Raw genomic sequence first — 64,323 nt, 5'->3', positions numbered from 1 at the left:
AGAGAGAGAGAGAGAGAGAGAGAGATCGCAACTATACCTTGTTAAGTTGAAACGCACAGTGGGTCCAGGAGGCAGAAGGGCTTGATAAAGTATATCCACTCCACTGTCCAGACTGTGTTGATGTCCATTGTCCATGGATGTCCAGTTGTCCACACTGCATCCATATATAGCTTGTTGTTAACCAACAAGTACTGTGAAGAGCTGTGTCTTTGCCCATTTCTCGTCAAACAGCCTGCAAACTACCTGGCGTTCTATCGCCCTGCTCTAAGACAAACTCTAACATTAACCAACTTTGAAAGAGTGCCTAAGCTTAACCGTCGAAATAACTTGCCGTCACGCTCTAAGACAAATAGCTGCATCACAACAACACAGTCTACCAACCTAAAAACCAACCTATAAACCTAGAAACTGGCGTTGGCCAATCAGAGAGAGCGTCTCCGCGAAATGCGGCTACGGAAAAAAATGCGGCTACGGAAAAAAATTATAGACGCTGCTGCTTAGACCGCTTCAAATCGCGCCCGGCTTCCATCATAAACATCATATTTCAACGCACAGCGCGTTACGCACTGATTGGCTGCGACGGATACAGCGATGAAACAGTGACGTGCACTCAGAGCGCTATTGCGTCTAGCCCGGGCCGAGAAATACGGCTAGGAGAAATACGGCTAGGAGAAATGCGGCAGGAGAAATGCGGCAGGAGTGAGTCACTTCCTGTTCAGTAAAACGAGTATTTTTTATTTGATATATTAACGTTATATTGTGCATTGGAAACACAAACATACTTAAAATGAGTAAATATTATTCATTTTAAACATGTTTATATTATTTATAGGGCTATAAAACAAAAAAAAATTCTTGTTCTTCTCACATTTAACCAGGAGAGAGAGAGAGAGAGAGAGAGAGAGAGAGAGAGAGAGAGAGAGAGAGAGAGAGAGACCGCAACTCACTTTGTTTAGTTGAAACGTGGTCCAGGAGGGCTTGATAAAGTGTATTATGTCCACTGTCCCAGACTGTTGATGTATATCCACTGTCCAGACTGCATCCAGCTAGCCATATAGCTTCTTGTTAGCCAAGTTAGGCACCACAAGTACTGTGACGAGCTGTGTCTTTGCCCATTTCCGCGTCGAACAGCCTGCAAACTACCTGGCGTTCTATCGCCATGCTCTAAGACAAACTCTAACCTTAACCAACTTCGAAAGAGTGCCTAAGCTTAACCGTCGAAAGAACTTGCCGTCATGCTCTAAGACAAACTCTAACCTTAACCAACTTCGAAGAGTGCCTAAGCCTAACCAGTGTCGAAACTGACGTCGGCCAATCAGGGAGCGTCTCCGAGAAATGTGGCTACGGAAAGTATAGACACTGCTTGCTTAGTTGATCTAGATCGCTTGAAAACGCGCCCGGCTTCCATCATATTACATCATATTTCAACGTACAGTGCGTTACGCACTGATAGGCGACATTTATTTGGTTGACCTATTTCATTGGCTGCGAGGATACAGCGATGAAACCAGTGAACGCCCTGCCATGCGCGATACGTCTCGCCCCGGCCTGAGAGGTATAGTTACTAGTGACTTCCTGTGAATGAAAAAACAATTATTTATATTTGATATATTAACGTTATATTGTGCATTGAAAACACAAACATACTTAAAATTAGTAAATATTATTAATTCTAAACATGTTTATTTTATTTCTAGGGCTCTAAAAAAGATTAAAAAATAATGTCTTCTTCTCCTCTCTCTTTACCAGGGCGGTCGGCGCCCCAGCGCCCCTAGTGGAGAAACCGCCACTGGCTAAAGTGCCCTTTTGAGTGGCGAACAATGTGAAGGTGTGCCCTATTGGTGCTCTTCCATTGGTCTAAACTTGACCATGTGCCCCATGGTTAAATAATATCACGCAAAAGTGCCCTTTTGAGTGAAAGAAATTAGAGGACGTGCCCTATTGGTGCCCCCACGGTTGAAAAACGCGCGCTAAAGTGCCCTTTTGAGTGGTGAAAAATAGAAGGTGTGCCCTATTGGTGCTCTTCCAATGGTCTAAACTTGACCATGTGCCCCACGGTTAAATAATATCACGCAAAAGTGCCCTTTTGAGTGAAAGAAATTATAGGACGTGCCCTATTGGTGCCCCTCTAGTAATGGTTAAACGTGACCATGTGCCGCCACAGTTGAAAACATTGCGCTAAAATCGCGCTTGAACTTGTACAGCTACTTGTACATGTCAAAATACTTCCCAAAGGTCAGTGAATACCACGATCACAACACCAGAGGGAGCTCCACAAATCATGTTAAACCCAGATTCGGCTCAAATAAGGGACTAAACACGTTTCGCAATTATGCCACATCAATGTGGAACGCCCTACCCAAAGCTGTAAAGGAATGTGGATCACTACCCACTTTCAAAACCTCTCTCAAGGGACACCTACGGGAGACTGCAATTCAACACTGGCCCCTGTAAATATCCTAACCCAACCCCCTCCAATGTACAGTCATTTACCTAGTATGGTTTTGTCAATAGTTCAATGTACAATTGTGTTTGTTTGTACAGTGTCTCCTCCCCCCCCCCCCCTCAATGTACAGTGTTACTTGTTTATACAGTGTGCCCCCCGCCCCCCCCCCCCCCCCCCCCCAACCACCTCCAATGTAAATTACCCAGTATGGTTGTCAATATCCCAATGTACCCAACCCCCCCCACCCAACCTCCTCCAATGTACAGTTTCTACGTCAAATGTATATACTCCCTTTTCTTGACTCCTTCTGTATCACAAACAGTACTGTATTTGCAAATCTGGTATGTCATAAATGTATAGATGTAGCAGTACTGACTATCTGTATGTCATGTATGTCATATATGTCTATATGAATTGAAAATGGGGGACCCTGATGGAAACAAGACAAACGTCTTTCTCAGGTCTGCATCCCCTTAACAATTGTATGTATTGAGCCGTACTGTATTGTACCCATTCTGCAATCTGTTAAATAAAGTTTTCATTCATTCATTCATTGCAAAATATGACTCCACCATCAAAATGCACCTTGATCAAATCAATCACATCTAGTCTCAACAGAAAAAAACACATACATCACTGTTGTCCTACAAGATACAGAATGACATAATCAGTGCCCTTGCCACCTATGTCAGAAGAGTAATTATAAAAGAAATGGAAGATTTCAAAATATTCTCCATTCTCTTGGATGAGACAACTGATGTTTCTCATGTCGAACAAGTGTCCTTTGTTGTTCGCTTTGTCCATCAGATGGAAATCAAGGAGAGATTTTTACAAGTTTGTGATGTGAGTGGAACAACAGCAAAATAATTGGAGAATGTTGTGATGACATTCCTTGAGGAGAATGGATTAAAAGTGGAAGACATCAGGGGCCAAGGCTACAATGGAGCCGCAAATATGAGCGGAAGCTACAACGGTCTGCAGTCACGAATTCAGAGCCACAATGAGAAAGCTTTATACGTGCACTGCCATGCCCACTGTCTCAACCTGGTCTTGGTGGAGAGTGCCAAATCAAGCCAGCATTTTGTTCGGTTTTTGAATTTAGTTTAAAATCTGTACACTTTCATATCCAGATCTCCAAAACGCCACGCTGTGTTTGTGAAAATGCAACAGACCATGTACCCTGGCCAAAGTCTCTGTGAACTGAAAAGGCTGTCTGACACACGGCGGGCGTGTAGAGAAGATGCTCTGAGATCCCTGAAGAAGGTCCTTTCTGCTGTGGTGAAGCTGCTTCAGAACATGGCTGATAGTGATCCACCAGACACTGCAGCAGGTGATGCCCGGATGTTCTTGCGTAGCATAGACCTTGACTTGTCAGCATCATACACCATTGTGGAGGGAGTCATACAAAGAGTGAAAGCAATGAAGAAGGATGAGGAGTTCAAGGTCCTTTTCTCAAAAGCAAAAGGGCGAGCAGAGGCAGCAGGCATTGAGGTGCCAGAAGAAATACCTGGACAAACATGACGCAGGAAGGTACCTCAAAGGTACAGGTATAGCTCTCAATCTGCTACGGAGGACTACCAAGTCCAAGACTTGGAGGAGCACTACCGGGGAAAGGTGTTCTTTACCTTTCTTGACATACTCTCCCATGAGCTACACCGAAGATTCAAAGGGAAGGATGACATGCCTACTGGGTCTATCCTATCAGGTCTTCACTGCCTTACCATCTCAAGTCACTGGAAGGGCATGACAAACGACACAGCTGCTGTATCTGTCAGAGATGTGTGTCAGTTTTATGATGTAGAGGAAGAGAATGTTGTCACCGAACTCAAGGTATTCCACTCTTCATATGCTCTCCCCTCCAACAATGTCAAAGCTGCGCTTAAGTGACTTAAAGACAATGATGTGGAATCTGTTTTCCCAAATATAACCATGCTCCTCAAAACATATGCTACAATACCAGTGACAACTGCTTCAGTAGAGCGATCATTCTCTAAACTGAAGCTGATCAAAACCCAGCTCAGAAACCGATGTGGGGAAAAAAGGCTCTCTGATCTTATGCTGCTTTCAATTGAGAGGGATATCCCAATTGATCATAATGAGGTCATTGACATATATAAACAGAGGACCAAAAGACGAATTCTGCTATGACTCCCCCACCCACCATCTCCCTTCCATTACAGCAATGGAGAGCCAGCACATACAAATCTGTCCATGAAAATAACCAACATATTTTCATTAGAGGTGATAGAGGAGAGGACAGAGGATGGCAGGAGGGAGGAGTCAGTTCGTACAATATAGTAAGTTTAATGGAGAGAATGGGGAAGATAGGGAGGGGGAGGGAGAGAAAGAGATGGAGAGAGAGAAGGAGAGGACAGGAGGAGAGGACAGGATGAGAGAAGGAGAGTAAAGGACAGGAGGAGAGAAGGAGAGGAGAGGACAGAAGGAGAGAAGGAGTGGACAGGAGGAGAGAAGGGGAGTACAGGAGGAGAGAAGGGGAGTAATAGGAGGAGAGACAGGGAGTACAGGAGGAGAGTAGGGGAGGAGAGGAGGAGAGAAGGGGAGGAGAGGACATGAGGAGAGAAGGGGAGGAGAGAGAAAGGATGAAGCTCAATGGCGCTCGAATGAACTTTAACTGTTAAACTGTTTTATGAAATAAAAATGTTAAAGGTGTATTGTGTGTTTTTATCATAGAGGTGTGGTTATACTATTAATCTGGATTGTCTATGTTATTCTAATGTTAATCTTAATCAAGGATAAAGACTATTTCATCATACATGACGCATCATGCTTTTTGCTTACTGATGGGGTCCCATGTTGTGCAATAGGTGCCCTTTTTTATTTTCGCCCCTGCCCTTCAAACAGCCTGAGTCCGCCACTGCTCCCTACCCCTCTCTCTCCATTTCTCTCCTTATCGCTCTCCCTCTCTCTTCTTCTCTCTCCTCTCTCTCCCCACCCCTCTCCTTCTCTCTCTCTTTCTCTCTCTCTCTCATAGCATAGCACTATTACAGTAATGACATGAGTATAAAATATCAACACAGGACAAATCACATCACCACACCCCAGATGTCTCCTGGGTGGGTCTCATTCACCAGCGGACTTAAGACAAAAGATCAGACACATTTTTGTCCTAGCGCCACTTAAGACATTTTCGGGCAGATTTTGGGATTCACCAATGGTCCTTTCCCCAGGATTCGGTCCTAACTAACAGCAGGATTTAGGACCGATGAAGAGCAGTTGTAAGTCGGACAGACTGGTGTGCGCCGTGTTCTTAAGGGTTTTATTTGGGAGGAATCATGGTGATTTCATTCATGTCAACTATACAGGCCTCCTTTGAATGAATTCATCATAATTAAAATAAATATCACAGGATTTGTATGATAAAACATTTCGTTTTCCATTTACAGTCATGCGTCAAGAGGCATCGTGATGTCCGAAAATAAATAAAAACACTACACCAACACTGCAAAAGTGGATAAATAAATAAGAACTAAAGCTAATCGTGTGGATATATCTATAGTGGAATAGACTGTATTAATATTCCATATTTATACCATCTTGTTGCACACTCCTGGCCACCTGCCGCGCACGTACTGTCTACTCTATATGCAGTGTTGGGAAAGTTCACTTTCTACATGAACTAGTTCAGTTCACAGTTCACAAATGTTTAAATTAACTAGTTCAGTTCATAGTTCATAATAAAACATTTTTAACTAAAGTTCATGGTTTAAAAAATGAACTAATTTATAGTTTATAGTTATTTTTTCAATATATTGCTGCAAGCTAATATTTATCAAAATTATTGCCACAACCCATATAGAACCACAGACAGCAATCAGAATACTGGCATTTCCATAACGCTTTGCTGCCACCCATTCAGTCCACTAGCAGCTGCAGCTTTCATCTCTACAGTTTATTTTCAAAAACATGAGGAAAAACGTGCTGCTTGAATGGTCTTTATTAGGTATAATAATCTAAATATACTTAAAGTACCAAAAGTGAAAGTAGTCATTGTCCAAACATATAACATATAAACATGTGCCGACATAACTGTAACGGTTCCAGGGAGGACAATGAGAACTTTGCTCACAAAGTGAACAGTGGCCACAATGGGAACAGTGGTCTCCTACCTGGTATCCTACCTCCCTCTAGTGGTCACCATCAGATGGGCCAGATGATGCAGGCCACCATTTTGTGTTTCTTTAAGATAGTTGAGTTAATTTCTTCATGTATGTTGTCCTGGGCTTTTCCTTTCCTTGTTTAATTGTCATCCCCCTGTCTGGTTGTTGTTTGTGATATTGTCTTGGTTGTTGTTGTGATATTGCTTTTGTGTCTAGTTGGTGTTTAATTGTTTCTGTGTTTTTGGACTGGCCGTGCCAGGTGTTGTCAATTGTAATTAGTCTAGTATTTAAGTGTGTCCTTCCTCATTTCTGTGTGGCGACATACCGCCAGTTTCCCCCTGTTCCTGTCCACGTCGTGTTGCACTGTGTTTTCATTCTAAGTAAGTGTTAGTGCTTTGTTGTTCCTGTTTATTTTCCGTATTATCAAGTTTGCTGTTTCACTAGTGCCAGCACGGCTGCACCATTTATGTTATTTTTGTTACTTGTAGTTTAACCTTGCTCTCTTGGTTCTAAAATAAATAGAACACCACATTTTTGTGAAGAGCAACCACCATCTCCGTTATCCTGTCATTCTGTAGTTCTGGGGCTCCTCCATCGTTCTGCATATTGGGTTCTGTTCTTCCCCAAATCCTAACAATAACTCTGTACTAACACAACACAAGGTAGGAACCAGGCTGAGGTATGAAACTAAGGTTGTACCTCAAAGTTCAATATTCAAAGTGCAAAACATTTAAACATTAATTCTCTTTTCATTAAGTCAGTCGCATTTTTTTTTAAAGGCTAGTCGTGTGCTTATTCTCAATGTGCCGTTTAAGGTTTGCTGTCATAGATGTACGGACTTGCTTTTTCAAACCGGGCAGACAGAGTTTACAGACAAACGTTAGATTTTTTCCGTCTGAATCAGTACTGACTTTAACGTAAAACTATTTTATATGCTCATACGCCGACGCCGTAGAGTCTGACTCTGAGCGAGTGCTGCTGCTCTGCTCTCAGCTTCGTCCATACTAATGCTCACCGGTTCCACATTTCGCATTATTTTGAAGCCTGTTTACGGTGTGTTTTAACTGGGTTTTCGGCTGAAAGGCATATGAAATCTGGCACACTTTTGAACGCCGTTATAATACAGTGCTGAGAATGAACGCACTTTTGAATGCCGTTATACAGCGCTGAGAATGAACGCGTTCTCAATTACGTTCATCTAGCGGAAATACAGTATGTTCAGTTCACGTTCGCCCAAAATATGAACGTGTTCATGAACGATCGTTCATTGAATGCGTTCAGGTACATCACTGTCTATATGTGTGTAATGAATGAACAGTAGGATACTATTATTCTAATGACGTGTTTCATTAGGAGATAGTATAATACTGTATGCGCTGCCCTATAGTACGTATAGACGTCTCCGGAGTCTGGTCTGCTCACGCCCGACTCTGTGGAGATGTCACGCTAAGATGTGTAACTTACTGTACAGTACTGTAGTAGAACTGTGATGTAGTAGAAATTACTACTAGGCAGCGCAGTATCTGTGATCTAATAAAACAAGTAATTAGAATAATATAAGCCTACTCTTTATTCATTACGCACGTATACTATACATTACGCGAGCAACAAGATAGTATAAATATGGAATATTTATACAGTCTATTCCACTATAGGTATATAGTGTGCTGTACAATACAATTTGAATCTAATCTAATCCATAGCAAAGCGCTTCCTCACTACCTGTTGAATACAGGGCAACGCCAAATCTTTTTTTGCCCACAGCCCTCGCATTATAATGAGCTGGAGAGGCGTGTCTGTATGCAAATGAAGTAAACTGGAACATGCAATGTTTGTGAATGAGTCACGTATCTCATTATGGGGATCGCAGCTGTGATCATTTTGGCGAGTTAACCTCCCAACATTTTGGGAAATTAGCTTATTTGCCATCTACCCTGGAGTTAGACAAGAAGATACATACCTTTTTCTTCTCTTGCATGCAGTAGGAGTAGGAAGACGTTGGGAACTAGGCTAATGGAGGCACCTACTTCCAGTGACTGACGCTAAGCTAGGCTAACGGTGCACGTCTTCTTACTCCTACTGCATGCAGGCACGTGCACACATAGAGGCCAAGGGGTGCTTGAGCACCTGCCTTTTTGAGCCTCATCAAAAAAGTGCCCTTTTTGAAAAATAAATTATATATATATATATATATATATTTTTTTTTTATCGTTACGCATATAGACTGCCCTTCCAACTGAAAAATGTCAGGATGGAATCAAAATATTAGGTAAAGAGAGAGAGATGCCCCATATTCCATTGCAGTTTGCACGGCCTCCTCACCGTGCCTCTCTGCGGATCTATATATTTTATGCATAGCGTGGGTGGTGATGATGATGATGATGATGATAGAAACCGCTGTGGCGCATAGAGTTGAATGCTGGTATTACACTCATTGAGGGACACGAAGAAGTCAAGTCCGATGGGATTTGGGAATCTCAAATACAAATCGGGATTGGAATAAAAAATGCATTTATATTTTTTTTTTTTCACTTTTTCTCCTATTTTCTATATTTTCTCCCATCCCAATTTCGTATCATCCAATTCAACCCTCCCCTGTCACGAACGCTGTTTCTTGCCTCCCACAAGCCGGCTGCAATGTGGACTAAGTCATACATAGCACAAGTCCCCTCCGGTACTTGAGGTAACAGCAGTCGCATCTTTTCACCTGCGCAGCTCGATCTCTCTGTGGCGAGGAGTAACGCGTGGGAGGCTCACGCTGCCCCCGACACTTCCTGATTCTACTGCGCAGGCGCACCAACCGACCTGTAGGAGTCGCTGTCCACAACGCCCGATCCCCACCCATCAGTTTCCCACCCCCTAATACGGCCAATGTGTATTAGTATGAACGACCAGCTAAACTGAAAGCAATGTGGAGCGCTGGGCTCGAACAGGCAAGCCCAGCGTCTCCGTCATTTGTGGCGAGCGCCTTGGCCACTACGCCACGTAGCCGCCCAAAAATGCATTTATATTAAACAATACAGAATATACAGCACTTCTTGGGGTCTGTACGGTAAGCACTTATTCCCTCCCCCCTGAACATTTATGGAGATGTATGGGCCTTTTAAGTCAGTTATAAAAGTGTCTTTCAAGGATAAGTGAGCTCCTGCACTGCTTATTATAGTTCAATATTCAATATTTAATTACCAAAACCCCCCAAAAAGCATAAAAAGGGGGCCCCCCGCCCGAAAAGGGCCCTTAAAAATCGTGCTTGCGCGCTATGCACGCTCGGTTAATATATACACACAAGTGTAGTGCCCTTTTCAGCCTTTGAGCACCTGCCCCTCTAAAGTCCTGTGCACGTCCCTGACTGCATGTACAGAGAAGAAAAAAGGTAAGTATCTTCTTGTCTAACTCCAGGGTAGATGGCAAATAAGCTAATTTCCCAAAATGTTGGAGTTTTCCTTTAAGCCCGACGGGTCAGGTACCGGTCCCAAAATGACATCACGTCATCAATCTCTCTAGACTGTATGACATAATGTTGCGCTTTTCTTTCCAAAAGTATCCAAGAGTAAATACCATAACCATTTCACAACAGCAGTCATAGTAGGGCTGGGCGATAAAACCTTAACGATAATCTACACACACACAAATCGATATATCTATTTTCCAAGCTTCGATATCATGCACACGCACTAACAACCAATCAGGAATAGAGCTACGTTACATGATGACGCGTTCACGCACCACAGCAGTCCATGTGCTACTGTTTTGTTTCGAGATCATTCCGAGGAGATTAGTTTAGTAACTTTAGTTAGGGAAATGCACGAAAATTCGAGCATCAGCGAAAGAGACGACAACAACCCTACACCTACGGCCACCGCAAGCCTTAGCGCCTCAAATGTAGAGGGAATTGTCAATAAGAAAGTATTTTTCGACGTCGGCAGTATGGACACATTTTGGCTTTCTAAAGTCGGACAAAAATCAGAGCAGCGTTCGTTGCTAAATGTGTCGACGACCGGTGCTAACCAAAACGGGTAACACAACAAACATGTTCCATCACCTGAAACAATATCACCCGTTAGAGTACACTGAATGCAAGCTAATTCAGTCGGAAAGGAGTGGTGGCGTTAGCTGACAGCCAAGAAGAACCATTGAAGTTGGTGCTGCAACTGCAAGTACCTCGCAGCAACAAACGCTAGTGTCTGCTTTTACACTCTTTTACGACAAAAAATCGAAAAGGCACAAACACATTACAAATGCAATAGGTTATTGTATCGCAAAAGACATGATGCCAATTAGCACAGTAGAAAATATTGGATTCAAGAAGCTAATGAAAGTTATTGACCACAGATACGATCTCCCTGGCAGAATTTTTTCCCCCCAGACTGTGCTCCCACGGCTGTATGCAGACTGTAGGGACATTGTAGAGGAGCTGCAAACTGTATCGTATTTCACTACAACATCGGATATGTGGTCAAGTCGGACGTCTGAGCCTTATATGAGCCTGACCATCCACTTTATAGACAAAGAGTGGAATATTCAAAGTAAATGCCTCCAAACGGCTTACTTTCCCGAAGACCATACAGGTGAAATAATTGCCACAGGACTGGTCGAAGCGCTCGACTCGTGGGGACTGAGCAAAGACCGACAAGTCTGCATCACAACAGACAGTGGGGCGAATATAGTGAAGGCCACTTCACTCAACCACTGGACACGCTTCCAGTGCTTTGGACACCGACTACATTCAGCCATTGGTAAAAAAAAGTATTATTAAGATCTGATATTGTGGTCACATTTGTTCCATTTCTAATTTAGTTGAATTCTGTATTAGCATGAAGTCCCACAGTGTAATTTCAAAGCTGTACTACTGTGACATCCTCTGGGCACGACGCAATTAACACAAGTAGATTTCTTGAACTGATTTTAATGAAGCTTGTTCATTCTCCATCCAAACCGTAAAATCTGTATAACATACAAATGCATACAAAAGATACCATTAACATTGAAAGTCCATTAAAACCATGGTCAGAACATCACTGTCACATACCAAAATCATCATCCAAAACAATCAATACCTTATTGGCTGCACCAGTATATAAGAGAACATCGATGCATTCCCAGATAGCAAAAGACATTAATTAAATGTTGGATTTTGGTCAGATTGGTTATTTTTGGTTGAGGTTGAAAAAGCTATGTTTATTCAATATCTAAATTACAGACACCATTTCAACATTTGAAAAACTGTTGTTGAATCGATTTAGTATAGATGCTTGTTTTTCAATGTTGAAATGCCCAACAATGAAATTACATGGTTACAACGTAGTGCTGATAATCCCCCCTCCCCTCCCCCCTCCCCTTCGAGGGGGTAGGTCGTAAGCAACTCGCGAGGCCAGCTAGAAGATCTCACGGGACTTGAGGCATTAAAAGAAAAACTTGGCACCATGGTGTCTTCATTCAGCGTGACTAGTCAAGTGCGCACACGTCTTTGGTAAGTCCTTGACAATATAATGTATTATGCTATTCACATTAGGCATGTGCCGGTAACCGGTTTCACGGTTTGAAAATGTCAAAACCCCCGGCCTGGAAAGTAGCGTTAACTTATAACAGCGCAAGCTAACGTACGTCAGCTATACGTCAGCTCAACCATGCGAGTCTGCTAGCTTAGCCAGCTAACGTCAGCTCGACCATGCGAGTCTGCTAGCTTTAGCCAGCTACACAGACCATGCGAATCTGATAGCTTAGCAAGCTAACGTCAGCTCGACCATGCGAGTCTGCTAGCTTTAGCCAGCTACACAGACCATGCAAATCTGATAGCTTAGCAAGCTAACGTCAGCTCGACCATGCGAGTCTGCTAGCTTTAGCCAGCTACACAGACCATGCGAATCTGATAGCTTACCAAGCTAACGTCAGCTCGACCATGCGAGTCTGCTAGCTTTAGCCAGCTACACAGACCATGCAAATCTGATAGCTTAGCAAGCTAACGTCAGCTCGACCATGCGAGTCTGCTAGCTTTAGGCAGCTACACAGACCATGCGAATCTGATAGCTTAGCAAGCTAACGTCAGCTACACTCTGACGTCACGAGAACGGCGCCATCTTTGTATGGGGGAAACAAATGGATTTCTACTGATCAAATGTCTGCGTTGAGCTCTGTTTTTATTACATATTTTACCACATTCTTGTTGATTTCATAACCTTTTCATATCATTTGTTTTGAAAATATTGAGGCCAACATGGCATTTCACTATTTCGAAAGCCTTTCTGGTGATTCTAAAGTGTATGTTTCCCCCCCAAGCCATAGACATGCACTTAGACAGAAAGTTAAACAGAAAGGAAGTTGACTTCGAGAATGATTCCAATAACTGCTATTATTCGAGATCATTCTACCACAAAAGGTAACGTTTATGACAAATATTGAAACATAGTTAGTTTATCTTCCCTATTGTTAGCATTCAGCAACAATTAGATTTGAAAAGTTTCAAAATGGTGCCACCTTGATCAAATAAAAAAGCTACTGTACATTACAGTAGATTTCATTATCTGTTCTCATGCACGCTGGTGATACTAAATCCAAATTGAACTCGGGCATTTGAAAGATAATATATGTATATATATAAATGTGCGAATTGGCTATAATAAGGTAATTTATGAGCCTGCTATTGTATATTCTATGATAATATTTCAAATTACATTGGTCCGGATGGGAGAATTCAGTACAGTATCTACAGAACCTTCTGTTTAATAATCTTCCCTTTATTTATTTTACACTCAAGAAGGTATTGAACAAGATCAGTGGCAGTTTTTAATGTTTGGTCATTATTAGCATGGTGTTATTCACTGTCAAAGATGCAAAGAAAAATCATAATTAATATTCTCCTTTGTTTCATCACAATTTAAGCAAGCCTAGTAATAGACACAATATTTCTGACACTGTGAATATACATTAGATAGATAGATGACGCTATACAAGAATATGCAAATGGCCCTTGTAGAAGTGGAGCAATATTCCATTTACCTAGGTATATATTTTAGGCGGATTTTCAGAAAATAGGCTCCGGGTGGAAGAGGTTAAATATTTTAAAATATGTTGGAAGGACCTGATAAATTAATAATTTGGCTGATATATATATTTGTTTTATGCATATATTATTTTAATAATTTGTTCCCCTCTATTTTCAGGGTTGTGCTACAAGAGAAGAGGACTGGAGGATTCACTGCAAAAAAAAGGCCAAGTAATAACAAAAAAATTATAATCAGCACCACCTCTTTTCTATTTAGACCTGTTGTAACCTATACGTTATTATATACCTTTCAATCCGGGAGTTAATGGGTTAAGATGGCTTCTTATGAATCGTATTGGGCTAAAAGACGTAGAGTCATTCGAACTGTAAGGGGCATAGAGAAAGATATCCTTAAGGAATATGAGGAATCTCTGCATAATCAAAGAGAAAATATTTACCCCTGTGTGAATAGGGAACCTGCCTTCACAAGCTCACACTTTTCCCAACTAGATGCACTACCAGCTTCACATGTAGACATAGAAAATGGTCATATAGATGGCAGTGTAGCTGGCAATGATGAAGTTGAGTCCGATGTGCAAATGAAAAATGATCATTCTGATGGTAGTGCAGTAGCTCGAAATGAAGTTGATCATATGCAAATGGAAAATGATGATATAGACGATGAAGCTGGCAATGATGAAGATGAATCAGATTCTCACTATGAGAGCGATGAGGAGCAGCCGCCTAGTCAGGATCTGCTTATAAGGAGCCTAAGATATTGGGCAACATCCTACTCCATTAGTCTTGTTGCTTTGTCTGCTCTGCTGTCCATCTTAAAGCTATTTCACCCTAAGCTCCCTAAAGATGGAATGACTCTGCTTGGAACACAATCTCATGTTGCAACCACTCAAATGCAAGGTGGCGAGTACTATCATTTTGGATTGGTGCGAGGAGTACTTTCACGATTAAAATGTTTAAGTTTACCAGTGAACCTCACAACTCTTACTTTACAGTTCAATATAGATGGTCTCCCCCTCTTTAGGAGTTCAAGACTTCAATTCTGGCCTATACTTGCAATCCTGAATTGTGATTACACTAAGTCCCCATTTATTGTCGGTATATTTAGTGGTTTAAGCAAGCCAAAGTGTGTTGTTGAGTATCTGCAGAAATTTGTTAGCGACCTTAAAAATGTGCTGGCTAATGGCATTGTTCATAATGGTAAGTGTTACAAAGGATCAGATTAAACCGAATATATATATTTATTGATTGATATATATTGCATAGTATTTGTATATCGTTTGATATCCCTTGTATATTCCTTGTACATATACACGGAATGTCCCTTTAGCCTAGTACAGACCATAATATTTCATTCTCCTATTGGACAGACTGTAGGGACATTGTAGAGGAGCTGCAAACTGTATCGTATTTCACTACAACATCGGATATGTGGTCAAGTCGGACGTCTGAGCCTTATATGAGCCTGACCATCCACTTTATAGACAAAGAGTGGAATATTCAAAGTAAATGCCTCCAAACGGCTTACTTTCCCGAAGACCATACAGGTGAAATAATTGCCACAGGACTGGTCGAAGCGCTCGACTCGTGGGGACTGAGCAAAGACCGACAAGTCTGCATCACAACAGACAGTGGGGCGAATATAGTGAAGGCCACTTCACTCAACCACTGGACACGCTTCCAGTGCTTTGGACACCGACTACATTCAGCCATTGGTAAAAAAAAGTATTATTAAGATCTGATATTGTGGTCACATTTGTTCCATTTCTAATTTAGTTGAATTCTGTATTAGCATGAAGTCCCACAGTGTAATTTCAAAGCTGTACTACTGTGACATCCTCTGGGCACGACGCAATTAACACAAGTAGATTTCTTGAACTGATTTTAATGAAGCTTGTTCATTCTCCATCCAAACCGTAAAATCTGTATAACATACAAATGCATACAAAAGATACCATTAACATTGAAAGTCCATTAAAACCATGGTCAGAACATCACTGTCACATACCAAAATCATCATCCAAAACAATCAATACCTTATTGGCTGCACCAGTATATAAGAGAACATCGATGCATTCCCAGATAGCAAAAGACATTAATTAAATGTTGGATTTTGGTCAGATTGGTTATTTTTGGTTGAGGTTGAAAAAGCTATGTTTATTCAATATCTAAATTACAGACACCATTTCAACATTTGAAAAACTGTTGTTGAATCGATTTAGTATAGATGCTTGTTTTTCAATGTTGAAATGCCCAACAATGAAATTACATGGTTACAACGTAGTGCTGATAATCCCCCCTCCCCTCCCCCCTCCCCTTCGAGGGGGTAGGTCGTAAGCAACTCGCGAGGCCAGCTAGAAGATCTCACGGGACTTGAGGCATTAAAAGAAAAACTTGGCACCATGGTGTCTTCATTCAGCGTGACTAGTCAAGTGCGCACACGTCTTTGGTAAGTCCTTGACAATATAATGTATTATGCTATTCACATTAGGCATGTGCCGGTAACCGGTTTCACGGTTTGAAAATGTCAAAACCCCCGGCCTGGAAAGTAGCGTTAACTTATAACAGCGCAAGCTAACGTACGTCAGCTATACGTCAGCTCAACCATGCGAGTCTGCTAGCTTAGCCAGCTAACGTCAGCTCGACCATGCGAGTCTGCTAGCTTTAGCCAGCTACACAGACCATGCGAATCTGATAGCTTAGCAAGCTAACGTCAGCTCGACCATGCGAGTCTGCTAGCTTTAGCCAGCTACACAGACCATGCAAATCTGATAGCTTAGCAAGCTAACGTCAGCTCGACCATGCGAGTCTGCTAGCTTTAGCCAGCTACACAGACCATGCGAATCTGATAGCTTACCAAGCTAACGTCAGCTCGACCATGCGAGTCTGCTAGCTTTAGCCAGCTACACAGACCATGCAAATCTGATAGCTTAGCAAGCTAACGTCAGCTCGACCATGCGAGTCTGCTAGCTTTAGGCAGCTACACAGACCATGCGAATCTGATAGCTTAGCAAGCTAACGTCAGCTACACTCTGACGTCACGAGAACGGCGCCATCTTTGTATGGGGGAAACAAATGGATTTCTACTGATCAAATGTCTGCGTTGAGCTCTGTTTTTATTACATATTTTACCACATTCTTGTTGATTTCATAACCTTTTCATATCATTTGTTTTGAAAATATTGAGGCCAACATGGCATTTCACTATTTCGAAAGCCTTTCTGGTGATTCTAAAGTGTATGTTTCCCCCCCAAGCCATAGACATGCACTTAGACAGAAAGTTAAACAGAAAGGAAGTTGACTTCGAGAATGATTCCAATAACTGCTATTATTCGAGATCATTCTACCACAAAAGGTAACGTTTATGACAAATATTGAAACATAGTTAGTTTATCTTCCCTATTGTTAGCATTCAGCAACAATTAGATTTGAAAAGTTTCAAAATGGTGCCACCTTGATCAAATAAAAAAGCTACTGTACATTACAGTAGATTTCATTATCTGTTCTCATGCACGCTGGTGATACTAAATCCAAATTGAACTCGGGCATTTGAAAGATAATATATGTATATATATAAATGTGCGAATTGGCTATAATAAGGTAATTTATGAGCCTGCTATTGTATATTCTATGATAATATTTCAAATTACATTGGTCCGGATGGGAGAATTCAGTACAGTATCTACAGAACCTTCTGTTTAATAATCTTCCCTTTATTTATTTTACACTCAAGAAGGTATTGAACAAGATCAGTGGCAGTTTTTAATGTTTGGTCATTATTAGCATGGTGTTATTCACTGTCAAAGATGCAAAGAAAAATCATAATTAATATTCTCCTTTGTTTCATCACAATTTAAGCAAGCCTAGTAATAGACACAATATTTCTGACACTGTGAATATACATTAGATAGATAGATGACGCTATACAAGAATATGCAAATGGCCCTTGTAGAAGTGGAGCAATATTCCATTTACCTAGGTATATATTTTAGGCGGATTTTCAGAAAATAGGCTCCGGGTGGAAGAGGTTAAATATTTTAAAATATGTTGGAAGGACCTGATAAATTAATAATTTGGCTGATATATATATTTGTTTTATGCATATATTATTTTAATAATTTTTTCCCCTCTATTTTCAGGGTTGTGCTACAAGAGAAGAGGACTGGAGGATTCACTGCAAAAAAAAGGCCAAGTAATAACAAAAAAATTATAATCAGCACCACCTCTTTTCTATTTAGACCTGTTGTAACCTATACGTTATTATATACCTTTCAATCCGGGAGTTAATGGGTTAAGATGGCTTCTTATGAATCGTATTGGGCTAAAAGACGTAGAGTCATTCGAACTGTAAGGGGCATAGAGAAAGATATCCTTAAGGAATATGAGGAATCTCTGCATAATCAAAGAGAAAATATTTACCCCTGTGTGAATAGGGAACCTGCCTTCACAAGCTCACACTTTTCCCAACTAGATGCACTACCAGCTTCACATGTAGACATAGAAAATGGTCATATAGATGGCAGTGTAGCTGGCAATGATGAAGTTGAGTCCGATGTGCAAATGAAAAATGATCATTCTGATGGTAGTGCAGTAGCTCGAAATGAAGTTGATCATATGCAAATGGAAAATGATGATATAGACGATGAAGCTGGCAATGATGAAGATGAATCAGATTCTCACTATGAGAGCGATGAGGAGCAGCCGCCTAGTCAGGATCTGCTTATAAGGAGCCTAAGATATTGGGCAACATCCTACTCCATTAGTCTTGTTGCTTTGTCTGCTCTGCTGTCCATCTTAAAGCTATTTCACCCTAAGCTCCCTAAAGATGGAATGACTCTGCTTGGAACACAATCTCATGTTGCAACCACTCAAATGCAAGGTGGCGAGTACTATCATTTTGGATTGGTGCGAGGAGTACTTTCACGATTAAAATGTTTAAGTTTACCAGTGAACCTCACAACTCTTACTTTACAGTTCAATATAGATGGTCTCCCCCTCTTTAGGAGTTCAAGACTTCAATTCTGGCCTATACTTGCAATCCTGAATTGTGATTACACTAAGTCCCCATTTATTGTCGGTATATTTAGTGGTTTAAGCAAGCCAAAGTGTGTTGTTGAGTATCTGCAGAAATTTGTTAGCGACCTTAAAAATGTGCTGGCTAATGGCATTGTTCATAATGGTAAGTGTTACAAAGGATCAGATTAAACCGAATATATATATTTATTGATTGATATATATTGCATAGTATTTGTATATCGTTTGATATCCCTTGTATATTCCTTGTACATATACACGGAATGTCCCTTTAGCCTAGTACAGACCATAATATTTCATTCTCCTATTGGACAGCGGTCCACAGGCGCCTGGGCCGTGCCTCCAGAGTCAGGTTCAAAGCCACCGTCAAGACATGTCTGTACATGCCCGGCCTTGCCCAGGAATACGAGACAGAAATGAGGTTGGCACTAGATTGTTCGCCGTGCATATAAATATGGCGCAGGTGAATACAGAAGTAGAGTTACCCAATAAGTTGAAGCCTCACCCACGATACAACGTGCGGTGAAGTATGGCCTGTTTTGGCCCCAAATAGAGCATCCCCAGATAGCAAAAGGTGTTAATTCAATGTTGATTTATGGTCACAATGCTTGATTTTTGGTTAAGGTCGACGATTGATGTTGAATCACCCATTAACCGCTAAAGCAATTGACTAATGTTGAAAACATATCATTGAATCAATATTGTTTTGTGGTTGCATTTTAATGATTGAAATGCCAATATCTAATAAATGTTGAATCAACGGATGCTGCTCAACATGCTGTCGTCATTGTCTCATCACCCAGACTGCACTGCACTTGTGCTGCCCCGCCTCCCAGAATGCACCTGTGCGGCAGCTTCCTGGCTGCTACCTCATGTCTCTCTGCATCGGTGAGTACTGCATGGCAATAATGTCGATTATGTTGTATGTTGTATGTTGTATGTATGCTTTCGATTGCAAACGCCAGCGGAGTAGTGCCGTGTTTGTTTTTACATGGTAGAGAATATTATATTAACCGTTATTCATGCCTGCTAGCTGAAGCTAATTTAGCTAGTAGCGTTAGCAGTTAGCTATGATGAATGTTTCTTGATTTTGGTGTTTAGTGATATCCACCTGTTGTATATACTGTTATACATTTTATGTAGGCTAACGCTCTTAAGCGCGGTGAAAATGAGTGCGGCGAAACTATTGAAAGAAGTAATGTAACAAGCGGTAGATACAATGTGCAAGCACTGGAGTCATATTGGGAGTTGGGGCTAACTAGCTTAGCTCTGTGGAAGAGCCGCGGTAAATCTAGGGACGTTAAGGCGGCGAGGTGAGAGATTTGACGAAACACTGTGGAAGATATTGTTGTTAAGAAGCGAGTCGAGTGGTTCGTTGGTGTGATTGTGGCCGTATTAATGGTTATATTTAATGCGGTAATAAGTGTAAGACGATGTTGTTATGGAGAAGCAGTCGCGGGTTGATGACGTCATATTGTGGGACGTAGGAAGGGGAGCATGAGGCTGGCTAGGCTGTTAGCTTGCGTGCGACTGTTTTGTGAGTTTGCGGGCGACATGTGTTATGATTATAGTTTTGAAAATGATGGTTAGGAAGTATTAGAGGACGCGGTGGATGTCGTGGCATTGTATTAGGACGAAACTGAGTGTTTTGTGATAATAGTTGTTAAGATTAAGATTAGTTTATTAAGGACAATGCAAATTAATGAACATCATTTACATGTGTATGCATAACATCACAGCATGATAAGGATGTAAATATGCCGGGAATAGCACAGGGCTAATTTCCACCCGTAGTTCTAACATAAAACAAACACAAAACGGACCATACAACGTTCATTCATAAAAACTGACATCACTGACATGACCACACTAACATGACATTCAGTCAGTACAACATCACTAACATCCCTAATGAGTGCATATTTGGCTGTCTAACAGCCATTTCCTGAGTTGGCCCTTAAAGGTGGACAGGGTGGGACATTCCCTTAAGGGGACCGGAAGGCTGTTCCATGTTCCACTTCCCTTTATCGATAGACAATTTTTGCTGAAGGCGGTCTTTCTAAAATGGACCTCACAATCCCCTCTGGTGTTTGATCTAGTGGCTAATCCAGTGTTCCTTTTCTCGTGGATAAACTCCTTGAGAGGGGGAGGGGCTAATCTGTGCAGGCATTTATATACAAAGCAGTAACTTTTATAACGTCTGAGGTTTTCAAAATTTAAAATTTGATGCTTATCCAGGATTTTACAGTGGTGGTATGAGTACTGTTTCCTGTCATATACCTTCAATGCTCTGTTGTAGAGTTGTTCTATGGGTTTCATGGCTGTGGCCCCAGTAAATGACCAGTTTAGAAGGCAATATTCAATGTGAGAGAAGACCATACAGTGTAGGTATGTCTTTGCGGCTTCAAGTGTTAGGGAGGGCCGTATTTGTTTGAAGTTGGAAATGTTGAAGTTGATGGTGTTCCTCACTTTCTTTATGTGTTTCTTAAAGGTCAGGTTTGAGTCCAAGATGACCCCAAGGAATTTGAAGTGGGAAACAAGTTCTAGTTCTTCCTTCCTTCCCTCCTTCCTCAGGAACACATTGGACCGCTTGATGGTTTCTGTATGATGATTAGATTATGGGAGTATGTTGTATGTTGTATGTATGCTTTCGATTGCAAACGCCAGCGGAGTAGTGCCGTGTTCGTTTTTACATGGTAGAGAATATTATATTAACCGTTATTCATGCCTGCTAGCTGAAGCTAATTTAGCTAGTAGCGTTAGCAGTTAGCTATGATGAATGTTTCTTGATTTTGGTATAGTGATCCACCTGTTGCATATACTGTTATACATTTTATGTAGGCTAACGTCAGTAACGTTTCAAAATGTGGCTTATGATGTATTCTTTAACAGGATACACTGGCACAATCAGTTAGCTTAGCATTGCTGCTACCTTGCTTGCTAAAAAGTCATGGTAAACCAACATGGCAGGGTGCAGGCATACAGGCCGGGCCTGTCTCTCTCCCTCCCTCCCTAATGTGTTTGTGCTTAAAACAGTGAATGATGACCGCATGTTCTCAGAGCATTTTCAGAGCACTGTTAAACTGTTAAATGGTCATTTTAAAACTAATATAAGAAATTAATGTATATAGTGGTATATTTATGAGGGAAAACAAATATTTGCAACAACTTTTAACATTTATACAGGTAGGTTATTGATAACTAATTCTGCTATGAGTGTCATATTATAATCAATCAAAGTGAGGAACATAGAACCCGGGGAACATAGGACCGGCGGAACATAGGGATGATCCCCTGGTGGGTATCCACTTGCATTCATTGTGCTACAGTAAGCTAGGCTAGCTGGTTTGTATCCACTTGCATTCATTGTGCTACAGTAAGCTAGGCTAGCTGGCCTGTTCTGTTTCCATTCATTGTGCTAGGCTAGCTGGTTTGTATCCACTTGCATTCATTGTGCTACAGTAAGCTAGGCTAGCTGGTCTGTATCTGCTTCCATTCATTGTGCTAAGCTAGGCTAGCTGGCCTGTTCTGTTTCCATTCATTGTGCTAAGCTAGGCTAGCTGGTCTGTACCTGCTTCCATTCATTGTGCTAAGCTAGGCTAGCTTGCCTGTTCTGTTTCCATTCATTGCGCTAAGCTAGGCTAGCTTTCAGCAGGATATCTTTCTACTGAATGCACAGAGAGGAAACTGGTATCTATCTTCTTGTCTGACTCTGGAGAAGACGATAAGATAATTTCCCATAATGTTGGCGCATTCTACTTTAAACACTCACTTTTAACATTCACTTTAGACACTTTAAAAAATGTTTAACAGTCCATCATATAATATCTATGTATTACTAAACTATACTATATTTTGTATCCAGGTGACAGCCACTGGCCCACTATCGCCCCAGACCATTGCAATGGTTCCAGACAGTCTCCCATCGACATCGTGTAGGCTAATGCCACCGAGGACTCTGCCCTCACTGCCTTCTCCTTCGTCAACTACGGCAACACCTCTGCCCTGTACGAGAGCGAGAACACCGGCAAGACAGGTGAGCAATGATAGGGACCCTGTATTGAGAAAGGATAGGGACCCTGTATTGGGAAAGGATAGGGACCCTGTATTGAGAAAGGATAGGGACCCTGTATTGAGAAAGGATAGGGACCTGTATTGATAAACTATAGGGAACATGTATTGATAAACGATAGTATTCAGTCACATAAAGAGCAACAAAAATAAACAGGATGATTAGTAGTCATTTAGAACAACGCCACCAGACTGTTTGTAAAGAGTTTCTAGTTTGAGGAGAAACAGGATTCCTTTCACTCGAGTCTCCAGTCAGTCTGGGTGTAGTTTGTGTTCAGTGCATCACCTCCATCCCAACAAGAAGACCCCCTGGAGACCCCTGTCCTAGAGGACCTCTCTCCCAGTCCAGACCCCTGTCCAGGACCTCTCTCCCAGTCCAGACCCCTGTCCTAGAGGACCTCTCTCCCAGTCCAGACCCCTGACCTAGAGGACCTCTCTCCCAGTCCAGACCCCTGACCTAGACTAGAGGACCTCTCTCCCAGTCCAGACCCCTGACCTAGAGGACCTCTCTCCCAGTCCAGACCCCTGACCTAGAGGACCTCTCTCCCAGTCCAGACCCCTGACCTAGAGGACCTCTCTCCCAGTCCAGACCCCTGACCTAGAGGCCCTCTCTCCCAGTCCAGACCCCTGACCTAGACTAGAGGACCTCTCTCCCAGTCCAGACCCCTGACCTAGGGGTGGTTAAGGACGGGGACATGTAGGCCTAATGTATGGAGATGTTTTTCATCCACATGCTCTTGTACAACCCCATCATGTCTGACTCTGTGTGCATGTTATGCTTGTTCAGTTTATTATTCAACGTTTTGTGCCCTGGCTTTCTGGAATAACTTCTTTTTTTGTATGCAAGAATGTGCTTTAAAACTCAATGCATTATTCTGTGTTTTGGATTATTAAAGCTGCAGTAGGCAACTTCGGAGAAGTTTAGCAAATAGCAGTTATAAATAGAGGACAGTTTAGCAGTTATGAATAGAGGGCAGTTATGAATAGAGGGACAGTTTAGTTAGACGAATTGTGCACCATGACAATTCGACGAAAGGTCATAAGCCAGGATTTGAACCCGTAGCGTCGCGGTACGTAGCTGAACCCACCCTCTGTTTGTTTGTCTTCCAGTCAAAGTGACTCTGAGGAGTGGCGTGCAGGTGTCCGGGGGGGGTCTGTCCGAGGCCTACGACAGCCTACAGTTCCACCTGCACTGGGGCAACGGCTCTGAGGTGAAGGGGTCCGAGCACACGGTGAACGGCAAGCGCTACGCCATGGAGGTACGGGTTCGACTAGGGATCAGACTGGGGGCTAGATCCACAAAGAATGTATTGCACGGTGCTAATTGCACCCTTACTTACAATTCATTATGAATTCAAAATGGGGGACCCTGATGTAAACAAGACGAAAGTCTTTCTCTGGTCTGCATCCCCTTAACAATTGTGTGTATTGAGCCGTACTGTATTGTACCCATTCTGCAATCTGTTAATAAAATGTTCAATCAATCACCTGCACTGTGATTGATTGAATGACATTTGTACTGTACTTTACTGTACATATAAAACCATTGAAACAATAGAAAAAAGATGCAGGTGCGTTGAAAAAGGAGTCCAAAGAAGTGGGCGCAGGCGAGCGTTTTGAGCCCCAGATGTTCATTAACCCCCGCATGGCTTCCCCTCAGATGCACATCGTGAACCTCAAGTCGTCCGACGGCGGGAACACGTCGCTGGGCGTCGCCGACCCCGCCGGGCTGGCTGCCTTCGGCTTCTTCAACGAGGTGAGGATGTGTGTGTGTGTGTTTGGGCGTTCGAACGTTCGGACCTTCGTTCATTACGTTGGCATTCAAATTCTAAATCAACATTAGAAAATTTTCATTTTTAATTAAAAAAATAAATCTATTTTTAATTGTTTATGTCTATTCATTCTGTTTAAACCAATGGGGTTTTTCTTCACAGTTGCAGATAGAGATTAGGCTACACTAATATTATAGTATTAAAAACTGATGAATTATATTCATTAAAGAAAGTTGATTTAATAAAAGAAAAAGACTCACTTTATTCAAATTGAGGATTTAGTTTGAGGATATTTATATATATAAAAAAATAAAAAATTTTTTTTTTTTTTTTAAGATTTTTTTTTAATTAAAAACGTAGGATCAAATGTCCGTTTGAAAAACCCTGACGAAGTTCGAATCCCAAAAACAGGCTTCGGGGACAGCTTTAGTGTGTGTGTGTGTGTGTGTGTGTGTGTGTGAGAGAACAGGGTACAATAGACTCGAGCGCTAAACCATGACTGCGTTTTGACAGGAAATGTCTGGAAATGCGACTAACTCACCTGCCAGTTGGAACACCTTGACCTCCCACCTGAGCAACGTCATGCTGAAAGGTAAGAGGATGTTTCGATATGTGTTGCCTTGTCCAACGAGAGTTAAATCATCTCCTATCAGGCTGTCTGGCTGCAGGTTCAACAAGTTAAATCATCTCCTATCAGTCTGGCTGCAGGTTCAACAAGTTAAATCATCTCCTATCAGTCTGCCTGTAGGTTCAACAAGTTAAATCATCTCCTGTCTGGCTGCAGGTTCAACAAGTTAAATCATCACCTATCAGGCTGACTGTCTGCAGGGTTCAACAAGTTAAACCAAGACCTTTTAAGGCTTTAAATGGAGAATTATGAACGTAATACTTTTTAAGACTTGTTAACCCTTTCACTATCACACTACAGACGGTTAACCCTTTCACTATCACACGACAGACAGTTAACCGGTCTGTGTCTGTGTCTCTGAGGATGTGTGTCTGCGTCTCTTTTCTGAGGATGTGTGTCTCTTCTTTGAGGATGTGTGTCTGTGTCTCTTCTTCTTTGAGGACGTGTGTCTCTTCGTCTCTGAGAAAGTGTGTCTGTGTCTCTTCATCTTCAGGTCAGCACGCGTCCCTGCCAGCAGGCCTTTCGCTGGACAATCTGCTAGAAGGAGTGGATCGTACCAAGTACTACCGCTACCTGGGCTCCTTGACCACCCCCGCCTGCAACGAGGCTGTGGTTTGGACCGTGTTCAAGGACTCGATCAAAATCAGCAAAGATTTGGTGAGGTTTCATTTCATCATAGATGTTAGCTAGCTGGCACCACAAGTCTCAAGAGAGATGTAAATGATCGACCACAGGAAAAAAGGTACATAATGTACATTATGTTATATCCTCATACGTCTTGTATAAGTCAGCAAAAGTCAAAAAGTGACCGGTAGTCGAACCAACAATGATTGTAGTTGTGGTTTGAGTGCTCTCACCACTTGACTAAGCATCCCACCCTGAAACAAACACAGCTCTCACCACTAGACTAAGACGACACCCACCCTGATACAAACACTGTGACAGACCCTCTAAACACTGATAGACCCTCTAAACACTGTGATAGATCCTCTAAACACTGATAGATCTATCAGTGTTTAGAGGTGTCACAGTGTTTGTCGCAATTGAGTGATTAATCACAATTGAGTGATTAAAAAAAATCGCACTCGTGTGAAGTGAGGGGTGCTCTTATCATCGTACATCATCTCACCTCTCTTCCTCACTTTTTTATTTTTGTGTCTATCAGCTGCTGCTCGGCAGTTTGACCCCAAGCTGACCAACCAGGACTACAGCGAAACTGTCAAGAAGTGGCTTCGTTATGCGCCAGACCGGGAGGGAGGCATCTCAAGGAACCGAAGTGACCCAAACTTAAGTCAAGCGAACCAGAGTCAAACTTAGGGTACCCCAGCACAGCACAGCACACCACACACTGTTTCCCTGGTTCATACAGTACAAGGAATTACCCTGGCATCTACTTGAATGACTTATGCTGCTTCAGCCTGTTCTTGGAACCGAAGTGACCCAAACTTAATTGTCAAGCGAACCAGAGTCAAACTTAGGGTACCCCAGCACAGCACAGCTACCCCAGCACAGCACAGCACACACTGTTTCCCTGGTTCATACAGTACAAGGAATTACCCTGATGGACACTGTTCTTCCATGGACAGCATCTACTTGAATATGCTGCTTCAGCCTGTTCTTGGAACCGAAGTGACCCAAACTTAATTGTCAAGCGAACCAGAGTCAAACTTGGGGTACCCCAGCACACTGTTTCCCTGGTTCATACAGTACAAGGAATTACCCTGGACACTGTTCTTCCATGGACGGCATCTACTTGAATGACTTATGCTTCAGCCTGTTCTTGCAGTGTTTATTTTTTTTATTTTTAATTTTAACCTTTATTTACCCAGGGTAGGTTCGCTGAGCACAGATGCTCTTTTTCAGCTACGCCCTGCTTCACATTCACAGAGTTCCATTCACACCTGGGAGCTGCCCAGGCCTAACAAAATTAATAGTTGGTTTCAGGTTGCCGACCGACCCTCCCGATTTAGGTGCGACCCAATATATTTTATGAGTTTTTAGAAAAAATTATAAAATTTTATTTTTTATTTTTATTTTTTTAATAAAGTTTCATAGAAATCTTAGTCAAACATTTAGTATTATGGATATTAAACATGCTGGCAGAGTACATGCATCCATGTTGTTGTGAACATTTTAATTAAATAAAGAAATTCCCTATCCATAGTCGCCGTGGGAAAGAATAAAATAAAAAAATAAAATAAAATAAATTCCCTACCTACCCATGGCCAAACTGACAACCAACCTGAAACCAACTATTAATTTTGTTAGGCCCCAGTACAACCACAGTCTGACACTGTTGGCCACTGAGCAACTCCACTGGAGCAGTTGGGGGTTTAGTGCCTTGCTCAAGGGCACTTCAGCGGTTGGTGTTAAGGGTATGGGAGAGAGTTATATGGGAGAGAGTTATAGAAACATTAGGGGTGTAACGGTACACAAAATCCACGGTTCGGTACGTACCTCGGTTTTGAAGACACGGTCCGGTATTATTTTCGGTACAGGGGGGGGGGGGGGGGGTAATCAAAAAAAATTGCTTTTCATTTATCTATTTATTTAACTGTATTAAACAATATAAAACGAATTGGCCATAATTGACTGAGCAAACTAATGCTTACTGCTGTAACCTACTAATAACACTTAAGTAAATCTGAAGATTATTATATAGCAGATGCCTTGGAGGATAAGTCGTGGACAACTGTAGATCATCTAAGCTCCACTGTGTTTAAATTCAAATCCTATGCCATTGTTTATATTTAACCCTTGTGTCTGAAAACTAAAGTATTATACTCTTATTAGGGGACTAAATTGAAAAACTCCATAAAAAGATTATGTTGAAATAATTTCCCACTTTCTTTTCCATAAATATTTTATTCAACTTCAGCCCTGATCATAACCATTTTTTATATTATTTTTGTAATGAAATACTCCCACTTTTCTGAAAAGAGTTGTTAAATATGACAAAAAAAAGAATATGTGGTGGTTATGATCGGGCTGAAGTGGAATAAACAATTTATGAAGAGTAAAAAAAAAATACAAGATAATTAAAAGATTATGCCACATATTATGTTGGCTCATCACTGCAAAGTTATCAAACAAATACGAATCTGATCAGACACAAGGGTTAAGTTGTTGTTCCCTTTCTAATTTCCTCAAACATCTAGTCTAGTTAATGTGATCAATATTATTTGACAATACTTTGAGCTCATAAATTTATAGTTAAAATGATTGCAATCTTGTCTTCGTTGTGCATGAATGCGTGTGCTCACCACACACAATATGTGTCACTATTCTGGCAGTGGCTATATTGTTAATGAAAGCCTGTTATAAGGTCTGTTATTTGTTTTTTGTAAAGTTTTAGTCACTGCAAGTTCTGATACCCTAGCAAAAAATAAATTTTCATTTTAAAAGCCATGTTGTCATTTTTGTTCACACATTTTTGGAAATATGGTCATATACGAATTTTATTATTATTTATTTAACAATAGTGTGTTTAACAGCAGGAAAAAAACATGTAATGTTATGATGTATACATATCAGCAGCAATATTTTAATGTAAAATGTACATTAATCAGTATTGATTCCTTAACTTTACAAGTTACAAGTAGATGTACAAGTTACAAATGTACAAGTAGAGTATCATTTAGATTATGGTTGAATAAACATTGATGTCTAACATTGATTCAATATAAAATCAACTAAAATGTGCATGTAGATTACCATTTAGATTATGGTTGAATAAACATTGATGTCTAACATTGATTCAATATAAAATCAACTAAAATGTGCATGTAGATTACCATTTAGATGATGGTTGAATCAACATTGATATAGTATCAGCTATGGTTGACACCTAATGTTGATTCAACGTTAGGGTCATAGACAACGATCTATATAATTTAGATGTCAGGCTTCAACATAGATTCAATATTTCTGCTGAACCCTATTTCAACGTTGATTCACAAATTTTTTGCTATCTGGGTTGAGACCGCGTGCGAATTAATAACTGAATTGTCAGAGTTTGGCGCTATACCGTCGCGTGCGACATATTTCTATTAAGTCAGTAATAGTCTATTTGTGTATAGTGTATCGTGCGGCTAAAGTTCTACAGTGACCAGCATCACCAACGCTTCCTCGTATCAGCTAGAGTGCTTATCCAGGCTGGGCTGCTTTCATGGCGCTTTCACCCGAGGAGACCTAGACGAGAACCGTGTGGACATGTACACTGGATTAATCTACCCGACGACTACATAGCCCTTTGCGGCTGGATTATATTTGTTTTGGTCCTGTGATTTATGGAGCGGAGAATCGCCGACGCCTACACGTGTGGGATTTACCCTGTGAGGAGCCAAGTCGAGTCTGCGCCTCAGAGAGCCTGAGGCCGGCTAGCTTTCTTCACTGTGGAGCTACAGTCTACGGAGAACAGCTGTATACGTCTGTGGATCAAGAGACTATTGCACCGTCTCCTGTACTTGGAGTCTCCTTAGTCATCGTTGACCAGACTCTCTACTACCGACAGATCCTCTACCCCTGCTGGCTTACAACCGGGGGGACCCTTCCAGTATCTCCCGCTATATATTACTAGTGTACCATAGATATAATTCCCTAAGATTCAGGTTGTATAATTACCTCCTGCGTGACCAGAGAATGGACATTCATTATTGATTTGCCTACGCACATTCCTTTGCCTTATAAGCGCATCCAAAGTATAATAGAGAAGTATATTATGTACCTTTTGCTGCAATAAATACTTAATTACCACTTGGTGTGGAACCGATTCATTGTGGGAAGTGTTCATCATATTTATATATCATGTACTATATGGCCAGTAATTAAAGTACATAAAGCGATAGTGGTTTAATGATACCATACTTATCAATACAGTCAGGGAATTGTACCCCTCAGTTACAGTAAGAAATTGAATGTACAGGTTTCCTCATTTGTGTGTGATGCTCCTGCTAGGGCCTACGTTAAGAATATTAAGTCACATAAAGGTTATTCAGGGTGTGACAAGTGTGACCAAGAGGGTGTGTGGAGGAACAAAATGACGTATCCAGAAACAAATGTCAGGCTCAGGACGGATTCGAGTTATTGTGATATGATTGATGAGGAACACCACTTGAAACAGAAACTCAGTCCTTTAACAGGGATAGTAAAGATGGTTTCTTCATTCCCAATAGATTATATGCACCTCTGTTGTCTTGGGTTGATGAGAAAACTGTTGCATATGTGGTTAAAGGGCAATCTAGCCACTAGGCTTCCTTCACAAACAGTTAACAGTATATCAAGCAAACTGCTGGTGTTACATTCCCACACCCCTGTTGAATTCAATCGCAAGCCAAGAGGTTTGAATGAGCTTGATCGTTGGAAAGCTACTGAGCTCCGATCCTTCATGTTATACTGGGGTCCTGTAGTTCTGAAGGATTGCCTTCCCAGTGAGTTTTATGACAACTTCATGTTGTTTTCAGTGGCCATGTATTTGTTTTTGTCTCCTGGAACTTCTGGCCAAATGGTTGAATTTGCACATAGATTAATGATATCCTTTGTGGGCCACTTTGGACAGTTGTATGGTACGGTGAGATTGTGTTCAGTGTCCACCAGCTTATACATTTAGCAGATGAATACAAACAATTTGGACCTTTAGATAATGTTTCAGGGTTCCCTTTTGAGAATTATCTTGGCCAAATAAAGCATCTTTTACGCAAGCCACACCAACCTCTACAACAGGTAGTCAAAAGGCTGTCAGAAATGCCACATGTTGAGGTTCCATTAGCAACAGATCAACCAGTTTTAAAGCACATTCATACTGATGGTCCACTTCCTCAACATTTCAGTGTTGCTCTACAGTACACAAAGGTCTCCAGTTGTCGTTTTACCTTGTCTACAAAGCAGGGGGATAATTGTATTCAGGTGGGAGATACAATTGCAGTAGTGCAGAATATAGTCCAGGAAGAAGGTGAGGTCTATGTGATCTACAGAAAGTTCAGACACCAAGAATTATATTACACTTATCCCTGCGAGTCCTCCCTCATAGGTACATACAAGGTTAGAGAGTTGTGTGATGAGATCGGGGTTGGTAAAATTAGCTTTATTAAACGTAAATGTGTTCTGTATCCAGAGGGAAATAGCCTCATAGCTATTCCAATAGCTCATCTGCAGTAGACATCTTATGATTCATGTTTTTGTCATTATAATTTTTTTATCATTAATATTCTAATTTAATTTATTGTACACAGAATGGAAAGTGAGGTGGTGCTCTGGGGCGTTGTACTGTTTCCAAATGGCGGAACTGCAACAGTTCTTTCCAGCTGGTTCAATCCAACGGAAGGTACATTATTATGGCCCCCAAAAAACACAAATTATTCAAAGGCCCTTAAAGAAAACATGATGCCCTGTGAAGGATGGACCACATATGACAAAATTCGGCTCTTAATTACTTGTGGTAAGTATAGTCACTGCTATTGTCTGATGTGAATTGTTCCTCATACTTCTTATTAATGTCATGCTGTATTTTCTGCTTGTTCTTTTACAGACTCATTTGTAAAGGCCAAGCAACATGAAGACAAGTACGTGACTACTGGATGTCTAACCACTGATTTGGAATCTGAAGAGGAAGCAGATGTACGTCGGAAAAGAAGAGCAAGGTACAGTTGAATTCCTCGTGATCGTTTTTGGTTAAACAGAAATGGGCCATGGGCTGGCTCCTGAACAGTGTCTCAAGGATTGCTCAATTAATTGAATTATCCTGGGAGCCTGGGAATGTTAAATGTTTTTTTTTTAGGACAAATCATATGCACGCAGTGGAGTCAGATGAAGAGCCAGACAGCAGGGTGACGCGAAGATATGCCAAGCCACCTGATGTTCATTTCCCAGGTATAGTGGTGACACTTGTCAGTTATGACACTAACTGCTACACCTACTTTAAGTATTGCCATGTATAATTCCATTTATTTATTAATACAGTGCAGCCAGAATCCAGCCAGTACCCCTCGGTGCCAACATCAAATGCAAGCAGTGGTATGTCATTATTTACTAACATAGCAGAACAAAATGTAGTTGCATGAGAGCTTTACAAGCATTTAGTTCCTCTGTCAATACATCCAAACATATCAGTCAGGTTATGTGTTCAAAAGTTACAGTGTCCACTATTCATGTCTTGTGTTCCCTTCTTTTAGTCTCTGGAGGAAGCTGCTCGGTCTCTGGAGGAAGCTGCTCGGAGAATAACCAGCCTAATAATGGTAAGTGAATCACTTCACACTACTAAGTCAGGGTGGAGCCGGTGGACAGATTGTAAATGTGCTTTTGATAGCATTCATTGTTCATGTTTTGTTGTGTTCTCTCATTTTAGGCTTTGGTGGAAGCTTCTTGGCACAGTTGGAGTCAATGGACCACTGCAATGATGGTAAGTAGATTAATAAACTAGATATAGCTATGTGATTCTCTCAGCCACTCTTGTGTCTCCAGTCTGTTTCAATAGGTGGCGGTTGGATTACTAGTCCTGCCTTACTGGATACCTTACTGACTGGAAATGTTAGTTAAATGGGTGGAAATGTAAAGTTGAGTGCATATATGAGTAGCTTATTCAGTGTCTCACTATTTTGCAATGAGCTGTTAATGTTGGCATGATATTATATGAGAACTTGTATTTTACAGTGACTAATTACGGTTATTTTAATCCATTTCAGGAGGGAACCACACTGGACAAGTAAGGAATGGTATGTATTTTGCTTGCTACTGTATATGGTGCTCATTGATACTTTGATGGTGCTTACCTTATTTTGTTAATTCTGTCGCTCTTTCTCTAGGAAAGCCAATGTATAACTCCAGCCCCTACCACACTGTGCCATCAGAGCGAGCAAGGAATGGTATGCATTTCTCATCTTAAATGTTGTTTTTTTGGGTAAAATTCCATAATTCGTGTTCAATGTAAACAATGATGTGTGTCCTTTATTCTCTTTCTATTAGACTTCAATGCCAACTATAGCCGTGGCTCCAGATCAGCTGACTTCAACTCACATCGCCTGGGTAAAGATGCCTATATTCCACTTTACCCCCCGCCTCCCCCATACACAATGACCTAATGTGCAATGCTGATGCCATGTTGATTTCTTCAGCTTCAGCTCCTGAAACGCCGCGGGGAAGATTCCATGGAGAGCCCAGTCAAATGTTACAAGGCAAGTATCATTTTCTGATGCATTGAGAAACATATGTCCCTTGTGACTTTACAGTCTTTGTCACTTTTTTTTTCATGTAATTTGTCATGGTGTTTATAGGCTTAATATTTAAGCACTTAATGGTTACTATAAGTTAGGGGTGCAAAGACTTAAGCGTCACATTTAAATGTAAATAGTAACGTTGTTGTCATGTGATGATCCCTTTAATTAGACGTGATTTGAATGTGCTGAAGGCCCTTATTGCTTAGTGTCATTCTAAATGATTGAAATGGTGAATCTATCCTTGAAATTTAATGTAAAACCAATTGTTTTTCTTCAAGACCTTGCTGCCAACAAAAACACCAGGATGCTTGCAGAGCTACTCGTGGAGGTGAAGCAAATTTCACATGACGTTCAGTTTCTGAAGACTGAAATGGCTAAATCCACCTTTAACGATCACAGAGCTGGACCTGAATCACAGAGAGAAGAGAACTTCCCCATCGTGCTGCCACTCACCAATGAGGAGCAGTTTGATGAGGCTGAAGCTGCACTGAAGGACGAAACAGTCCGTCGAAAGATGGTGAACATTTTTGTATTTTGTTAAAAATTTATTGTTTGAAATCTAAGTGTTTATAATGTCTGAATTGTAGGAGTGGAGGCATTTATTTAGTTTTTTGCTTGGATGTGTGCTTGGCATAGAAATATTGTGAAAATAGCCTTGCAATGATATGCGGGATGATATTTATTTCTTAGTCAATATTTGACAATTCATTTAGCTAATTTGTTTGATGGTATTGTTTGTTGAGTTTTGACACAGTAATGGTCTTTCTTTAGAGTTAATAAAAAAAAGTCTTAAAATGTGTACTTAAAACATCATATTCTGTCCATTTGACATAGTACAATGTACACTTTAGCACACTCACTTTTTTTCCTCTCCAATCTGTTAAGACAACCCGCCTGGCATTAATCGGAGGGACCAACTCAGAAAATATGATCCGGCGAATGCTATCCGCTACCATGACAAACTGTCTAGCATGCATCTTCAACTGGGCGGGAAAGGGACCGAAGAGGGCCTTCAAGGACACACTGATGCAGGACTGCATGTTTGGTGAGTCAATCTGCACCTCAAAATACTAGGTTTACTACAGTGGATTTAGCTATTTTGATGATGGATATTTCATTTAATTAAGTATTTTCACTTTTATCTCAAGTAAATACGAATGGATGCATTTTTATCACCATGGAATGAGCCTGATGGAACATGCAACCACTCTTAAAGAAACACCTCACCCATTTCCAACCTTAACGTCATATAAGTGGTCCTCTGTAATGCTCACAATAAGATTTTTTACGAGCATTAATGTGGATCAATTATATGACTATGGGGTTGAAAATGCACCTAAGGCCACCTGAAAATCTAGTACACTAAAAAGGACACTGTTCACTTTGGAATGGAACGTGCCCACTGCAGCTTTCTTGTTTATCTTTAAGTATTCTTTTTTTCTTTTTTCCCAGCGGCTGCTCGTCAATTTGACCGCAAGTTGACTGACTTGATATACAGAGATGCACTGCAGAAGTGGCTGCGTTATGCACCTGAGAGGAATGGCGGGATACGAAGAAAGACAAAGACTTAAAAGGACAAATGGTTTGGAGGACAGTGGGTTTCATGGGAGTTGGATCATTGGAAGCTGATCCAGGGGCAACATTTATCTCCAGCATCTCTGGTTGCAGCTGTCGCGTGCATGCGTGCATGCATATGTTTAGCCCCTAGTTTAGCCTCCAGGACCACCCCCTAATTTAGCCTCCAGGACCACCCCCTAGTTGAGACTCAGCCCCCCTCAGGACCACCCCCTAGTTTAGACTCAGCCCCCCTCAGGACCACCCCCTAGTTTAGACTCAGCCCCCCTCAGGACCACCCCCTAGTTTAGACTCAGCCCCCCTCTAGACCACCCCTAGTTGAGACTCAGCCCCCCTCAGGACCACCCCCTAGTTTAGACTCATCCCCCCTCAGGACCACCCCCTAGTTTAGACTCAGCCCCCCTCAGGACCACCCCCTAGTTTAGACTCAGCCCCCCTCCAGACCACCCCTAGTTGAGACTCAGCCCCCCTCAGGACCACCCCCTAGTTTTGACTCAGCCCCCCTCCAGACCACCCCTAGTTGAGACTCAGCCCCCCTCAGGACCACCCCCTAGTTTAGACTCAGCCCCCCTCAGGACCACCCCCAGTTTAGACTCAGCCCCCCTCCAGACCACCCCTAGTTGAGACTCAGCCCCCCTCAGGACCACCCCCTAGTTTAGACTCAGCCCCCCTCAGGTCCACCCCCTAGTTTAGACTCAGCCCCCCTCAGGACCACCCCCTAGTTTAGACTCAGCCCCCCTCCAGACCACCCCTAGTTGAGACTCAGCCCCCCTCAGGACCACCCCTAGTTGAGACTCAGCCCCCCTCAGGACCACCCCCTAGTTTAGACTCAGCCCCCCTCAGGACCACCCCCTAGTTTAGACTCAGCCCCCCTCCAGACCACCCCTAGTTGAGACTCAGCCCCCCTCAGGACCACCCTCTAGTTTAGACTCAGCCCCCCCCTAGGACCACCCCCTAGTTTAGACTCAGCCCCCCTCCAGACCACCCCTAGTTGAGACTCAGCCCCCCTCAGGACCACCCCCTAGTTTAGACTCAGCCCCCCTCCAGACCACCCCTAGTTGAGACTCAGCCCCCCTCAGGACCACCCCCTAGTTTAGACTCAGCCCCCCTCCAGACCACCCCTAGTTGAGACTCAGCCCCCCTCAGGACCACCCCCTAGTTTAGACTCAGCCCCCCTCCAGACCACCCCTAGTTGAGACTCAGCCCCCCTCAGGACCACCCCTAGTTGAGACTCAGCCCCCCTCAGGACCACCCCCTAGTTTAGACTCAGCCCCCCTCAGGACCACCCCCTAGTTTAGACTCAGCCCCCCTCCAGACCACCCCTAGTTGAGACTCAGCCCCCCTCAGGACCACCCCCTAGTTTAGACTCAGCCCCCCTCAGGACCACCCCCTAGTTTAGACTCAGCCCCCCTCAGGACCACCCCCTAGTTTAGACTCAGCCCCCCTCCAGACCACCCCTAGTTGAGACTCAGCCCCCCTCCAGACCACCCCTAGTTGAGACTCAGCCCCCCTCAGGACCACCCCCTAGTTTAGACTCAGCCCCCCTCAGGACCACCCCCTAGTTTAGACTCAGCCCCCCTCAGGACCACCCCCTAGTTTAGACTCAGCCCCCCTCCAGACCACCCCTAGTTGAGACTCAGCCCCCCTCAGGACCACCCCCTAGTTTAGACTCAGCCCCCCTCCAGACCACCCCCAGTTGAGACTCAGCCCCCCTCAGGACCACCCCCTAGTTTAGACTCAGCCCCCCTCAGGACCAACCCCTAGTTTAGACTCAGCCCCCCTCCAGACCTTAGTGTGACGATGTACCTTGGCACGCTGGCACGCCACACAGGAGACCGCCCATACTTTGACGTCCTTCCTAAGGCCCGGCCAGACGAACTTGGCCCCTACCAACTTGACCGACGCCTTTACCCCAGGGTGTGAAAGGGCATGAATGGTGTCAAATACCCGGCGGCGCCAGTCAGTTGGAACCATGGGGCGGGGCTGGCCAGTGGAGACGTCACAGAGGAGCGTGGCGCCGCTGTCGTGAAACACCACATCCTCAAGTCGAAGTCCTGTCACAGCCGTCCTGAACGCCTGAAGGTCTGAGTCGGTGAGCTGGTCAGCAGCCATGGCAGCATAGTCGATGCCCGGGTGCACAGGGCTGACGTGCGCCCGGGAGAGGCAGTCTGCCACCTGAAATGCTAATTGTTGGTTTTGCATACTTATTCAAGTTCAGAAGGTTGTCAGTAGTCGGTAGTCTGAATGGAGTGATGATTAATGATGGATTAATGGATGCTATTTATAGTGTGGATGTGAATATATTATATAGATGTACATCTCTAATGTGTCTCTATAATACTCTGAAGTATTATACTTAGTTTAGCAATAGGTAAAAGTGTTTTTAGATAGATTTAACTTTTAGATTTGATTCTGCGTTGGAATTTTGGAAAACAACACTTCCTGGAAGATTCTATAGGGGTTCAAGGTTCAGAGTTCTGTATGAATATTTTCAATAACTGTTATTATTCGGTCATTTTTGTATGGGAGAGTCAGCTGAATGTCAGCTGATCTGGAGCCACGTGCGTAGTTGGCATCGAAGTCTAATAGAAAGAAAAGGGACACGCATCATTAAATAGTTTCAATGGTGCCACCCTGATAAAATAAAAAAGCTACTGTACATTACAGTAGATTTCATTATCTGTTCTCATGCACGCCTGGTGATACTAAATCCAAATTGAACTCAGGCATTTCAAAGAGAATATGTATGTGCGAAGGTTCAGAGTTCTGTATGAATATTTTCAATAACTGTTATTATTCGGTCATTTTTGTATGGGAGAGTCAGCTGAATGTCAGCTGATCTGGAGCCACGTGCGTAGTTGGCATCGAAGTCTAATAGAAAGAGAAGGGACACACATCATTAAATAGTTTCAATGGTGCCACCCTGATAAAATAAAAAAGCTACTGTACATTACAGTAGATTTCATTATCTGTTCTCATGCACGCCTGGTGATACTAAATCCAAATTGAACTCAGGCATTTCAAAGAGAATATGTATGTGCGAAGGTTCAGAGTTCTGTATGAATATTTTCAATAACTTATTATTCTGTCATTTTTGTATGGGAGAGTCAGCTGAATGTCAGCTGATCTGGAGCCACGTGCATAGTTGGCATCGAAGTCTAATAGAAAGAGAGGCATTTCAAAGAATATGTATGTGCGAATTAATTGGCTTTAATAAATGGTTAAAGCAATAAATTGTCTGTTTCTTTGTTCATAGAGCATGTCGTAAAGCAGCTGTTCTCAACCTTGGGCTTTTCGAATATTCACCTAGAATGGCATAATTATAATCAAGTTTGGAGTCCCCAAATATTTTTCCTGTGAGGTCTTTGTATAAAAAGGTTGAGAACCACTGCAGTAAAGCATATGGACCATTTCAGCATGTTTCAACCTTCCTCTGTATGTTTTTAATATGTCTCATTTAAGCCAAAAATAATCACTTTACTCTATTGGAGGGGTTGCTCCAAGCCTGTCTATCAGTGACATCACTGCCATTCAGGCATATGGCAGTAATGTCACTAGTAGACACCTTTTAGCATGCTCCCGGTGGAACTACAACTAATAATATAATTTAGATGTAAAGTGATTATTTTTCTTTATTAATGAGGCATATTAAAAGCATACAGAGGAAGGTTGAAAAAGTGCTGAAATGGTCATTCAATAATATCATTATTTCAATGTATAATGCAATATATATATATATATAGTTGAATCAATGTTGATGCAATGCTACATTATTTCAATGTTGATCATATCATAGTTGAATCAACGTTGATTCATTGTCGGCTTTCAAATTGAAATTTCTAAATTTTGGTTGAAAATCCAATGTTCTTTCCATGTTGATCATAGCGAGCACTTTTAATGCCATTTTCTATGTCTGATATCAATGTTGATTCTAATCTCCAGCCTGACAAAAACACAATGTTGATTCAACGATTTTTTGCTATCTGGGTTGTGGTGGTATGTCTTTGATCCTTATCTTGGAAGATTGTCTTGTTAAATTGTCTTGATGAATTGTCTTTTTTTTGTTAAGATTGACAGGTAAGTCAATAATCCACCCACAGCAACTCAAGAGAAAGAAGGCGGAAACACGTCACCGGATACCAGGTGGACCAATTCTCGTGAGATGAAATAATTGCACAAACAAATAGAAATAGTGTGCCACTAATATATCTTATATAAACCCATAAGAAATACAGAGAAATACAATTGTGTGTATTATTAATATACAAAAATAAGCATATAAAATTGTAAACGAATATAACTATATTAACCAACTGTTAACCATAGCTGCAGTTACACTCCCACCAATTACACATACTAATAAAATGTGAAATGTCTTATTGCACATACTTATAGAATGTGGAATTTCTTATTGTGGATACTTCAAAGGATATGTCTCTAAGATCAATTGGATTCAACCAGGTAAGTATCTCTTTCGAGTGTAAGACAAAACAAAAAACTCCTATTTCAGAGTAAAGGTAAGCAGAAAATGGGTAAGTGCCAAAACAGCTTAATGTTGAATAACTCACTAGTGCTCTAATCTGCTTCTGTCAATGTAGGTTTAGGTTTAGGTTTACTTTATTTGTTCAAGGGGGACAGTGTACATTAATAAAACATTTTACAGATGTAAATGCACCCAATTTGAACCAAAAGGCTAATTTCCATTGGCAGTCCCCCTGCCAGAAGGTACAGGCTAAAATCCTGTGTAAAAAAGGGTTAGCAATAAAAACAGAATAAAATCAAGATAAATAACATTAGAATAAAAACACAAAAGCACATAGACATAGTAGGGATACAGGTCACAATACAGTCACGGACACAAGGACAGAGCACATCATGACATATTAAGAGACCCAGACATAGACAGACGCACCATATCCACACACACACAGACACCTCAGTGTTGACAGTTCTGGTTTTCAATGAGCCATTCCCTAACCCTGCACTTGAATGAATGGTATGATGTGGACACTCTAATTGTTTGAGGAATTGAGTTCCATGAGTGAGGAATTGTAATGATCTTGTGTATTGGTCTCTGTTACAAAGGATCAGATTAAACCGAATATATATATTTATTGATTGATATATATTGCATAGTATTTGTATATCGTTTGATATCCCTTGTATATTCCTTGTACATATACACGGAATATCCCTTTAGCCTAGTACAGACCATAATATTTCGTTCTCCTATTGGACAGCGGTCCACAGGCGCCAGGGCCATGCCTCCAGAGTCAGGTTCAAGGCCACCGTCAAGACATGTCTGTACATGCCCGGCCTTGCCCAGGGATACGAGACAGAAATGAGGTTGGCACTAGATTGTTCGCCGTGCATATAAATATGGCGCAGGTGAATACAGAAGTAGAGTTACCCAATAAGTTGAAGCCTCACCCACGATACTCCGTGCGGTGAAGTATGGCCTGTTTGGCCCCAAATAGAGCATTGAGACCGCGTGCGAATTAATAACTGAATTGTCAGAGTTTGGCGCTATACCGTCGAGTGCGACATATTTCTATTAAGTCAGTAATAGTCTATTTGTGTATAGTGTATCGTGCGGCTAAAGTTCTACAGTGACCAGCATCACCAACGCTTCCTCGTATCAGCTAGAGTGCTTATCCAGGCTGGGCTGCTTTCATGGCGCTTTCACCCGAGGAGACCTAGACGAGAACCGTGTGGACATGTACACTGGATTAATCTACCCGACGACTACATAGCCCTTTGCGGCTGGATTATATTTGTTTTGGTCCTGTGATTTATGGAGCGGAGAATCGCAGACGCCTACATGTGTGGGATTTACCCTGTGAGGAGCCACGTCGAGTCTGCGCCTCAGAGAGCCTGAGGCCGGCTAGCTTTCTTCACTGTGGAGCTACAGTCTACGGAGAACAGCTGTATTCGTCTGTGGATCAAGAGACTATTGCACCGTCTCCTGTACTTGGAGTCTCCTTAGTCATCGTTGACCAGACTCTCTACTACCGACAGATCCTCTACCCCTGCTGTACTAGTGTACCATAGATATAATTCCCTAAGATTCAGGTTGTATAATTACCTCCTGCGTAACCAGAGAATGGACATTCATTATTGATTTGCCTACGCACATTCCTTTGCCTTATAAGCGCATCCAAAGTAAAATAGAGAAGTATAGTATGTACCTTTTGCTGCAATAAATACTTAATTACCACTTTGTGTGGAACCGATTCATTGTGGGAAGTGTTCATCATATTTATATATCATGTACTGTATGGCCAGTAATTAAAGTACATAAAGCGGTAGTGGTTTAATGATACCATACTTATCAATACAGTCAGGGAATTGTACCCCTCAGTTACAATTGGTCCTTCGAGCCGGAGGGTAACTAGTGTAATATTAATATAGTGGTATTAATATTGACATGGCCAATGATGAACACTCCACAAAACGGTTCTCCTAAAGTAGATCGCCGGCAGCGTAGACGGCAGACACCTCAGTACTTAGAGGATTACGTTGCCAATATACTACCTAGCTTTCTACAGACGGTAAACGCGGAAAAAGTAGATATTAAAATTATGTCCGACCCTATCGACCAGGCTACCCCGCCAATAGAGGCCCTAGTGGGTTCTAACGTAACTGACCAAGCTCACGGTAGGGACCAGGAGGGACCCGACATGACTTTACCCCCCGCCAAGACCGAAGAAGTAGTCCCCGGAGAGCTCCAGGATAAAGACAGCCCTCCAGGGATGGAACTCTACCCGCTACAAGAAGAGGAGAGCACCCCGGAGATGGATCTCCAGGACTCGCCACAGGAGAACAGATCTCCAACGAGTACTGCCAGGAGCGGATCACCTCAACCAGCGTCTTCCCCCAGCGAGGCGGACAAGATGCTGGCACAGGCATTCCTTGCCAGCCTAGCAGCCTCAACAGAGCGCGATCGACTCCAAGCACAGACGCTTAGTGAGCGCGAACATTCTTCCATGGAAAGAGAACGCCTTCAGTCGCAGCAACGGAGCGACGAAGATCGTATACGTCTAGAGATTAGACGCCTTCAGACGGAAGAGAATATGGTAAGGGACCGGGCCGAAGCCCAGCGCGCCGCCGCCGAAGCCCAGCGCGTCGCTGCCGGTGCCCAAAGAGAAGCAGAGCGCGACCTCGCTCTCACCAAGCGCGAAGCCGAGCGCGACCGATTACAAGCGCAGATAATGGAGCAGCTGATCACCAGGGCAACACCCCCTCCCTCCGCACGGGGTTCCAGGGCCTCGTCAAGACAAGGGTCAAGGGCACCCTCCCCTACCCGATCAAGCGACCCTGAGCCCGACCACCAGAGAGAGCCTATACCCCCCTCCGAACCCCTTCCCCGACCGGTCCAAGGGAGACCCAGCTACAAGGAAGAAACGGTCTACACCGCGGAGAGGCTAAATAGACGACTACAGGATCTAGAGGACCTGCCAGAGGAAGAAGAAGAGGGAGAGGAGGAGAGTCAAGCCCGACAGCAGCACAGTACTCCACAGGACCAGGAGGTCCAGTACAGCCCAGGCTCTACCCCCGCGGCTCTGCGCTACAGACCCCCGACTCGATTCACGGGTGAGCTTGACGCACGACCAGCCCCGAGGAACAGCACCTGGATACGCGGGCCATGGTACCCAGCAGGTACCAGCCCACCAAGAGGCGTAAGAGGAGACTTGCCTAGGAGGCCTCTCTTCCAACGCTCACCGATGTGCCAGCCATCCATGGCATCATACATTGGCACACCGACGTTTCCGGACTTCACCCACGAGAACAGAGCACAGTACACGGAGCTACGAATGTGCTTAGAAACAATGATGTCCGATGTAGCTGATGAACCGTACAAGTATGCTATCCTACTGAAGCACCTCAAGGTGCCCCGAGCGCACAATATAGCGCTGGCCTATGCCACCTCTACTACCCCATACACAGTGGCTCTAGCAGCACTCGACCAAAGATATGGACGCATATGGGACTACGTAATACAAGAGATAAGGCATATTGACCGCCTACCCCCAGCCACAGACAATCGCTCACTAGATGACCTGTCTATCAAGGTACAATCCCTGGTAGGGATGCTGGGGGCGCAAAGAGAAAAGGGTATGCACGAACTGTACGCAAACTCTAATGTCAAGAGGATTTTAGAGAAGCTTCCGCCCGCCCGACAAGAGCGCTTCAGGCGGCAAAGAGACCACCGTGATCCTAACGGTCCCGAGCCATCCCTCCTAGACCTAGCCGACTTCCTGGTGAGAGAAGTCAACAGCCTACGGTTGGATACGTTCATGCGGAGCACACCAAGCTCCAGAGAGGGACCTAGGAGAGCAAACGATGGCCGCAGATTGGTGACCGTCATGCACCAATCAGAATCAGTACCGAGCAGCAAGAACCACAGTACCCCCTCGATGAAAGAGAAGTGGAAGATGGTGTGCCCGTACTGCGAAAAGGAACACTGGTTGTCACAATGTGACACGTTCAAGAAGATGACCGCCGACGAGGTGAGTCAATGGATAAAGTCCAACCGACGCTGTTACCGATGTGCGCGCAGTCACATGGCAGCCGATTGCCGCTTAAAGAAGAGGTGTAGTCGGTGTGACGGAGCCCACCTAGATGTCCTACACGACAGTAACAGAAGAAAGCCTGCACCCTCAAGCAGCACAAAGGCAAGTGTTATGTACATTGACCCCGCCAGCAGCGGGGGTGCCCGGGTGCTCTTAAAGGTGGTCCGCGTAACACTGAGTTACCAAGATAAGGTCATGGACACTTACGCCGTCCTTGACGACGGGTCAGAGAAGACCCTTCTCCTCGCGTCCGCTGCGGCCCAGCTGGGGCTGCGGGGGAGCGAAAACCAGATGACGATTCGGACAATAAGAAGAGATCTAAAGACGATAAAGGGCGAGAATGTCTCCTTCACTATCGCAGCAAGCGGGCAGCCAGAGAGACGGTATAGGATTACTAACGCTTTCACCAGCCAAGAAATAGGCCTGTCGCAGTACACCTACCCCATCGCCAAGCTGATGGATAAATATGTGCACCTGCGTCAACTACCTATACCGCTCATAGACGGTGCCACCCCGACCCTGCTGATAGGCTCCGACCATGCAGACCTCATCGTCCCGATAGACCGGGTCCACACAGGGCCCAGAGGCTGTCCTGCAGCAGTCGAGACCCGCATAGGATGGACATTACAAGGCCCCCTCGCTAAGTCTCTTAACCGAACAGCAGCCACTAGCTGCCTCCACTCCAGAGTGACAGAAGAAGACACCACCCTCCTACAGCATGTCGAGAGGCTATGGACACTAGAGACAATGCCCTTTAAGAACGAAAAGAAAGACATTCGTCCCAAGGAAGACATTTACGCTATAGCCCTCCTCGAGCAGGGGACAAAGAGAGTCAAAGTCAACGGAGTGATGAGATACGCAACTCCACTCCTGAGGCGAGAGGGTATGCCTACCTTCCACGCCCCAAAAGAAGCGACGGAGCGGTATCTATTGAACACAGAGCGGCGCCTAGCCAGAGACCCCGCTCAAGAGACGGTGTACCGCGCTGAGATTAACAAGCTAATCACAGCGGGACACATAAAGAAAATTGACATTAAAGAGGCCGATCAGACGACCGAATCATGGTACGTGCCGCACCACAAAGTCCACCACAACGGCAAGGATCGTATTGTGTTCAACTGCAGCTACCAGATCGGATCACAAAATCTGAATAAAGAGCTCTTGCCCGGCCCAACACTCTGCCCCTCTCTACTAGGCGTGTTACTACGTTTCCGCCAAGACAAGGTGGCCATCAGCGGCGACATCAAAGGGATGTTCCTGCAGGTGAGACTAGTGGAGGAGGACAAGCCCCTGCTGCGGTTCCTATGGAGAGAGAGGATCGGGGATTAGCAACCAGCCATCTATCAATGGGAAGTCCTCCCTTTCGGAACCACATGCAGCCCATGCTGTGCTACGTTTGCACTGCAAAAACACGTCGCAGAGGACCCAGCAGCTAATGAAGAGGTCCGACAAAGTGTAGGAAATAGTTTCTACGTGGACAACTGTCTGCAAAGCGTCTCGACGCCAGAAGAAGCCGAGGCCCTTCTACTCAAGCTCCGCGCCTCCCTGATCAAAGGCGGCTTTGATCTCAGGCAGTGGGCCAGCAGCGACCCGCAAGTATTGCGCAGCCTCTCCCCCGAGGACAAGGCAGCAAGCAGCGAGACCTGGATGGCGACCATCCCAGGAGAAGCCCAAGAAATGACATTAGGACTAGTCTGGCGCTTCAAAACAGACTCGCTCCATTATAAACACACACCCCTGACCAAGGAGCAGGGAAGGTCGACTGCACTACCGACCACCAGACGGAGTGTATACAGAACACTCGCCAGACAATATGACCCGTTGGGATGTATTCTACCTTACACCACCAGGGCAAAGATGATTGTAAGAGCGTTATGGGACAAGGACCAGGGCTGGGACGACCCCATACCCGAACACCTTGCATCCACATGGAGAGAGTGGGAGACGGAACTCAGCTCACTCCCAGGTGTCAACATACGCCGCAGCTACTTCCCACCCACAGTGAGGCCGGAGACGTGCCAGATGGACCTGCACGTCTTCAGCGACGCCTCCGAAGTAGCCTACGGTTCGGTGGCCTACTTGCGTGCCCGAGAGGAGGGAGGAGAAATACATACTGCTTTCATCCTGGCTCGCTCAAGAATAGCCCCACGAAAGGAACAATCTATGCCGCGTCTAGAGCTCTGCGCAGCCCTAGCAGGAGCGCAACTCGCCACGTTAATCCAACGTGAACTCACCATTCCGGTGCAAAGAACAATCTTGTGGTCAGACTCCACGACAGTACTCACATGGATCCGGTCTGATTCGTGCAGATACAAGGTCTTCGTGGGAGTCAGAGTCACAGAGATTCAAGATTTAACAGAAGTAGCAAGCTGGAGGTATGTGGACACAAAACACAACCCAGCTGACGTCATCACCCGGGGAATGTCCCTGGATGACCTCACCCGTCACAACCTATACAGTGACGGGCCAGAGTTCCTCAAGCTCCCGGAAGAAGAGTGGCCTACACCCACCCCACGGGAAGCGAGTAAAGAGGACGCCGAAAACAAGAAATCTATGTTCTGTGGATTGAACACACTCGTCTCCACAGACCCCGACATAGACGATTGCCTCACCCTAGAGAGTGCGCAGCTAAAGACATTCCTGTGGCACCACCCAGAGGTTCAGCTCACTACTGACATTACAGCAGCTGACTACGAAGAAGCAGAACTTCTTCTACTACAACGAGCCCAGAGAGACTCGTTCCCCGATGAGCTAGACTGTCTACAGGGAGCAAAGCCCGTCCCATCAGACAGCAGATTGCTCCACCTGGCCCCCGAGAGCGACGCCCATGGTCTCATCAGAGTGGGTGGTCGTCTGCGGAGAGCTCCAGACTTACCGGATGACGTCAAGTACCCGATAGTCTTAAACAGCCGACACAAGGTCACAGAGCTGATTATAAAGAAATACGACGAGGATGTGCATCACGCCGGGGCAGAGAGAGTCTTCGCGGAGATCAGACGTCGTTATTGGATACTGCAAGGGAGAGAAGCAGTGCGGCGCTTCCAGCGAACCTGTCTAGACTGTCGTAAGTGGCGAGCGCAGCCCAGTATACCCCGGATGGCTGACCTACCTCCCTGTCGCCTCCGACTCGGCGACAAGCCTTTTCACTCGACCGGTATGGACTGTTTCGGCCCGCTGTATATAAAGAAAGGAAGAGGAACCGAGAAGCGGTGGGGTATTGTATTCAAATGCATGACCACCCGAGCGATGCATATAGAACTCCTTCCAACCATGAGCACAGACTCATTCCTTATGGCCTTCCGAAGATTCACATCGCGGAAAGGCAAACCGTCTATATTATTGTCTGATCACGGGACAAACTTCAAAGGCGGAGAAAGAGAGCTGAGAGAGAGCTTCCAAGCTATGGGCCCAGAACTTAAGACCCACCTCGCTCCATCCCAGATTGACTTCCAGTTTAATCCCCCGAACGCACCTCACTTCGGTGGAACTTGGGAACGAGAAGTACGTTCAATAAAGACAGCCCTGTACGCCGTGCTTGGGGCCCAGACCGTGGTGGAAGAAGTCCTAATGACAGTCCTCACGGAGATCGAGGGAGTATTGAACTCAAAGCCCCTCGGTTACATCTCAAGTGATGTAGCAGATGTCGACCCAGTCACCCCCAACACACTCTTGATTGGGCGGCTGGACCCCGCGCTACCACAGACAATGTACAGGCCTGAAGAAGCGAACGGCCGAAGAATGTGGAGGTACAGTCAAGTATTGGCTGACAAGTTTTGGAACAGCTTCCTACTCCACTATCTACCGTCTCTACAGACCCGCCAGAAATGGGTGAAAGAGAGAGACAATTTGACAGAAGGAACAGTCGTCATGATTATCGACCAGTCACTACCCCGAGCTATGTGGCCGGCTGGCCGCGTAAGCAAAGTGATCACCGGTGCCGACGGAAAGGTCCGAGCAGCCGAAGTGCTCGTCCAAGGACGGATCTACACCCGACCCGTGGCGAGGCTAATAGAACTGCCAAGGCTCCCCGATACTATCGATGACGACCATGACCCCATGACTTTGTGAACTGCCCGACCCCCTCACAACAGACATTGAGTAGTGGACAGTGCGGTTAATCTGTCTCTGCTTAGCTAATTAGGTGGGACTAATTAGGAGGCGGCTGTTACAAAGGATCAGATTAAACCGAATATATATATTTATTGATTGATATATATTGCATAGTATTTGTATATCGTTTGATATCCCTTGTATATTCCTTGTACATATACACGGAATATCCCTTTAGCCTAGTACAGACCATAATATTTCGTTCTCCTATTGGACAGCGGTCCACAGGCGCCAGGGCCATGCCTCCAGAGTCAGGTTCAAGGCCACCGTCAAGACATGTCTGTACATGCCCGGCCTTGCCCAGGGATACGAGACAGAAATGAGGTTGGCACTAGATTGTTCGCCGTGCATATAAATATGGCGCAGGTGAATACAGAAGTAGAGTTACCCAATAATTTGAAGCCTCACCCACGATACTCCGTGCGGTGAAGTATGGCCTGTTTGGCCCCAAATAGAGCATTGAGACCGCGTGCGAATTAATAACTGAATTGTCAGAGTTTGGCGCTATACCGTAGAGTGCGACATATTTCTATTAAGTCAGTAATAGTCTATTTGTGTATAGTGTATCGTGCGGCTAAAGTTCTACAGTGACCAGCATCACCAACGCTTCCTCGTATCAGCTAGAGTGCTTATCCAGGCTGGGCTGCTTTCATGGCGCTTTCACCCGAGGAGACCTAGACGAGAACCGTGTGGACATGTACACTGGATTAATCTACCCGACGACTACATAGCCCTTTGCGGCTGGATTATATTTGTTTTGGTCCTGTGATTTATGGAGCGGAGAATCGCCGACGCCTACATGTGTGGGATTTACCCTGTGAGGAGCCACGTCGAGTCTGCGCCTCAGAGAGCCTGAGGCCGGCTAGCTTTCTTCACTGTGGAGCTACAGTCTACGGAGAACAGCTGTATTCGTCTGTGGATCAAGAGACTATTGCACCGTCTCCTGTACTTGGAGTCTCCTTAGTCATCGTTGACCAGACTCTCTACTACCGACAGATCCTCTACCCCTGCTGGCTTACAACCGGGGGGACCCTTCCAGTATCTCCCGCTATATATTACTAGTGTACCATAGATATAATTCCCTGAGATTCAGGTTGTATAATTACCTCCTGCGTAACCAGAGAATGGACATTCATTATTGATTTGCCTACGCACATTCCTTTGCCTTATAAGCGCATCCAAAGTAAAATAGAGAAGTATATTATGTACCTTTTGCTGCAATAAATACTTAATTACCACTTTGTGTGGAACCGATTCATTGTGGGAAGTGTTCATCATATTTATATATCATGTACTGTATGGCCAGTAATTAAAGTACATAAAGCGGTAGTGGTTTAATGATACCATACTTATCAATACAGTCAGGGAATTGTACCCCTCAGTTACAGTCTCTCTAAATACACTGTACTGGTTGTAGCTTTCCCTTTGCTATCGTATGTGGTGTGGCTTACTAGCAGCTTCAACTTTCGGACTCTACCATCTTGTCCTGGGTAGACTTCAGTGACTCTTGCTAGTCGCCATTCGTTGCGTGGTGTCAGTTCATCTTGGAGAAGGACGATGTCGTTGACTTTAGAGTTCCTTCTGGTTTTACACCACTTCTGTCTCTGTTGTAGGTTGAGAAGATATTCTTTCCTCCATCTTGTCCAAAACTCGTTGGCCAAATACTGAACTCGGCGCCACCTCTTTTGTAGGTACAAATCTTGTTTGATGAATTGTCCAGGTGGGGGCAGAATGATTGTAGATTTCATCGTTCGAATGTGGTTCGGGGTTAAAGGGTCAGGTCCGGATGGGTCGTTCAGAAACTCAGCGGAAAGCGGCCTGCTATTGATTATGGACATGACTTCGTACAGGTACATCCAGAGAGAGGTCCTGTCAAGCCTTTGTGAGGACTGGTCCAGAATGGTAGTCAGTATGCTTCTTATCGTTCTTATTTGCCTCTCCCATACACCGCCCATGTGGCTTGCCGCTGGAGGATTCATGAGAAACTCACATCCCACAGCCTTCATCTTTCTTCATCCATTCCCTTCATAAGTTCTGTAAATTCTCTTCTCGCACCAACAAAATTGGTTCCTTGATTGCATCTGAGTTGGCGAACGTTTCCTCTGATCGCAATAAATGATCTGAGTGCATTGATGAATGAATCTGTAGTCATATCGTCAATCACTTCTATGTGAACGGATCCTGAGCATAGACAGGTGAGTATAAGTCCATATCTTTTTAGAAGCAATCTATCCCGGTGTAGGTGAAAGGTGGAGTTGCTTCCATCCGATCTTGAGGTAGGTCGGCCATTCTCTGTTCTTCGTGGGGTCGTCTATACATTTGGCACATGACACATCTGTAGAGGTGCAACGAGACAGCGCTGCTGCATCCCATAATCCACCATCCATTAGCTCTGAGTGGGTTTGTTGTCATTCCACGCCCTTGGTGTTGGATCTTTTCATGGTGGTGTTTGATGAGTAGGGATGAGATGTGGCCTTTCTGTGGAAGTATTGCCTGATGTTTTATGTGTGGGTGTAGCTCTGTTTGACCTAGACGTCCTCCCACCCTGAGGATCCCGTCTTCGTCCAGGAAGGGACTTAACTTTTGTAACTTACTTTCTTTGGTCTTGACAAGTTCCTGCTTTGGCTTGAGTCTTTTGATCTCAGCCAGGAAGACCTCTTCTTGAGCAAGCTTAATGATAGCAAGCTCAGCTTCTTTTCTTTCTTCGATACTAGTATTTTTGTTGGTGCGTTCTTTCAGACCTTTATGTTCTTTGGCCATTCGCTGTAACATTGCCACTGCCTTTACAGCTCTTGTCCAGTCAGAGAACTTCTTCAGGTTGTCTAGTAAAGATCTCTCTTCTTTTGTCTCAGTGTTACACACGAGAGCCTTGCGAAGTTCCGGATCATCTTCGTTGACCTCTCCCTTCTTGCATTCTCTGAGGAGTGGACCTTTTTGCCAAAGAAACTTTGGGCCGGTGAACCAGTTTGAGGACTTAAGTTGATCTGCAGTCAAACCTCGAGAGGCGTGATCCGCGGGGTTGTCCTCAGAAGCAACATAAAACCACTGTTCAGGTTTTGTACTTGACTTAATTCTTTCGATGCGGTTGGCTACGAAGATTTGAAATCTTCTAGCATCGTTTATGTAGCCAAGAACAACTTGGGAATCCGTCCAGAAGGACTCTTGTAGATCTTGCATATCGAGCTCATTCCGGAGCATGTCGCTTGTTCGAACGGCATCAACTGCTGCAGCGAGTTCGAATCTTGGTATTGTTGTAACTTTTGTTGGAGTAACTTTCCCATTACTAGACAGCAATGGACTTCATCAGACTCGCTGATTGTTCGAAGGTAGGAACATTCGCCGTATCCTGTGACGCTTACATCTGCAAAGTGGTGAAGTTCGTAGCCTTTGACGTCGCCGAAATCTGAAGGTACGTAGCATCTTTTACGTGTGTCTTAGGGCTTATGGTAGTTCATCATCCCAGTCGACTTTGTCTCTGCAAATCTGCTGGAGAACTTGCTTCCCGAGGAGGACGAAGGGTTCCACGAACCCCAGGGGGTCATATATGGAAGCTACGGTAGAGAGCACACCTCGTCTTGTCAGTGGATGGGGCTTTACTTGGACTCTGAACTGGAAGGTGTCGGATGTAACACACCACTCTACTCCAAGAGCTCTCTCCACATGTAGTTCTCCGAAGTCCATGTCTTGTTCTTTAACTACAGCACATTCTTCTTCTGGGATGCTTGCCATGACGCTTTTGCTGATAGAGACAAACTTGTCCAGTCTCAACCTCCCAGTGCTGCAGAGTTCTCTTGACTCTTTGACAAGTCTTATGGCCTTGTCTTCACGTTCCACGCTTGCCAGACTGTTGTCCATGTAGAAATCCCTTTGGATGAAGCGTCTGGTTTCCTTGTTGAGCTGGCCTTTTCCATGCGCTGCCAGATGTTTTAGGCCGAAGTTGGCACAGCCTGGGGACGAGGCTGCCCCAAACGCGTGAATATTAAAGGCAACCAACTTGTGTTCAGCTTTTCGTTCATCGTTTCTCTGATTGGCCACACGGCCAATCAATCAATCCACTAGCACACGCCCTTGCGGCAAGAGAGACGCGGCAGAAGTGCTGGTCGAACCAGCGGTGTTCTGTTGTGTGACTGTACTACAGCGGTGTTCTGTCACACACAGAACACCGCAGAACTTCTGTTGTGTGACTGTACTAAACTCTTCCACCACATGACCGACATTTGACATACAGTACACCTCCTATCTATGTTGGGATTATGTTTGGTCATGACAAAACAATAAAAATCGCTACTGTTAGTAATGCTGCCACCACCCACTTCAATGACAGAGCTCTCATATTTGCGAATGCATAAACTATATCTTAAATTATGGCAATGTGTCTAATATGGCTGTCGCGAAGTCATTGATAAGCGACAGCCATATTAGACACATAGCCATAATTTAAGATTTTGTTTATGCATTCGCAAAATATGAGAGCCGCTGTCATTGAAGGGCTTCTACAACGGAGGAACGGCCGCTGCTGCTGCTGGAGCTGAACCGAGTCAAGCCGCGGGCGGCGCACGGAAGCCGGGGATAAACCACCGCGTCGCCCCGCTGCGCTTCAGGCTCAGCAGCCTCCACGGGCGAAATAACATATAACATTACAGTTCCACACTGATGTACAGTGAGTGTCTAATATGGCTGTCGCGAAGTCATGCCTCTCTCTCTGAAAGCCCATCCACGCTGTGTATCATAGAGACATAGAGCACTGGGTTTTATCACTGGAGATATATTTCTCACTCACCATTGTATTTTGCGCCATCTGACAATATCATAATGATGTGTTTTCTATATTATATCCACAATCATTCATCTAAAAAATTGTATGGGCTTTGATTAAACATGTAACCTACACCTACTGTAACTTACTGTACCTCTGCTTCCTACAGCACAGCAGGTAATGGCATTAATCAATGGAACGCGAAACATAATAACGTTACGCTTTCTAGTTCAGCGCATTTCATAACTGTATGGGCTTTGTTTATACACGAGTGAATCTGGTAGTTGGTTGTTAAAAACGCGAAACATAATAACGTTACGCTGGTAGTTGGTTGTTAAAAACGCGAAACATAATAACGTTACGCTTTCTAGTTCAGCACATTTCATAGCGCTCCACTGCTACCGCAGCTGAACACAAGTTGGTTGGAACAACTTGTTGCCCACGCTGCCGCTCGCTTGCGCTCCTTGGATTTCATTTGGGACGTGGGACGCCTGCGCTTGCCTGCGCGTGGGGGCGCGGCCAATCAGAGAAAAGCCGAACACAAGTTGGTTGCCTTTAATATTCACGCGCCCCAAACAGGTGGACCTTCATTCTGTAGACTGATGGTGCTGTATCCATTCGGCCATTCTCCCACCATAAGAAGCGTAGATAATCTTGATCCTCTTTTCTTACTTGAAACTGGTGGACATTTTTTTCGATGTCGCACATGACTGCGACAGGGCCCTTTCGGAAGCGGCACAGGACACCAACCAGTGCATTTGTTAGGTCAGGACCAGTGAGCAGATGGTCGTTGAGGGAAGTCTCTCGGAAGCGGGGAGAACAGTCAAATACGATGCGTATTTTTCCTGGCTTCTGCGGATGATACACCCCGTGATGAGGTATGTACCAGGCCGGGCTGTTGTCTATCTCTTCCTCAGGGACTCTTTCTGCGTCACCACGGGAGATGATATTCTCCATAAAGGTACAGTAGTCCTTGTAATAATTTCCATCTTTGTTCAGTCTTCTTTCGAGACCCTTCAGGCGGTGAATCGCGCTGATCTTGTTGTTAGGTAACTCTGGTTGTTCCCTTTTGAACGGCAGTGGCATCTCATAGTGACCGTTTTCCTTCTGTGTGATGTTTTCTTTCAGCTTTGACAAGAACTTTTGGTCATCTTGTGAGATGGGATTATCTTCCTTGGACCTTGCTGAGAAGTCGGACTCTAGGACCTTTAGAATTTCTGTAGGGGTCACTTCTTTCACTTTGAGCCGATTTACATAGTGTACTTCTGTTCGAAGGTTGATTGAAGACTCAACATCCGGTGTCACTTGTTTTACTTCTATATGATGACTCGTTCCGATGGCATCTCCAAAATCAACACAGGAACTTCCACATCCCACGATGCTCCATCGTAGGTCCGTCCGTTGTGCGTAGGGCTGGTTCGATCAGCCAGATACAACTTCCCTTGGTAGAAGCACTTGGGAGCAGTTGTACCCGATGAGCAGGCCTGCTTCGCAGTTCAACAGAGGTGCTATGTCATTCTGAAGATTCCAGGTGGGACCAGGACTTAGCTTTTTCTCTCGTTGGAATGTGAGCTCTGTTGACTGGGATGAACTCTCTTGTATAGGCTGGTGGCAGGGATATCGTCTTGCCTGTATTGTAGCCATGGACTTGTAGATTGCTCACTCTTAGGGAGTTTACTGTAGAGGTTGCAGTCATCGTGGTGAGTCGTAACTTGATCTGGTCTTTGTTGGCTTTCAACGTGTCAGCGACTTCCCTTAGAATGAAGGTCGAGTCGCTCTGGGAGTCCAGCAGCGTGTACACAAGGACTTCTTCTGCTGGGCAGGTTGTTGATGAGAGTCAGACTGGGATGATTGCAGAGGTGATCGCGCCAACATTACCAACGATAGCTCTGTGGGTCGTAGCCGCTGTAGTGGGTATTTCAGGAGGCGTCTATTTAGGTTCCTCTTTATCTTGATCCTCCCTTTCTCTGACTTGTGTAGGTTTCCTGTATTCCTTGGCTCTATCCGAGTGCAGTGATGTAGGGTGCCGCTTGTGGCACACGTCGCACTCACTCCTTCTGCTACAATTCTTTGAGAGATGGCCAGGCTTAAGGCAACTGAAACACAGCCTGTTCTCTTTAACAAAGGTGGTTTTCTCTTGTTCTCCTTCTTTCATGAACCTTCTGCATTTGAGCAAAGTGTGTCCATCCTTCTTGCAGAAGACACATGTCATGACCGTCTTCTCGTTTGAGCTTTAGCCAGTACCTTTGCTCTAACGGTCCTATTTCTTCTGTCCTTTGGGTGCTCTGCTTCGCCTTGTTTGATTGAATGCATGGAGGTAATTGGATGACAGGCAATCCTCACTTCGTAAATCAGGAATGCGATGAACTGGCTGAAGGTTGGGAAATGGCCATTCCGATCTTCCATTTCAACGGACTTTCGACTCCACCTGGCCATCAACCAGTCTGGAAGCTTGGAGATAATTTTCCTATTCTCGTTACAGTCGTTCAGGATTTCCAGGGCTTTTATGTGAATCATAGCCGCCTCACAACTGCGGAGAAAATCAACAAAACTTCTGAGCTTGAGGCTGTCTTTGTGTCCGATCTTGGGCCACGCGTTGAGCTTCTCTCGATAGGACTGTGCGATAGTGAATGGGTTTCCATATCTCTCGTTCAAAAGCTTCCACGCTGCAACATAAGCGTTCTCTGTGCCGAGTAGGAAATAGCCATCGATCGCCTTTCTTGCATCTCCATCTACATACTTGCGGAGATAGTAGATCTTTTCATTTTCCTGGATGTTCTTCTGATCTATCAGAGTTTGAAATGATAGTTTCCAGTCACTGTACAGTTATGGATCCCCTTTGAATACTACAGGTTCAGGAATGGGGATTCTGTTTGAACTCACTGCATTTGCTTGAATCCTGACGAGCTCTGAAGTACTTTCACCCAGGAGGGGGACTACAGTTCTTGGTGCAGAGAGCACATACGGGGAAGGAGGAGTTGTAGGAGCAGGCATTTGGTTGACTGTTCTCTTCTCACTATCCACTTCGATGTTTAGCTTCTCTTCTTCTGTAGTCGCCACTTGGTCGTACACTTGGATTCTTGCTTGGGCTGCATTTAAACTTTTCATTTCTTCCAGTTGCTGTACCCTTCTTTTCCTTTCATCCAGGGTTCTCTGGAGGGCTGTATGTTCCTCTTCCAGCCGCTGTATTTCACTATGTTCTTGGTCTTGCTCTTTTGTTAGCTTGAGAACAGCTTGGCCTGCAGCGACATCGGCAGCAGCTTCTTGACGTCTTACTGTGGCCCATTCGAACGTACAGAGGTCTTCTTTGAGTTAGAGAAGAGAGAGTGGTTGCTTCCTGTGAATAGAGAACTGTCTTCAGGATAGTCATCTTCTTCTTCAGGTGTATGTCCATACAGTCGGGGATGTTTGGGAGCACAGATCGACTCTCCTACGGGTTTCCTGATCTGGCGTTTCAACTTGTCGTAATTCTTCATATGCACGCTGGATGTCAGAGGAGAAACCACGGGTTTCAGTAATGACTGTTTCGAGTTCCCCAGTTACTATCTCAGTTTGTGATAGTATCTCCTTGGCGTCTCTTACATTATTTTTCCATCTCTTATATATGACTTTGAACCTTCGCTGGAGTCCTATAATTTTCTCCTCTTGCATCTCTCTGCCCTTCTCTGTCAGAGTTATGATTCTTCCACTTTTTCTTGTATTCCTTTCAGCAGTGTCGCCGTCTTTACACCTTTCGGGCTGCTCTTGGGAATCTTCTTTGTTTCTGGGTTTCTCTTTAACCTGTTCGATAATCTGTTCCTTTTGAGCTATTGTGTCATCTTCTTGTTCTAGCTCAGTAATCTCTCCTTTACGTGACATGTTGAAGGCTATGTGTAAATGTCAAGTTAATATGTGAGGATAATAAGTGTATAAGTCTTACTATTATTACTTGAAGTGCGATTACTTAATTAATTGCTTAGTTATAATGTAGACTTAATTAACCAAGCTAGTTTACTTATTTAACTAGGTTGGCAGACTTATTTATACCAGGCTAGTTTACTTATTTAACTGGGCTGGTTGACTTATTTATACCAGGCTAGTTGACTTATTTAACTGGGCTGGTTGACTTATTTTTACCAGGCTAGTTGACTTATTTAACTGGGCTGGTTGACTTATTTATACCAGGCTAGTTTACTTATTTAACTAGGCTGGTTGACTTATTTATACCAGGCTAGTTTACTTTACTAATGTAGGCTGAATTCCCCTTTATTTTATATGTATCAAATAGGTTGGACAATGAAATTACACTGTTAAACCTCAAAGCTCTTATTTCAATACATGCATGAATGAGGATCTAAGCTACAGAAAGTAAGATGCTTCAAAAAACATTACAAAATAAACACATGGACAAAGGCAACACCTTGTGGTTCTGTCTCACTTCTCTCACCCTTCTAGTACATTTACTATATTACCCTTTGTTAGAACACTACTTCTTATAAGTGTCCAACCTTATGGCTTTTGCAAATATATAGTGAAGTACATGAGTTTAGAACTTTACACAGATGCCGTCATTCCAGATGCTGTTGTTTGATGAGCGTTGACTTGAACACCGGCGCCATCTTGTGGTTTACACCGTGGTCCATCCCACACGCTGCTTCATGGCGAGCGAGACGAAGACCGGCGCCATCTTGCTTCCACTTGACTTCGCGTTGACAGTTAAGATTTTACTGTGACATCCTCCGGGCACGACGCAATTAACACAAGTAGATTTCTCGAACTGATTTTAATGAAGCTTGTTCATTCTCCATCCAAACCGTAAAATCTGTATAACATACAAATGCATACAAAAGATACCATTAACATTGAAAGTCCATTAAAACCATGGTCAGAACATCACTGTCACTTATACCAAAATCATCATCCAAAACAATCAATACCTTATTGGCTGCGTGCCAGTATAAGAGAACATCGATGCGTTATGGTGGTATGTCTTTGATCCTTATCTTGGAAGATTGTCTTGTTAAGTTGTCTTGATGGATTGTCTTTTGCTTGTTAAGATTGACAGGTAAGTCAATAATCCACCCACAGCCATGTCGCAACTCAAGAGCAAGAAGGTGGAAACACGTCACCGGATACCAGGTGGACCAATTCTCGTGAGATGAAATAATTGCACAAACAAATAGAAATATATCTTATATAAACCCATAAGAAATACAGATAAATACAATTGTGTGTATTATTAATATAGAAAAATAAGCATATACAATTGTAAACTAATATAACTATATTAACCAACTGTTAACCATAGCTGCAGTTACTGTAGTAGCAATAATGATAATACAATTAAAATGTTTTAAAAAGATTAGGCTAATAAATAATAATTACAACATGGAATTTTCAATATTGTAGAGGGAGAGACATGCTGTTATAATAGTACTTATGATTAAAAGTTAAACAAAAAAGTGATTACAAGAATAAAGCATTTTTTTTATTACAATATTCAGGTGCAGGCAGCAGTATTGATTTGACTGTGACTTGTGACATGTATATTTTCTTACATCTGTTTATTCAGACTTTTGTTTAACATTTTTGTCAGTTTAGTAGACTGTCAGTGTCACAGTCAAAGAGTCAATGGTATTTTATATCCATGCTCAGAAATGATCTGAAATTAAATAAAAATGTAACAACTGTCAACACCTATTTGCTTCTTCCCTTTTCCTCCTCAGAGAGAGCAGCGAAAGACAAGAGGGTGGAACGAGCGGGGTCATCCCTATGTTCCCCGGGTCCTATGTTCCCCGGGTTCTATGTCCCGTCCCCGTCCCCCCCCCCGTCCCCCCACGTGAATACGTGAATATAGCTTGCCCGGGGACACAAACCTTCAATACACATTAACAGCTCTGTCTTTTAATTAGAGCTGGGCCGTTAACGGCGTTAACGTGCTGCGTTAACGCTATACTAGTATCGCGCAATAATATAATTAACGCATTAATCTAAAAAAATATATAGATTTTTTTTTTTTTTTACCTTATTTACCCAGGGTAGGTTCACTGAGCACAGATGCTCTTTTTCAGGAACGCCCTGCTTCACATTCACACAGTTCCATTCACACCTGGGAGCTGCCCAGTACTAGTACAACCACAGTTGACACCATTGGCCACTGAGCAACTCCACTGGAGCAGTTGATTCAAGCCATGTCACATAGTTCAAGTTTGAAATGATTCTTTCCGTTTTGCTCCTGAGAGTGTGCTAGATACTGTACTGTACTGGTAATATTATTTATTTGTGTTAACTTCTGAATAAAACAACTTATTAAACACAAGTACATCTTATTACCAATTATTTTGATATTTCATTACCAATTATCATAGCAAAACAGCTTTTTCAAACAGTCTGTAATGCATTTTGGAAACGGGAGATGGGCTCATGGTGTAATGGGCCACCTGGCCTGAGAAACATAAGGAGGAAAGAAAAAGTAAGGACTTACTTCTGGTCATTATTTGGGTAGAACACACATATTTTGAATGCCTTCGGCAGTTTTTTTTTTTTTTTTTTAGCCATTTTAATCTAGATTAATCTAGATTAAATCCAGGATTGCAGATAGATTAATCTAGATTAAAAAAAATTATCTATGCCCACCTCTACTTTTAATACACACTTATATCGTGGGAGACGGATAACAACACCAGGCCCAACAACAACAGAGGAAAAGGCAAGACAGAACACTAAAGCAGACATTTTAGACATTTGTAAATCAAAGGGACTATATGTCATTCATATAAATGTAAGAAGTCTAATCAACAAAATCCATCAAGTCAGGCAGCTGGTACTGGGCAGCAAGGCAGGAATACTCTGCATATCAGAGTCCTGGCTGGACTCTTCCATAACAGACGTGGGGATAGAAATAGAGAACTATTCAGTAATTAGAAAGGATAGAAACAGGAGGGGGGGGGGGTGTGTGTATGTTTATTAGGGCAGATATTGTATTTAATTTAAGAGCTGATCTCAACGAGGATGATCTTGAAGCAGTGTGGGCAGATATTTTATTTCCCAAAAGCAAGCCAATATTGGTAGGAGTGTGCTATCGACCACCAGAGCAGAACGACTTTTTAACCAAACTGGAAAATCTGTGCTCCAAACACAACGACTTTGTGTCTGGTGAAGCTATAATTACTGGGGATTTTAATATTGATGTATCAAGATGTGGCCACCCCTTGAACAAAGCCTTTCAGGACCTTTGCTCCAACCACAATTTTAAACAACTAATTGATAGACCCACACGAATAACAAACTCTTCCAGTACCACCATTGACCTGATATTAGTGACTGACAAACCTAAGATAGCCAACAGTGGGGTAATACATTGTGGTATCAGTGATCACTCAATTACAATCTGTACACGAAAGATGTTGAAGGCAGCTATTGGCCACCACAACACTGTCAAGATAAGGTCAATGAAAAATTACAACAGCGAAGCTCTAAAAAACAGACTAAATTCCATGGATTGGACACCAGTATATCGCAGTATGAACGTAGATAAAGCCTGGGGTCATTTTAAATCTTTTTTTCTGACGGCAATTAATGAAAGTGCACCAGAAAAAATTAGAATGAAAATCAGACAAGAGCCCTGGATGAACCCAGAGATCCTGGCAGCTATAAAGTCCAGACAAGACAAATGTTCGAAATTCAGTAAAAACAGGGTTGAACAGGTTTATGGGGAGTTCAAGAAGAAAATAAATGAGGTCACGGGAATTATCAAGAAAGCCAAGGCTGAATATTTTAATGACAAAATTATCGAGAATAAATCGAATCAACAAAAATTATGGAAGTGCTTAAAGCAAACAGGGTATGGAAACAAGCTCAAGACAAAAGCTAAAAACATGATTCTAGACATATGAGGCACAGTGATTACAGGCAATAAGAACATAGCTAATTGTCTAAATACGTTTTTTAACACCATAGCGAATACCCTACCCTTCTGCCCCCTTAGCAATGATTTGGTGTTTTTTGCCTTTTTTTTTTGTTTCTGTGTACAACGGTGGCTGTGTTGATGATTATGTCATGAAATTTGGTCCGTTTGGTTCTTTTCCATATACAATATGTTAAATGGTCATCATTAGAATGGCTATAAAAAAAAGTTATACACTTTAGCTTGCCAATTAACCATAAGGGTTTTTTTCCTCCAATTGACTCCCATGTTAAACGCTGTTTTTAAATCTGCAATCATTCATTTAATTTTCGATAAAATGAAAATATGAACGATTGGACAGCGTTCTAAACACTCCCAGGCTCTTGTAGAAATGCTGTTACTGGATTTCTACACACGGTGGTGCAATTGTCCTATGGCTGTTGTTACCAGCTAGGAAGCCGTCACATGCCTCCCAGAGGCGGAGATATGCAGGCTGCAGGCAGAGAGTAGGGTGCTCTGCGGGGGAGGGGATGCGAGGAGAGGCGAGGTGGTGCTGCTGGTGAAAGATTACCTCCTCCTCCACCTCGCACTGGTGTCAACCGTGTCACAGCAGCTGCAACACGGATAACTTGAAGTAGTGGCGCCGAGGTGAGTGGCAGCCTTTTTATAGCAGCTCCCACCCCCTTTACTTCTTATCCTGTTTACTACTTTCTTACTTATTTCTTTTTGTGATTCTACTTACTTAATAGGTGTCTAAGTGACTGTACGTTGCTTTACACCAAGTTAAGGCATTTGTTAGCAACTTCTGTGAAGTTAGCTGAGTTAGGCAAGTTCGGTCGAGCACAGCTGAACAATGGACAAGAACACCGGCGGGCTGGTTTACCCGCGGGAGGACAACAACAACAACAAGAACAACACTGGCGGACTGGTTTACCCGCGGGAGGCTCTCCTCTGCTTTCGAGACAGAGTTGCAGAGCCACCGAGGGATCTTCCAGCCGAAATAAGGATATGAAGACGGGGAAATAGAGCTGGCATGATCGTGAAGGGCAGGGGGAAGGATAGCAGGAGATTCAAGCCTTACCTGCCCTCTGTCGTTATGGGGAACGTGCGATCGCTGGGCAACAAGACGGACGAGCTCTCAGCCCTGATGAACAACCAGCGTGAGTACAAAGAGGCAAGCCTACTGTGCTTTACAGAATCCTGGTTGAACGATAACATCCCGGACAGTGCAATCGAACAGGAGGGCTTCACGCTGGTGCACGCGCCGACCGGGGTAAACAGAGTGGCAAGCGGAGAGGCGGAGGGCTTGTTGTCTTTGTTAACTCCAAATGGTGCCACCCGGGGCACATCACCATTAAGGAACGTATCTGTTCCCCCGACATTGAACTATTGGCACTGAGTCTGCGGCCATACTATTTACCGTGAGAAATAACACACGTCCTGGCACTGACTGTTTACATCCCACCCAGCGCGGCGGCGGCGCAGGCGAGTGACGTCATACACTCCACTGTCGCGGCGCTTCAGACAAAACACCCGGATGCATTTATTTTTATCAATGGGGACTTCAACCATGTCAGACTGAACAAGACCCTGACAAACTTGATGTATGTCACCTGCAAAACCAGGGGAGACAAAACACTGGACCTCCTGTATGCTAACGTGAAGGAGGCTTTCAGTGCGACTTCCCTGCCCCCCCTCGGCCAGTCAGACCACAACATTGTGAGGCTTGTATCCACATACAAGCCTCTCATTAAGAGACAGCCACCGACCACCATGTCTGTCCCACAGTGGTCTGACGACGTCGAGGAGGAGCTACAGGAGTGTTTCAGGTCGACAGACTGGGACATGTTTGAGAGGGCCCATGGAGTTGACATTGATGGACTATCCCACTGCATCACAGACTACATCAGGTTCTGTGAGGAGAGCATCGTACCCACAAAGAAAGTATGCTGCTTTTCAAACAATAAACCCTGGATTAACAAGGACATTAAACACCTGCTAAACAGGAAAAAGAGGGCCTTCATGGCAGGGGACACTGAGCAGGCCAGGGCTGTCCAAAGGGAGCTCAAAAAAGAGCTAAGGGCAGCCAAGGTCAGCTACAAGGACAGGCTGGAGGGCAGACTACAGGCCAACAACACCAGGGAGGTGTGGGCGGGCGTCAGGAAGATCACTGGGTTCAAACAGAAGGGCACAGCTGTTGAGGGCCCGCAAGAGCGTGCAAACGAGTTCAACTCGTTTTTCAACCGCTTTGACCAGAGTGGCCTCCCCACACCCCTCCCCCCACCCATCGACACCAGCACCAGATCACACCTACAAAGCAGCCCCCCCACCCCCCACCCACCCACACCCATCAGCACCGGCACCCCACCGCCAACATCAGCAGACTGCCCACCCCTAACCCTGACGATCACAATCAGTCAGGTCAGTAGGCAGCTCTCCAGGATTAGTGTAAACAAGGCCAGAGGACCGGACAACACTAATCCCAGGGTGCTCAAAGTATGTGCGGAGCAGCTGGCAGCACCGCTCCAGCATCTTTTCAACCTCTCCCTGAGGCTGGAGAGGGTGCCCCAGCTCTGGAAGACCTCCTGCATTGTCCCGGTGCCCAAGAAGGGACGACCCAGCACCCTCAACGACTACAGGCCAGTCGCTCTGACGTCACACGTCATGAAGACGTTTGAGAGACTGGTCCTGCAACACCTCAAGCCCCTGGTGCGTGACTCCCTCGACCCCCTGCAGTTTGCATACCAGGCAAACATCGGGGTGGAGGATGCCATCATCTACATGCTCCACAGAGCGTACACGCACCTGGAGAAGCCGCGCAGCTCAGTGAGGATTATGTTCTTTGATTTCTCCAGCGCCTTCAACACCATCCAGCCGTCACTGCTAGCGGAGAAGCTCTCCGCGATGCAGCTGGAGCACGGCTTGGTGGCCTGGATCAAGGACTACCTCACTGAGAGGCCACAGTACGTCAAACTAAAGGACAGTCAGTCTGACGTACTGGTGAGCAACACCGGCGCCCCCCAAGGAACTGTGCTGTCACCCTTTTTCTGTTTTTTAATTTGGTTACGTGATCTATAACGGCCTCCTTTCCTATACTTAAATACAAGGTTTTGTAAAGGCCTGAATATCTTTGGCCATTGCTTCTTCACTTTTATTGTGACATCTCCAGTTATTGAAATAGACAGATCGTCTACCTTTGCTATGGTTATTGCATCTAAACCCTTAGTTGCTCCTATCAATGTTCCACCAAGGTGAACCTGTTGGGTATTCGACATTCTCACCACTTTTACGCACTCGAAATATCACCGTTTGGAAAAACAAGCTTCTCTGTATTTTCAAACTATTTTTACAACCTTGAGTTAAATCACTCACACTGGCAGATTCTATTGGTGCAGACAGGAATTGACAAAACGCTTAGTATAGTATACCCAGACTTTAACAGTCAATTGTTCCCCAGTTGGAGTTTGCAATCGTCAGAACTGCCTTTGTCTGCCCCCGAGTAGCTGTGGAGAAAGAAAGAAAAAACATACACTTAATTAGCAGTGGTATTTGCTTCACAATCCATCATTATCTTTAAACATGGAAATGTTGCGCATCGTCTATACTAATATCACTTTAGAGAGCATTAGTGCAATTTTCTTTTGAATTATAACGACATGGCCTTAGCTGTGCTCTGTCTGTTGTCCTCATCAGAAAACTGGATCTTCCAATCCCTTTGTCGTGTAACTGCTTCACATGACTCTGAGGAACACTATTTCGCATCAACCTCTTCCGTCTGTTTCCGGTACGTTTGTCAGGTTCCTTTCTTTTGAACAATGAGAGTTAGTTTTTCACAGCCTATCATTTCTAAACACTTGTGTTGGATATGGTAATTTAGTTGATTAAAATGTTCTTCCACTTAATGAATTTGTAATTCCTTTCTCATAAAATATTCTAAATATTATTGCCCTTCAAATGACTATGTGTATGTGTAATTATAACATATCCTTCTATGTGTAGCTGTATTTATTTCTATCTGAGAAAGTCTAAAATGTATTCCCATCATGTATCGCTTTTCACATCACAGTATTCACATAATTTATTCATAATTAATACACATTCCCCCGTCAACACCTAATTTCAGGTGTTACATCCACGCTTCCATC

General features: G+C 43.8%; 2 protein-coding genes across 2 annotated transcripts; both read left to right on the top strand.

Annotated features, from left to right (window-relative positions):
* Positions 1 to 3,607: 3,607 nt before the first annotated feature.
* Positions 3,608 to 25,759, top strand: LOC311237137 (carbonic anhydrase 12-like; the record flags this gene model as incomplete). The annotated part of the gene is made up of 6 exons (XM_084324943.1): positions 3,608 to 3,889; positions 22,538 to 22,634; positions 23,780 to 23,928; positions 24,330 to 24,425; positions 24,955 to 25,033; positions 25,563 to 25,759. 6 exons carry the CDS (start codon positions 3,608 to 3,610, stop codon positions 25,757 to 25,759), a joined length of 900 nt encoding a protein of 299 aa, XP_084181069.1.
* Positions 25,760 to 31,404: 5,645 nt separating this feature from the next.
* Positions 31,405 to 50,086, top strand: LOC311237136 (uncharacterized protein; the record flags this gene model as incomplete). Its single annotated transcript, XM_084324942.1, has 8 exons — positions 31,405 to 31,505; positions 31,596 to 31,707; positions 31,845 to 31,936; positions 32,027 to 32,080; positions 32,239 to 32,301; positions 32,412 to 32,465; positions 32,749 to 32,778; positions 50,055 to 50,086. The coding sequence occupies exons 1-8, from the start codon at positions 31,448 to 31,450 to the stop codon at positions 50,084 to 50,086; spliced, it is 495 nt and encodes a 164-aa protein (XP_084181068.1). The 5' UTR covers positions 31,405 to 31,447.
* Positions 50,087 to 64,323: the final 14,237 nt, after the last annotated feature.

This window comes from Notolepis coatsorum, assembly GCF_963971535.1.
Source record: "Notolepis coatsorum genome assembly, chromosome: 11".
NCBI lineage: Eukaryota > Metazoa > Chordata > Actinopteri > Aulopiformes > Paralepididae > Notolepis > Notolepis coatsorum.
The sequence above is the reverse complement of the archived record's forward strand: the minus strand, read 5'-3'. Positions and strand labels throughout refer to the sequence as shown.